At 36.0% G+C, this 56672-nt stretch overlaps 6 protein-coding genes and 1 long non-coding RNA gene across 10 annotated transcripts; 4 read left to right on the forward strand and 3 right to left on the reverse strand.

Annotated features, from left to right (window-relative positions):
• Positions 1 to 2840: 2840 nt before the first annotated feature.
• LOC140825503 (uncharacterized) lies at positions 2841 to 6112 on the forward strand. Of its 2 annotated transcripts, none has more exons than XR_012116675.1 (4): positions 2841 to 3192; positions 3284 to 3386; positions 3799 to 5629; positions 5928 to 6112. It is a non-coding gene; the product is annotated as an uncharacterized lncRNA (long non-coding RNA). The 2 variants fall into 2 exon arrangements; XR_012116676.1 differs by lacking the exon at positions 5928 to 6112 and adding an exon at positions 5714 to 5902.
• Positions 6113 to 6847: 735 nt separating this feature from the next.
• On the forward strand, positions 6848 to 10963 carry LOC140825505 (RNA-binding KH domain-containing protein PEPPER-like). Its single transcript, XM_073187338.1, has 6 exons — positions 6848 to 7297; positions 8725 to 8983; positions 9425 to 9573; positions 9645 to 9896; positions 10038 to 10232; positions 10524 to 10963. Exons 1-6 carry the CDS (start codon positions 6941 to 6943, stop codon positions 10698 to 10700), a joined length of 1389 nt encoding a protein of 462 aa, XP_073043439.1. The 5' UTR covers positions 6848 to 6940; the 3' UTR covers positions 10701 to 10963.
• Positions 10964 to 12608: 1645 nt separating this feature from the next.
• On the reverse strand, positions 12609 to 25646 carry LOC140825504 (protein TRANSPARENT TESTA 9-like). Of its 2 annotated transcripts, XM_073187336.1 has the most exons (21): positions 25438 to 25646; positions 25210 to 25261; positions 25013 to 25089; positions 24774 to 24907; positions 24597 to 24693; positions 24406 to 24463; positions 23820 to 23928; positions 23607 to 23730; positions 23341 to 23527; positions 22910 to 23235; positions 22221 to 22309; positions 21845 to 21915; positions 21228 to 21335; positions 20786 to 20851; positions 14998 to 15135; positions 14551 to 14656; positions 14396 to 14467; positions 14208 to 14266; positions 13850 to 14009; positions 13520 to 13686; positions 12609 to 13325 (listed from the first exon to the last, which is right to left on the reverse strand). In XM_073187336.1, exons 1-21 carry the CDS (start codon positions 25488 to 25490, stop codon positions 13026 to 13028), a joined length of 2553 nt encoding a protein of 850 aa, XP_073043437.1. In that variant the 5' UTR covers positions 25491 to 25646; the 3' UTR covers positions 12609 to 13025. The 2 variants fall into 2 exon arrangements, with proteins under 2 accessions (XP_073043437.1, XP_073043438.1); XM_073187337.1 differs by lacking the exons at positions 25210 to 25261; positions 25438 to 25646 and having other exon boundaries at positions 24769 to 24907; positions 25013 to 25090.
• Positions 25647 to 34422: 8776 nt separating this feature from the next.
• LOC140825506 (uncharacterized) lies at positions 34423 to 38554 on the forward strand. Its single transcript, XM_073187339.1, has 7 exons — positions 34423 to 34781; positions 35531 to 35595; positions 35970 to 36007; positions 36105 to 36985; positions 37138 to 37227; positions 37403 to 37464; positions 38208 to 38554. The coding sequence occupies exons 1-7, from the start codon at positions 34524 to 34526 to the stop codon at positions 38311 to 38313; spliced, it is 1500 nt and encodes a 499-aa protein (XP_073043440.1). The 5' UTR covers positions 34423 to 34523; the 3' UTR covers positions 38314 to 38554.
• A 453-nt stretch (positions 38555 to 39007) lies between these two features.
• On the reverse strand, positions 39008 to 40655 carry LOC140828039 (plant cysteine oxidase 2-like). 2 transcript variants are annotated; one of them, XR_012117101.1, is made up of 5 exons: positions 40360 to 40655; positions 40123 to 40244; positions 39807 to 39960; positions 39226 to 39493; positions 39008 to 39141 (listed from the first exon to the last, which is right to left on the reverse strand). XR_012117101.1 is itself a non-coding variant. In XM_073191009.1 (5 exons), exons 1-4 carry the CDS (start codon positions 40580 to 40582, stop codon positions 39282 to 39284), a joined length of 711 nt encoding a protein of 236 aa, XP_073047110.1. In that variant the 5' UTR covers positions 40583 to 40655; the 3' UTR covers positions 39017 to 39141; positions 39241 to 39281. The 2 variants fall into 2 exon arrangements, 1 of the variants encoding a protein (XP_073047110.1); XM_073191009.1 differs by having other exon boundaries at positions 39017 to 39141; positions 39241 to 39493.
• A 2776-nt stretch (positions 40656 to 43431) lies between these two features.
• LOC140828040 (uncharacterized) lies at positions 43432 to 46880 on the reverse strand. Its single transcript, XM_073191010.1, has 10 exons — positions 46712 to 46880; positions 46285 to 46516; positions 46043 to 46144; positions 45747 to 45916; positions 45385 to 45518; positions 45099 to 45276; positions 44332 to 44893; positions 44113 to 44225; positions 43778 to 44021; positions 43432 to 43703 (listed from the first exon to the last, which is right to left on the reverse strand). Exons 1-10 carry the CDS (start codon positions 46777 to 46779, stop codon positions 43488 to 43490), a joined length of 2019 nt encoding a protein of 672 aa, XP_073047111.1. The 5' UTR covers positions 46780 to 46880; the 3' UTR covers positions 43432 to 43487.
• Positions 46881 to 54808: 7928 nt separating this feature from the next.
• LOC140828660 (protein VAPYRIN-like) lies at positions 54809 to 56450 on the forward strand. The gene has a single exon (XM_073191591.1). The coding sequence runs from the start codon at positions 54867 to 54869 to the stop codon at positions 56448 to 56450; it is 1584 nt and encodes a 527-aa protein (XP_073047692.1). The 5' UTR covers positions 54809 to 54866.
• The last annotated feature ends 222 nt before the right edge of the window (positions 56451 to 56672 follow it).

The raw sequence follows: 56672 nt of genomic DNA on the forward strand, positions 1-56672 counted from the left end.
TGTATTAACATATTAAGATGAAGTTGGTATTTCAGGGCAAATCAACAAATCGCATATTCCTTTTATTGCTTTTTATCTTCTTCTCTCTCTCACACACATTTCCTCCATGTGACTAATCACCTACAAAACGACTAATTACAACAAAACCCTGTACAATTATATCAAAAGAAAGCGGTGAGAGCAAGCAACGAAGCAAAACGATCAATACCAGCACAGAAACAACATAAATAACAAAGAGATGAAAAAGTTGAGATCTTTACTCACATTGATCCAAGAAAAGAATAGAACTCTAAAATGCTGCACAAACAACAGCATTATCACTCCCTTTTTTCACCAAGCAGCATTCCCACAAAAAATTCTATATTCCCCAACAAAAAGACATGAACATAAAAAATGCGGCACCACATCAGCTACCTCTCAAGTCTATTTTTTCTTCAGCGGCACTAGAAAGAACTGAAACGGGATAATATTTTAAGTTTTTTTTGGCGAGAAATAGTGAAATGGGAAGGAGTGAGTAGAGTAATTAGGGTTGAACAGGTTGGGTGAAATGGATTTAACATGAGGACACCAGACATGACCGAAGATGGAGGACAGAAGTCCTCGTCATACCATGGAGCTATTTTTATCAAGAACTATGCTTTATTTTGACCCTTTCACTTCTCTTTTTGCATTTCCTTTTACCCTTTGGTGGGTCATGCTATTATATCATAGACAAAAACTTATAAGAGATATTAGTGTTTGTGAGATCGTCTCACATAAGATCTCCTCTATAAGTAAAAAAGTAATTTGAAAAATATTTTTATATTGTTAATATTATTTCAAGGAAAAAATATATATGTTAATGGAGGGATTGAATATATTGTGTTAGAGCATCCACAATGGATGAATGTTATAATATTCACCAACTCATAAAAAATTATTTTTTACTCACATTCTTTTTAACATTCAAACTCATTATTTAGGGGTCCTACAATCCACTCAATCATCTTAAAATTTTTTCATATAAAATAAATATGTTTTAAATATATTTTACATTATTTAAATCATTATTCTAATTTTTAAAATATTTTTAATTTTTAATAAAATAATTTATTGATTTTAATAAATGCTATTAATGTTTTTTTAAATATATTTATTAAATAAGATGTTCGAAATAAATATCACGACGGAAGAAGAATTTAAACAAGACGTGAGCACAATTTATTTATAGTTACAATATAATTACGAAATTGATAGTTTGGTGGAATTTGTGAGTTTTGAGAAGATGATTATTCTTGCAGGTTGTTTGTAGAATTCGATAAATTTGTAAAAAAATTACTTTATTATTTTCATCTATTTTGGAAAAAAAATAAGATTTTTGGAACTTAAAAATAATAGATGGGAAAATATTAGAGAGTAGAATTAGAATGAAAATATGTGTACATATTTTTGGATATTTATAGAATAGAATTGAAACTAGCCCTTAAATGGATTTTTTTATAATTTAATCCGAATTAATTAAAAAACTTAAAAATTATTTACAACGATATGAAAAACAAAAAGTATTAAAAAAAATAAAAACAAACCGTTACAAAACTGAAAAAATTAAAAAAAAATTCATAACACGTGGGGCCTGCTTAATAAAAAAATTTAAAACAAAAAAAGAGGAAGTTGGTGAAAAATCCTCAATCATAATATATCTTTGGGTTCATTCCCTACCCGCAAAATTGTGGTACTATGTCATACAAAATGTGGTACACTTCATGTGGAAATGTGGTACACTTCATGTGAAAATGTGGTACACTTCATGTGAAAATGTGGTACTAAAAAAGTACCTAGGGACTGAACATAAAAAAAACGGCGGCTGAGGACTGAAAACCAATTTCTCGACCAAAGAACACGTGGGGCCCGCCTGAGGCGGCTGCCCCATACATTTATGACGCGTGCATATACTTTAATTTATAAAAAAAAAATCGAGAGAGGGGCGTTCAAACAATTGAATGCCCCTCTTTCTCTTGTACCGAGAGGGTTGTTAAATGAGTGTTATCATACTTATTTAACACCCTCATTGTGAGTGCTTTTACCGGACAGAGTTGTCGCAAGTCTCATATGTGACATGTAACAGTGCAGTAACGTTTTTTTTTTTCAAAAAAAAAAGGTAAAAAGGAATCCAAAAAAAACCCTGAGTAAAAGAAGAAAAAACATGATTAAAAAATACTGAACTCAAACTCGTGAAGAACTTGGAAGTATAAACATTAAATGAAATGTACCTCAACTAGTCAAAATCATTAAAAAGAAAATCCCACGAATGAATACAACGTAAATCCTAAATTTCATTCAATCTTTGTTCATGCAAATCAGCCATCGTCAACTTTTATGTGGCCCACAGAATCATTAGAATCGTCAAAAAAAGATAATATGAAGGTTTTGTTTGGATGTAATAATCCAATATTATCAAATGTATGATTGTAATTTTATGTATAGATTATTTATCTAATATCAGTTAAATTATTAACTATTTATCGTACCCAATCAAATTATCAAAAAAAAATTTATAATATTATCTTTCATGTTTTTATTTTCATTTTTAATAATTATTTTATAGATAAAAAAAATATAATTTTGTGGTTTTATCTAAAATTTAATCAAATAAAAAAAACATATTATTATTTATTCAATAATAATTCATATTCTACTCAAATATTTTAATAAACATAATATTATTTATATATACAATATCATCAAATTTTATCAACCCAAGCACCATAACATATTATAATATTTTAGCATAAAATTTAAAAAATATATCAAAACTTTTTATAGGGTACTTTCTTCTATAAAAAAAATCATTTATTTATATCTACATATCTAAAAGAGAGAATATTTCGTTTTTGGCCAGTTCCCTGCAAGTTGCCAGTTGCTCCCATTACACGTGGCTAACATGCATCTCTCCACATATGCACCGATAGACATCTCCACAGGGATATCACGTCTCCACCACACCATACAGCTGCCGGTTACAATGAGTTTTGCTTCCTTCGTCGTCTCTTCGTTTTCCCCGTCTTCATTTGTTTTGGTGCCTTGTTTTCGCCTTTCCCCCACTGCAGTGAGGAAAGTTCAACGAAAACAGTTTGCTTGGTGCGTGCTCGTGGCCTTCTTCTTCCTGTTTATTAGTGTTACCTCTGCTGCGTGGCTTCTCCTTTCTTGGCATCGGTGAGCCTCTACTGTGTTTTCAGTTCATCCATCTTTCTCTGTTTTCTTATCCTGCTTTTCCTTCATCCATACTCCCGTCTGGAACGAACAGCCTACGTTAAAAAAAAGGGCTTGCTTGGTTTGCTCTCTGCGACTTCGTGCTTCCATTTTCTCGTTGCTCCGTCTGCTGCGGCGCATTTCCCTTCTCAAGGCTGGTAAGACTCTACTGTTTTCTGCTTTCTCCCCTTCTCCCTGTGCACTCATCTTTATATCTTGGTTTCGTTCTTCTTCTTCTTCTCTTATTATGTCTCCCCGTTCCCTTAGATTTGCTCCGCCTTTGTTATGCCCGCTTCCTTGTTCCGGTTCTCGTTCGTTTGCTACGCTCTCGTTATCATTGTTCCTTCCCCTTTTATTTTACCTCGGTTTTCCCTTTTCCCCTCCCTGCGAGCTCATCTTGTGATCTTGGGTTTATTTTTCTTCTTCTCTTATTTTGTTTTCCTGTTTTTTTGCGTTATTCCGCCTTTGATTCATTCCCTTCCTTGTTCTGATATTCGTTCGTTTGCTTTACTCCCTTTGCCGTTGTCCCTTCCCCTTTTACCTTACCTCGTTTTTTTTCCCCTACTGCAGCACATCATTTACAGGGAAAAAGGGTTGGCTTATCCCTCTCGCCATCGGTAAGCTCGTACGCTTTGTTCTTTTATATTTTCTCCCGCCTTTCCTTGTCTTGTTCTTCTGTGTACTCTCTGAACCTTTGGCTTGCCTACTAAACAACTACCTGGAGTAGGAAACAAAAAAAAAAAGAGTTCATGCAGCATTTTGCAATGAACATATGTTCAACTAATATCAAAGCACATAGTCTAACATTTACTCATTTGCTATTTTGCTTACACATCTAAATTACAGACTTCTTCATGTAAAAAAACAGTCTTCTGCACCAAATCGAAAAGGCTTAAGCCGACTGTTGACTACTGCAAATATAAGCTAACGAATATCTTCGAAAGCAAAAAAAAAAAAAAGGTAACCATACTTGGGTCTCTACTAATGATATGCTATACATATAAAAACATGTTTAAACCCATACATTAAATAAAACAAAAAAACTATTACTATTTTATTTAGCGCACAATGGTTGTGTACTTGTGTAGCTTCTCGACATAACTCTACTTCTTTTTCTCCGCCCAACATCCCGCCGCAACATCATCGCATAAGACTAAAACTACCACAGTCTACATATAAACTCCACAACCACAGTTAATTAACACATCAAAATATTTACGGAACAAATGACTTAAAGTTACAACTGCATGCGTATATTACGCATTAAAGGTAGCGTTTTCTCCATACTGAAACCAAGAGTCCTCGTTCGCTGTCTGAACTTGATCCTCCGTGTTATCCTCGAACAAATCAAACTCCTACTGATGGTGAACATGGACAGCGAACTCTGAAACCGTGGCCTGTTGGTAAAGCCATGAAATCTGGTCCTCGAGGAACTTCACCTACTGTATGGTTTCCTCAAGCATGGAAATCGTTACCATTTTCGAGCCTCCGAGTGCCAGGCTCTGCATAGGCTTGAACCCGTTGCTTACGTTGTGGCGGTTCTGCCTTCTCGCCACTCTTTGTTGGTGTGGATAACTTCAAGGTGGCAACCCGTCGAGCTTCACCTCGCTCTTCCTCCTGATACTCTCTTCCTTGCCAATGTTGTCAAGGGAAGTGGATTCGGTTGTTGTGCTCAGGTTAGCTATATGCACGATATCGTTGTGCAGGTGGTCTCTTGGTGCTATCATGTTTGAAATGCTTGTGGGATATCCACCCTTCTATTCTGACGGTCCTAAGTCAACTTGTAGGAAGGTATGGTTTTGGTTTGCTTTTCTAACGTGTCAAACTGCATGAGAGTAATTGGGCTACTGCGGTAAATATGAAATCAAAGTGTACGTCTCTCCTGGGCTCCTACTATTGTGGTATCAAAAGTGTTTTTTGGAACTCTGTTATGGGTCCATTTGCATGCTTCACTCAAGAGTATTCAAGTGTTAACTTTTTATCAGTTACAAAGGTTACTTGAGGAAATTTCTTCTCCTTTTTTATCTTATGTTTTGGTGATGAGTTTTTTATCTTATGTTTTGGTGATGAGTTATTGATCGAGGATGGAGTTGTAGCTAGAAAGCTCTAAAATAATCATATTTATTAGTTCTTACTGCTATTTTCTTCGGTGGATATTGTGGTTTCAAACTTCAATTCAAAGGTATCTGGAATCTTTAATCTTTCTTATACTTAGCCCAAACTGGTTTATAATTAGAACGCTTATTAGGAGTATTGGCTAAATTTGCAAATAGTGAACTGGAGAACACATTTGAAATTCCCAGAGGAAGCTAAACTTTCTTTAGCAGCAAAAGATCTGATAAGCAAATTACTTTGTAGTGTCAACCAGAGGCTCGGTTCAAATGGAGCGGAAGAAATAAAGGTGTTTTGATGCATGCTTTCTGCTATATTTTTTGATCACCCACCTAAGTTTATGGCAAATCATTTACTTTGGGTACCCATTTAGGCTCATGCTTGGTTTAACGGAATTAACTAGGACAGCATTTATCTTATGGAAGCTGCATTTCTTCCATAAGTCAATGATGAGTTGGATACCCAAAATTTTGAAAAGTTTGAAGAGGCATTGACTTCTCTTGACTTGAACATTACATTAGTTTCTGAAAATTGTTGATGTTTTGGGAGATGTATCAATAATTTTGATTTTTATGTTTTGGCTACAGGCTGAAAACCAATCTCGTACTTCATCAAAATCGGGCGCATGGAGAAAGGTCGTTATGCTGTCAGATTTGGAAAAGAAACCTATATTTAGTTTAAAGTTAAGATGTTTAAACTTTGCAAAACAAGGTTTGCGTATGATGTGGCAGTGCCTAATGGCTAATGACACTAATATTATTTTTTGTTTTTCCTCGTACTACCCTGAAAAATTGTATCCTCTTTAACGAAAGGCTTATTTATATTATGTGAAACAGTGAACAGCTCTAATCATATTCATTCCTTATACTTAGTGGAGTCACACAAACTATTATATAAACGCTTGCGTGTAATGGGGATGCCCAAAACTCGATTCTGCCGATTTCCAAAACTCGATTCAGCCCTCTACAGACAATCTTAAATACCAACCAATTTCACCAAATCAATCATATACATTAAATGAATAACAAATTCTTTATATTTTGTTATCGAAAATGTTTAATAGTATATATGTGTAAATATATTATGAACTTTATGTTAATACAAGCTCCAAACAATTTTTATTCATTTATTTTAATTTTTTTTACTGGATCATCATTGTTATCTCTTATTCAGTTGTCTTATTTTTTATTTTTAATCTCATGTTTATACTTTATATGCCGTTAATATTCATCGTTTCAGTACAGATAGAACATAAAAAAATATTATGTTTATGATGTTTTTAGCTTTAAAATTTACGGTAATATCTACATAAATATAAACACATAATTATTTATTCTGAAAAAAAAAAATATACTCATATTTTATACTGTTAACTTGGGTACGACACCTCAAGAATTGAGGTGCCCAAACCTAGTATATTTGAAAATGCGAAAAGACAACTCATTGAAAACAATAGCAATTTTAATATATATGAACTTATTCTTTTTAAGAGCAATATATATACTAATCGCAAGTCAATAACGAGGTCTGCCATTTCCGCTGCATATTAAAACCCAATTTCCGGCCGCCATTTCTCCTTCAAAACCCTAACCGTCTCAGAATGGCTTCCATTCAATCGACAGCAATCAACGGCGCTGCCACCGAAGAAGCGGCCGAAAACATAGAGGAGCTTACAGTCGAAGAAGAAACCGAAAACTTTGATGGTGAGGAAGACGCTTCAACCGAGGCAACGGATGCCGTGGAAAGTCCGGGATTGAATGAAAAGGAGAAGGAATTAGCCGAATTGAAGGCGAAGTGGCCTGGATGGCCGGGTTATTCGGTATTTAGGGTAGTGGTTCCAGTGCTGAAGGTGGGCGGTATTATTGGGCGGAAAGGAGATATCATTAAGAAGCTCGTTGAGGATACGCGAGCTAGAATTCGTATTCTCGATGGACCTGCCACCTCTCCCGATCGCATTGTAATGTCCTTTCAACTCCCTCTCTGTACTCGCACGCTGAAATAAATGTGAATGCAGTCATTTTTTGGCATATTGGGTTTTTGTCTCTATTGGTTTTGTGAGTCGGTAAAATTGGGGCCTTTTCTGATCCATGGGGATCATTTCATTTCTTTTCCACTTTTTGTAGTAATCTGAGGATAATTTCACTTCTTTATAAGATTTTTAGTGTTTCCAAGAAATCTGGACATTATTATGGGCACTACTTTTGGTAGTTGGGAGATTTAGTTCCCTTGCGACCGTTGGTTTCGTGCGATGAGTCTGAAATTCTTTTAAGGCTTCAATGTGCATTTAATGTAATCTCTCCACTGCTTTCAATCTTATTTTGATCGTGTTCTCAAATTACATATGACAAACTTCAGGAGAAGGGGGCATGAACAATAATTAGTAGTAGCTAAGAGCTGACCTACATAATTGTAAAGATCCGCTTAAGAGCTTCGGTTAGTGAAGCTTTAACTTGTCCTTTGTGACGTTCTGAAGATACTTTTGGTTCTGTAAAGGGATTACTCTACATGACAATATCCATGGCAAACAGGTGTTCAATGCGAGGAATTAATAGCTGCAAAAATATAAATTTCTCTATTATTGATAGATGGCTCATTATCATTTGAGTGCTTTCATTTATAATTTGCACGAGCAGTTTGAAATGTTTTCCTATCAACATAGATAACAAAGGAATAATATTTTCCATGCTGGGTTATGACTGTTCATTCTTGGTTAACCTAGTATTTTTTCCCTGTCTAGTGGTCTTTTACAGTTTATTTTAAATTTTTTATTTTTAATGAAATCGAGTGTTACGTTTTCTGAATACCTGCTGATAGAAATATACATTTCTATGTGTTTGAAGCATCGCGAAATGTGTTCAAAATTATCATGTTTTACCATTTTTATCTTCTAAGACAGTTGATTACACAGGATGGCTTGTTATTTCTCTACTCGTTTTAACTTCTTATTTATTCATGTTGTGCGGGTCGTAAAAGCACAGTGATTTTGTAGATTTAACAAACTGTAGCAAGAAAAATTCTTCAGATGAAGAAACTGAAAGAAACTTTTCTTTGGGTGCTTCGTTTGTATCAGTATGCAAATATGGTAATCTTAGTTACTTGTCTTTGCCTTTAATTAAAGCTTTACCTGATAATAAGTATTCATGTCGACCTATCAGTTACTTATTTCGCCCGTTATAATAAAATTCTGTCATTGTTGTGATTTGTGAATTATTTGTTGAATGAATGCACTCTGAGTTTGATGGTCTGTTATTAGTGTTCTTTTTCGAGGTTTCTTTTCCCTCTTATTATTCTGGTTTCTATATTTGAAAACTCCAGTCTATCATTGTTGGTTTTAGTTTATTTTACCAACCTAACTGACTATGGATTTGGTATCATGTTTTTCAGGTTTTGATATCTGGGAAAGAAGAACCAGAAGCAGGAGTGCCGCCAGCTATGGATGCCATAATAAGAATCTTCAAGCGTGTCAACGGACTACTCGAGGATGATGGTGATGGAAAACCCCTTGGTTCTACTGGTGCTGCATTTTGTTCGTTTCGTTTGTTGGTGGCATCGACACAGGCCATTAGTTTAATAGGAAAGCAAGGCTCTGTCATCAAGTCTATTCAAGAAAGCACTGGTGCTACCATCCGGGTGCTTTCTAGTGGTATTGTGACTTAGTTTTTTTTACGTTTATTCCTGTTGCTTTAATGATTTTTCTTATTAAGCTTCCCAAACAGTCTCTGGACTCTGATTGTTCTCAAGGATTGCATCCACAATGCACTCCTCTTGATTCTACAACTATTACTTCGGGTCCCTTAAGCTTTATGATAGGAAATATTCTTTCCTTGCACTCCGTTTTATGAGCGCATAACGATTTAAAGACATGCATGACATACGCAGCCTTAATTGGTCAATTATAGATATTGATCAGTCAGATAAAAAAAGATAAAATAATTTTTTTCCCTTAAAAGGATAATTTGATCTCAACTGGAAAATCTATATCCCAGTTATATTTGTCTTGTAATCATTTTCTTATGATCAACTCCAGAAAATTTTCCACTTTGTGATGAATGACATGGTACTCTATATTTTTTGTTGATTGCAGATGAATTGCCTGTTTATGCTAGTTCCGAAGAAAGGGTTGTTGATTTACAAGGAGAAGCTGTCAAAGTCCTGAAAGGCTTGGAAGCTGTGGTGGGTCATTTGAGAAAGTTTTTGGTGGATCACACAGTTCTTCCTTTATTTGAGAAGAGTGTAAGTTCCTGGTAGGTTTTGTGGTTTCTTGCGATCATGAGACTATAGTGAGAATGTTACTTCTTTTGCAGTATAATGCTCCCGCGACTCAGGAACGACAAGTAGAATCTTGGACTGAGAAGACGTCACTGCATACTACCCCGCAAACGACGCTAGGCTCCGATTACTCTGTTTCTCTAAAGCGGGATTCACTCTTCCTTGACCGTGAAAGCCAACTGGAATCCCGTTTGAATGCGTCCAGACTTTCAGTGTATGGAGCAGATCATGGACTTGGAAATCGTTCTTCAGCAATAGGACATTCTGGTGGACCTATTGTCACTCAGGTTTGCAAATGGACTTGTGAATATTACTTCTGTTTATTTAATTTTAGCACTTGTACGCTATTTGCTAGAATCGACTGCGAGGTTGTCAGACTCTTGCACTATTTCTCCCTCTAACTATGCCTCGTTGATTCCTTGTCGCAGGTTGCACAGACAATGCAAGTACCACTTGCTTATGCAGAGGATATAATTGGAGTTCAGGGAGCAAATATTGATTACATTAGACGCACTAGTGGTGCCATTCTTACTGTGCAAGAGAGTAGGGGATTGCCTGATGAAATCACCGTGGAGATAAAAGGCACCTCTTCACAAGTTCAAGTAGCCCAGCAACTTATTCAGGTGAGTGTCTCTTCAGTTTTTTCGTCGCCTTTTTTATGTCTCTGATCATCATCATAAACTCAGGGGTGCTTCACCCTTCAAGTTCATGGACCAAATTAGGGATTAGAAACCAAGTTGATGTTAATGAATAGTGTTGTTTGATAACAATCTGGTTTGAGTATTGCGTTGAAGTAATAAAACAGTAACAAAAGGAAATACTGTTTATACAAATGGCCTCCATTCTTAATATAATTAAAGATTAAATAGAGGTTGAATTAGAGATTAATATCAACGTTACCGTATGTTATGCAGGACTTCACCAGTGGTCACCGAGAGCAACTTCTGGGGAGCTATGGCAAGCTTGAATCCAGTTTACGACATTCCTACTCTCAGTTAGGTAGCAGTTCTTACTCGTCATCGTTAACTGGGCAACCTTATTCTAGCCATGGATCATCAGGTGCTGGTGGTTATAGTAGCTTCAGGCTGTGATGTGTTAGCTCGAGTGGTCTCAATTAGGCGAAAGCTCGTACTCTTCCTCGTCTTTTGCATAATTACCATACTGCTGCTGCGGATCTTTGTGTTGGAGGTTGAGATTGCTTTATTTTATGATTTGCTCAGCTCGAGCGTGAGTTCGTTAAGTAGTCCTTTCAGATAATCTGTCTATGTCACCTCTAAAATGTAAAGCAGGATCGAACATGGATAAAGAGAATAGTTGTTACTTGTAGTTTGCTATATGGGTTTACTTTATATAATGCTTTTTGCAACTTCAAAAATTGAGCTAGGGTGGGGGTGCAAATAAGTGAGTTGAGTTGAGCTCTAGTATTATACTACTCAAGTTCGACTCGATTTAAAATTTATAAGCTCAAACTTCATCGAATATTACATTTCAAGCTCGAGTTTGACTTGTGAGAATATCACGTTACTCCTGCTCATGTTCATAACGAGCTCGAAAAGCTCAAAAATATTTGTAGAATAATAGAACTCAACATTGTGCTTGAAAATTAACATAATTCAATCAACTCGACTCTCATGTTATTGGAGTATAAATAGTTAAAAGCCGAAATTGAACGAATATTGTGCTACTATAATTCTATTCCGGTCAAATCAAGATAATTTAGACCGAGATTCTTACCAGCTGCTTGCACCCCTAGGTTATCTATGTGCGCATTATCCTCATGATAGGATGGGTGACCAAGATTTGTCCATACATATATAAGGATCCACTTTTTTTTTTTGAAATTGTATGTGTAACAAGATCTTACCCGTTGATATGAAAGGAGGGTAGTGACTACATAGGTAGGATCTCATCTACCGGTTAGAGGATGCGAGTAAGCAAGACAATGTGCAACGGGTTACAAGTCAAATTCTGGGTTTACTGAGTAGGCTTTCCGTTAGGCATCATTTAAACATTCAAATATAATATCAGTGTGCCGTCTGCCCTATGTCAGGTTTACACGAGCTGATCAAATAGTGTGTCGCTGTGAAGTACACTTTGAAAGAAGCTCTCATTTTAGCATCAATTTTGATCTCCAATTATTCTGTCAATGGGGTAGAGTGAATTTAGTTTATTTGTGCGCGCGCGCGTGGGTAATAAGATGGGGAAGAGTTTTTAAACATTTTTAACATTAAACTATTATTGACGTAAAAAGTAAGAGTAGGTCTCATGTAAGACCGTCTCACGGACCTCAATCTGTGAGACGGGTCAACCCTACCTATATTTACAATAAAAAGTAATACCCTTAGCATAAAAAGTAATACTTTTTCATGGATTATCCAAATAAAGATCCGTCTCACAAAATACGATCCGTGAGACCGTCTCACACAAGTTTTTGTCAAAAAGTAATTAGCTTTGCATGTAAAATATAATAGAAATTTTGGATGTAATAAATTTTGATTCATACTAATAACATATCTATCATATTTTTAAAAAAATAGTTGCCCGATCAAATAGCTTATTCTTCACAATAATGGACCACTATTTTTTCCCCAAAATATTATGAAGTGAACGCCCTAGGGTCAAGATCCAAATAATATTTTAAGAATTTTTATAACATTTTTGTATCCCAATACTTCAATATTATCCACACGAAGAACGAGTCAAACGCATCCTAAAACTCTTTGATCGTATTCCAGTTCAATAATTCAACAGCACTCCAGGAAGTTGGTATTCTCTTGGGCCTGTGGAAACCTAGCTAGGGTGGCTGGAGCAGCCGTCCACAAGAGAGTCTTCTAAAATTTTAATCTAGCTTTATAAATTCTATAGCCAATTTATGCCACAAATTAAATTTCTCATTTCATTAAAATTTTTAAATCCCCGTCACAATCCATATACGCACAAAAAATTGGTATCTCAATCATTGTAATGGAATTTAAATAATGATAATAAAAACTTGAGGGTAAAGCAAAGTAACTTTTAGTTTCAGTTCACAACATAGAAACGAAAATAAAGAATGGGTGAAGACTTTCGGAGTACAGATATGATCAAAAGCATGCAAAACTCTCAACACTTCGACCAAATGAAAGTTGATTTGGCTGGAACATTTCCTTTCACTAGTTCAAATGTATGTATTATGAAAAAACTTACAGCTGTGGTTCAAAAGGCAAAGTGGTTAAAAGGATGAATTGTGGGCAGGGAAAAGCTAAAAAATAAAAACACGGAGCTCAAGGGGGACGTGTTGATCTCGTATACACATCAAATGATTCTAACAATCGAGCATTCTACACTAAATCTGTGTACCTATAGATTTTTTTGAAATGTAATGTACAGATGGAGTTGCTGGCAATCTATAATTAACAAAGAATTAGGAGGTAATTTCAAGAAGAGTTGCCTTCTGTACATTGAAAACTTGAATTATCTAAATTTGTATCAAGTTCAAGCAAAGGTTTTAGTATACTTTCTACCTGATGGCTCTGTAAATTGGCCTCTTCAACAATCATGGATAAAGCACGCTTGCAAATCTCCTCATCTCGAAATGCCAGAGTCCACCTTCCATCTACCAAAGCTTTTGATTTCACTTTTTCGTTGTTGATATAGTTACTGGTGTCTGAGAAAGGGAATGAGGATGGTCGGATTTGAAGGTGTAACCACTTCAAATGTTTATCATCTATTCTGGGCTGTCATGGGGTAAAACATACGTCTCAAATGTTGTGATTTGTGAATGAATAATCTGAAAATATACGTTGAAACTTGGATGTAAAAATTAGTTTCAAGAGTAAATTTTCTCTAGCGTAGCATGTAGCGACTGGAAACGAATCTTCCAATATAAGTAGTTTGGTAGAAATTAATAATGCGCAAAAGCAATACTCACATTACATCCAGCTAACGGGGCTACAACTCGGACAACTCCATAACCTTGTTTCATGGGTAATTCCTCTGCAAGAACGAGCCACCCCGAGCTTCCCATAGTGACCGACAGAAAACAAAAATGGCGCTCTTTTCCCCTTTCAAATGAGATTCTACATGGCAAAGCGTCCACTGCAGAAGGTTGACAAACATTTTTAAAAGACAAGTATAATATCATGCATAGATTGGTGATCTTTTACCGAGCGAGTGTAAAAATTCATGAGAACTAGAAAGCAATAAAACGACAATTGTATAAAAACAATAATAAAACAAGTAAACAAAGGTTTAAAAATACCAAGATTAATCTCGGTGCTTGGCTTGGGTCCTGGTGGATTTACACCAGAATTCTTTGCTCTAGATTCTGCTGAAACTTCAGCTCCGGAGAACAGAGTAGGTTGATCTAGCAAAACTCTCCCAAGAGAGAAAATGTGGAGATGATGAAGCAGTACATATACCTGGGTAGGGGAGAAATATACTTACCGTCAAATGGAAAACATTAAAATGCATTCCATTGACAATCGAGAATTCCTTTTTTTTATGTAAGAAACGATGACAATCGACAATTCCATGTGCATTTAGCACAGGAGAGCAGAATTATGTTCTCATAATATTTAACGGCAATGTAATAATAAAAGCTTTTTCTCGAGCACAACCTTCACAGTCTCGCACATTCTTTCACCAGCAGCAAATGATGATTCACCGGAAGTAAGCTCTGTCAACACAAGAGATGAATCATTTAAGATGACTGGTTACAAAAGGAAAAACATTTAAACATGCTACGTGCAGTGTGGATAGGTATTCTAATATTTTAAATTTGCGAAAGCATGAGAGAAGATGATACCATTGGAGACAGAGTTCTGACGTGGAAAAAGTATAGACTTCGGATATTTTCGAGGAGAAGACGACTCAATAGCTACAAGAAACAACTGTGTTATCCAACATGTTTCAAAAATTCATGACAAACGTTCCTCTATTAAAGCATGAAAAACAACAAACCTCTTTTGCACTTTCTCCATTCATCACAAAGAACTGTCACCAACATATCAGACCAAGTTCCTCTTGTCTCCTCTAGAACACGATTACTGCAATTGTGGAGTGAGTCCTAGGCAAAAAAGAACATCTTCAATTTCCATACAGGAAACTAATATTGTCAGTAAATGCAGCTTAATATGGAGCACAAACAGAAATCAGAGGATTGCAGCACATTTCTCGGTTTATACTGCAACATGTTAACAAAGATCTGAAGAACAAAATGCTTGGAAATACAAATATCAACGCAACATTAATGAAACAAAAATTTAGGCACAGTCAAGAGGCTTTTAATCTCCACTAGTCATGGATCCATGAGGCAATATAAGTAAGATACTTCACAGGTGAAACTACATCATTTAAATAAGAGTCCAGATGGCATACACAATTTGATTTCCTTCAAAAATGACTTACTTTGAGCAACCTAAGATGACTTCTGTTAAACTCTCTCTCACTATGAGGTAGCAACTGTCGCAAAAGCCAACCACCATCCCACAACGTTTCTGCAGATATCATTGACCTGCAGAAGAGCCCGACCAGTGTATCGAGTACCTAAAATAAGAAATTCAGATTCTAGAACATTACTTCAACACAGGAAAACAGAGCTAAAACCGAATGAAAGCCATTCCTGATTGACGATCATCCTCATGTACCGTACATATTGATGGGATTCAGCTTTTTACTTGCTTTATTTACCCAGTTGACATGTTTTGAGTTTTTTGCACCAAACTCCCTGTGAAATTTCGAAATTACACTTCTCAGACATCTTAGGTCTTAATATTTTATAAAAGTTGCACGAACATCCCTGCATCAACTGAAAGTCAAGCGAGTTGAAATATTTTGATGATATATCATTGAACAGTTATCAACATGAATAGCGAACAAAACGGCCTAGAAAGAAAACTCAACTTTCTACAAATCATAATTCAGACTGGCTGGACTAATTCGAAAGTTATCTATCCTAACCGGACACTACCGGTTGTTGTATTCGTGTCATCCAATTCAATCTAGCAAAGTCCAGTTAGCATACATAACGTTCGAACTAGTCTAGCGGACCTGAAATATGAATTGTACAAAATTGAGTTTTTTTCCTAGCCGTTTTACTAGCCGGTCATTTGGACTAATGGTCTATGAGATATCATTAAAATACTTCAACTCACCAGATTTTCAGCCGGCGCAGAGAATTCGTGCAACTTTTATAAAATGTTAAGTCTAAGATGTCTATTTAATTTTCACCGGAAAAAAAAAGTGAATTTTCTATATTTCACAGGAGAGTCTGGTACAAAAAACTTGATATGCTTTTTTATGGTTTCAACAGTTATTTGGCCACATAATTAAAAACACCAACATACAAAAACATAAGTTATCATTGCCCTAGAGGAGTGCATATGCATTTGAGAAGGTCTGACTGGGCTAAAAAAAATTCCTTTGCATGTTCTCAAACAACTTTAAAGCTTTGAGAGTGCATATGCATTTGAGAAGTCTATCTGGGCGAAAAAAATTATTGAGAGTACGGTCGCAGAACAGTCGGTCATTGCAGGTCGTTACTAGTTCTAATCCTTGCACTTTCTCTTTCTATGAGCCGATACAGTTGCATGCAAGACAACGAGATCTATTTTATCCTCGGCCCACTACTTATTCAAAAAACAAGATGATGTCCTCTTTGATTTTAGAGGAATATTTCAAATAGCCCTGCAGTGACTTACTTTGGCACTGCAACTACATTCTGAACGAGGCCATTAAAAGTTAGCATTATCGCCTAGGTTAACAGCCAAATAAGTTATTAGCAATCCTTTTGAGCTAGTTTCAATTGATTGAACCAAATAAGATAATGGGAACCAATTCCACTCTGGATTCTGTACATGAAAGTAGTGAATGAGAAAAAAAAAAGCAAGTAGGAATAAGGGTAAAAAAGATTAGGAGTGAGGAGTTTCCAGAACAAAATAGTTGTTCTCTAGCCAATCACGATGACATCATCATAGGCTCCCTGATACTCATCTTATCTGGATACGGTACAAAAATTTCCTGAATAGAAATTATAAACACCATAAAGCTAATTGAACTTATGAGCCTTTTGATATATCACCACATAGATCACATACATCTATATTACATAAGTAACTATCAACATGGGAGGATAACCTGTAGTGACTTTCTTTGATTGCTAAACCGCACCAAATTTTCTTCTCCAAAATGTCAATTCCACATGATCTATAACATCTATCATATATTGTTAAGAGATCCAGCAATTACTCTGGGCCTCTGAAATTCCCCATAGTAACTTATTTTTACGAGGGGATAAAACATAACAAACTAAAACTTGAACACAAAATTTATTGTGAAATTTTTTTTCCCTGAGAAACGATATTCAATATAAGATAAAAAGGATAGGGTTTACAAAAAAAAAGAACAAGATATCCGCAAGTACGTTAAAAGCAAAAAATAAAAACAATCTAAACACAACATCCTCAAATGAAATTTCAATCTCTAACCAGATCTGAAATAAATAAATGTAAAAAATCTGAAGGTTTTCTTTGTCCACACTGTAGCTCTAAATCTATCCCAACACTCGTCAGTCGATTCCGCTAAGCTTTCGAAGATCCTTCTGTCACGTTCCAAACAAAACGATCAGAAGATACAACAGACTACCATGCTCCAAAAAATACCGCTCCTCTTAAAATCGTAAATTAGTTACGATCATACCGCTCCTATTGTAATAGGGAAAGACTCTGAAGAATCCCCTTCCCAAATCCTGAGGTCAGTAGCACCCACCTCCACCCTAACATTGTCTAAGAACCTCACAAAGAAAAATCTCTTATGAAGCATAGATCCTAGGATAAAGAAAAATTGGAACTATGAACATTTTCATCTAAGAACCTAATAATGGGTTGATTATGAAGCAAAGAAATCTGAAACAAGGTTAGATAATGGCCTTTAAACGAAGAAACTCCCCCCACTTGTCCTCCCAAAAACTAATGATATCCCCCCTTAATCACCAACCTCACAAGAAATGAAAAACCAGGTAAATTCGGGAGATAAATTTCCAAGAGCTTCTAAAGGTAACATTCCTAGCTAATCCAACATCTCATCCATTCTATTTTAATGACCTTTTTCCACAACGAATCTTTCCCCACCGAGCATCTCCGCCACCATTTCCTCAAAGTGCCTTATTGATCAAACAAATATTCCCAATCCCCAAGCCCTTTCTATTTTTCAGTATGTAGACATGTTCCCACGTGGCCAAATGACAATGTAAGCCTCTATCAGCTCCGTCCCATAAAAAGTCTCCCATTACCTTCTCCATAACCGCTGCCACACCTTTTGGTACTTTAAAAAGAGACATGTACATTGGAAGGTCACTCGACAACGCCAAGATCAAAGTTAATCGGCTCCCTTGATAAAAACGTTTTCTTCCAGCTAGCTAACTTCTTTAACAACTTAAACACGATGTCTTCCCAAAACTTCGCTTCCGTAGAATTTCCCTCTAATGGAACCCCTAAATATTTAATAGGTCAATCCTCCTTCCTATACCCTATTTCTACAGCCAACCCTCTGAATCGACTTCTGTACAATTAATTCCCAACAACGCGCTCGTGTCCAAGTTGATCTTTAAACCCGACATCTGACAAAATGAATTCAAATATAAAACAAATTTACGCAAATGTCTCTCAGTCTTAACAAAAAACAAATTATCATCCGCAAATTGAATATGTAATACCTCTACTTTCTCTCTAACAATTTCCAATCCCTGAACCCCGTTCCTTGCCTTTGCCTTATCCACCAATCTGCCTAGCATGTCTATAACTAGATTGAACATGAAAGTGGACCCCCTTGCGTCAGACCTCTCCCCCCTTGAATTTGTCCCTCGTTCCTTGACTTCGCCTTATCCACCAATCTCGATAGAACTCCTGTCTAAAGAAAGAGAAAATATCCGTCCAACCCCCTAAGAACAAAAATCTGTCTAATCTACAGCAGATCGGCGTATCCCTGAAATTAGACCAAGTGTACTTAGCATTCAAATGGGTGGATCATGCAGCTCTAGTTCATTTATCAAACACAACATGTTCGCTTTTATAGATGAACAATTCAATTTTTCACTCAAGGATCTCACGACACTGAAGTCCCCTCTCAAACACCACATGTCACCACAAATTAACCTTAGCCTCGCCAATTCATCCCAAAATAATGTTCTTTCTCTTGGTCTTACATAGATCATACACTGCTGAAACCACCATTTGATGTCACCATTCATTACAATTTCAATCGAAACCGAGAACTACCCAAAAAAGTTTTACTCACACAAAAATGTAATGTATTTTATATAATAAAATAATATTATTAACTAAGAGCCACTCGTAATGACTACCTTTGATCTCCAAAATACAACATATATTTCCTTCAAAGGCCCATTTCTCATAATACCTTTATTTTTATGAGAAAACAAAACATAACAAAATAAAAAGTTCAACTACAAAAGTTAATGCGAAAAATTCATTCCAACATAATTAATTAATTATATTTATGCAAAAAATTACTTAAATTGCGGTCATTACCATAATCTAAAGTGCAAACACAGTTTAAGGGAGGTGTATTCAACCTTGGAAATTTAATTAGTTTTATTGGCTTTTGTAGAGTTCAAAAGTCTAGAGGTATTGAACATAGACTTTTATAAACTCTATAAAAGTTTTGTGGTATCCAAATTAGATTTTTCTAGAGTCATGAAAAGTATAGTGGTATTCAAACTTGACTTTTTAAATAAAATCTATAGGTATCCAATATTTCCATAGATTTATAATGTATCTAATATAATTCTCTATGTACAAACTTTAAAACTCTAGGTACAACTATAAAAACTCAAAAATTGTCTTCTACTCACCCTAGAGATTTTGGTAGACTTTTAATAGAATAAAAAACAGTGTTTTCTCATTCTCACCCATATATCTCTCTTTCTCACTCAAAAGACGGTGTTTTCTCCCCTCTAAAGACAAATCGAGGGTTTCTACAAATTTCAAAGGTATGAATCTTTTCTTGAATCGTTATTGATTTGATAAAAAAATATATTATGATTTCAATATATTCAAATCATGGTGTGTTGATCCACGAATCTGAGAGAAAAAAAGATGGCGCTATTTGAAAGAACACTTGAAAATGTATCATCCCATCTGCATACTAGAACGACAAAGATTTGAAAAGATATGAGAAGCTTTTTGGTCGTTGGTATACTAATTTCTTGGAGGGAAATAACGTCGGGGCCACTGGACATTACTCGACCAGGGGAAAATATCTGGTTTTCTATCTTCTCAATAATTCTCAACGATTGTAATTACGGATGGGAAAATAAAATGGGATTCATATGTTATAGTTCGTCTTATGTTAGGATATTTTATATTTCAAATAATTATGTGAAATTTTGATAGTAACAATTTTTATGTCATATCATTTGATAGTAACAATTTTTATGTCCTATCAGTTTTTGAATGATAGTAACAATTTTTATGTCCTATCTTTCAATCTTAGCGGATGATTTCACCGTGGTCAGGAATTAGGATATAAAAATCTATTTTAATTTTATATGCATCTATATCTTGGAAGGTGAGGAGGAAATGCATCATATGACGAGGCTTTGTTTTCTTAAAATAAATTTTTATATGCATCTATATCTTGCTCACCACCTTCCAAAATATAATGGCATATGGATGTGGAGTGACGTTGATCATATTCACAATAACGAACCTTAGATTTTTTCATAAAAAACTGCTTAAAATTTATCAAATTTCATAATTTTAATTTTGTTAAATTGAATTGTGATTTATTTCATATATTAAACATATTTACTTTTTAAATAAATAAATTTATTTCAAAGTGAAGATGTTATTTATGTTAAATAATTACTAGTTCAAAGAAATAATATATATTGAAATTTTGATTTTGTTAAATTGAATTGTAATTTTTTTGGAAAAAGTCTAAAAGTCTACAAATATCTATCAAAATCTTACAAAAAGTCTACAAAACTCCATGGAATTATATTTACAAATCTGTGAGATTCTACAAAAGTCAATAAAAATCTACCAAATCCATGAAAATCTATCATTTAAAAAAGTCATTGAAAGTCATTAAATCTCTACATTGAATACACCCCACTAAAAGATGCAACAAATTTAAAACTTAAAATGATTCGATAGATTACACGTCGAGTGCATACCCCAAACCTATGAACGCGAGGGCTAGCTTCAACCTCTGGGCATCCACATGAAACTCCATAGTGATCCTGCAGATTGAGATTGAATTAAATCACATCATGCTTTTATGAGTAACTTGCTTGAACTATGATCATAAAATTGAACGTGCTTAACACAAAATTAAAACAATTGAAGTTCAAAACCCCGGAAATTGTAAAAGAAAACAATGCAAGTACGATATCTACAATAGTTAACAACTTTAATCAATTGCTTCAAATGACAATTCATGACATTTCGCAACTTGTAAACATGAAGTGAATAGCATTTCAAGAGGTCTACATGAGAAAATAATAGAACTTGCAATTAAATCCAATCTGATATCACACAAATTAAAAATGTGATGTTTTCAAGGCCAGAAACATTAGGGGGTGATGCCAGCAACAGCAGATGCAAAAGAACAAGTACCCTCAACTTTTGCAGATAGAAATCAAGGCCACTACTGATGCCATCTTTGACCAGACTACTGGAAGAAAAGAGTCGTTCTTCACCAGAATCTTCCCCAACTAAGGCCCGCTGTAAGCACAAGAAAAGCAGTACTCTCCATCAACCAATGGAATTGACATAATGTTGGTTCAAACAAAAAAATGATCAGCATATAAAAAGTACACCAAAATAAACATCATAGCTTCATTTCAAAACTCTAAACAAGCATGACAAATGCCCGAATTACACAGAAATAGTGTGGAAAAAAACAAGTTTCGACACATGCAACCTTGTATTACCTTCTCTGAAAAGTATAAACAGCATTTTATAAACTTCCTAGCCATTTTCCATGGGGAGATAGTCATTGGAAAAAGCATTCACTTACTTCTTGCCTTCTAAAATATAAATACATATACATATATATAACTAAAGGAAGATTTTAACCTTCCCTTCTTATACAAATACCCTTTCCCTTAAAGTTTCCCTTTTAACTGCACAATGACTTCCAAATATATTTTTTAATTCTTTCTATAAAACACAGTTTCATCCAATTTTCTTTTCTCCAAACATGGCAATGAAAAAGTCTCAAGACCACATACCAGCAGCTGCTTCTTATGCTGCTTGCGTTGTGGAAGTATGCCAAGAGCATCTACCGTCGATTCATCCAGTTCTGCAGGTGCACAAATTACTTCAAAAGTCATGCTTGAATTTAAAGGTTTCCCAATGAATTTGAAATCCTTCACTTACATCATGTGGTTTTAAATTGAATGAACTTTTAGCCAATGAAAATCATAAGTTTCAATTACTGCCAAATAATCCATCATTTTTTAGTTTTCTGAAAACTTTTTACTATATCCAAAATAGTGGATTAAAATTAGGTACTTAAATCAATAGGAAAACAACTCAACCCATTATAATATAAGTACATTGTATGTGAGCATCAGGTGAGCAAAACGATAAGATTTTCTATAGAACCTTTAGTCTGCAATAAGGTAGCAAGCACACTTAAAGAGCCTGAAACTTGAACATCATTGCCACTGCTAACAAAAGAAAGCAAAGCCTCCCTGCAAGATTTGTTATAACAGTAAGAATACTTAAATTTGCACATTCTCGGGCTGTTATAAACGCAAGCTAAATGAATTAGCTTTATCTTAGCCACGAGGCATACAATTTTATGCAACTAAGCATTTTACAAATAATTTCATAATTCGTCAGAGTAATCGATTTCAAGTGAAATATTTCGATGTTACAGCCCCAAAAACTGCAACCCTAGAAGCATGTAGTCAACAAAAGAATTATGAGAAACTCAAATCAACACCAAGCTCAAGGAGGAACGTTACGGGGTGGAAGGATAACAAATAGCTGTTATATTGTTCTACTAGGTATTCTCCTAACCTAATTCGAGGTAACAGATTTCAAGCAAATAATTTATCAAATTGCTTTCTCACATCATGGAGAAAACAGAGGTCAAAACTGGAGCTGATGTTGAAACACATCAGCGACGACAACACCCGAGTGAAAAGCCATTTGACAATTCAACAAACTATAATAGCTAATAAATGCAAACTATAACAGCTAATATATGCATGTTACATATAAGACGAAAGCTATTATAAGGAAAATATGAAATTGAATGAGATCAAGTGATCAACAGCATTAACTACCTAGGAGTACATGATGTACTGCAATCTTGCGCCAAGGTAGTACCATTTTCTGGATGGCTTTGCGAAGAACTAGATGTTGGAATTGTAACTAGCAAACTTCCATCATCAGACTCTGAACTGTGGATATTAGCATTAGAATTTTGATAAGAGTTTGAAGAATGGTGTTCCAACTTATAACCATTGATTTTAGCCACAACATCTTCAGTGAAATTCTCTGTACGACACAGAAGAGCAGCAGCTACAGTGTTTGCTAGATCTTTGATTTTGACTATGCGCAAAATGCAACAAAGTAAATATAAAGCAGTGACAGCACCGATTCTTGTCTCCTGAATTTACATTCAGAGAATCATAATAAACATCTTTGCTATAAAAAAGGTAAAAAAAACTAACATGAGGTAAGGAAAATGAAAAAATGAGAAACACGAGCATACATTGACAGTTTCAATCCTCAAAGAAGGAAGAACTAACGGAAATATCAATAGCTTCAAAATGTTGTCCATTATTAATCTCCCAACATCAGGAATCCCAGCAGAGACAACATCGCTGATGTAATAGAGATTGTCCTCAATCTCATCGACTGCAGTAAGGATAGAAGATCTTGACTCTGGCCCCATATTCCTATATTTGGGAAAATATCCATTCCAGTTAATAATGAAATAAAAACCTTGAAGTGAGAAAACGGTATTTCACAACTTACTTAGAAGCATCTGAAACCAAATGATTCAAATTGCTGCATTGATCTCTAAAAAATTTGATCAAGTTCAAGAAATAAATCTCATGAGGAGCCCTTGATATAAACCTATTTACAGCATCATCTCCAACTGAAAATCAACAAAATATATGGTTTATGTAGTTTTGGGTCATGTTCTACCGGTTTGCAAGTTACAAAGGCTAAAGAGCAGAGACTCACCATGATAAATATTAAGCGTTAATGCACGCACAGCAGTTCGAATCATGCTCTCTTCATGGAAAGCAAAACGTATCGCGTCAACATAGAGTGGGAAAGAAACAATCTCATCCTAAATTCAAAAAATTATAATAAACGATCAAAAGAAGAGCATAACAGCAAGTTAATTATTTGTCCATTTAAAGTAAAAACATTGTTCACCAAGTAGTAAGCTCCCAGCCAGGTTTGCCATAGCATATAACTAGCAAAGCTAAAATGCGTGAATAAAACATCTTAAGTGTAAGCAACATTCAAAATAAAACCTTTATTATTGAAGAAGTTGTATTTTTATCCACTTTCTCAAGTCTGCTAATTTTTCATTTTGATGCTTATGATTTCCTCGATTTTATTATACATATATAAAATCTGAGAACTCAAAATATATTATGCTCCAAAGCAATTCTGTTCGCATGTCCAAGGAATAACGATAATCCAAACTCCCTTATAACCTAATAATCGTGCCAAAACAATTAAAACAAAAAGGAAAAACAAAAAGCGGGTTTGATAAAAAAATCCAGTGATGGTGATAGGATACGCTAACTGAACTTACATCATGCATCTTGACAAGAAGAGAAATGGTGTCCTTATTCAACTTTATGCTTATTGCCCTGTCAGTGCATAAGCAATCGAACAAAGAATTAAAAATGTCAGAGATCCATACAGCGCGTCGATAGAAATTACAACATATTGAATTAAATAAATGACATACACAAAAAAAAAAAACTGAATTATGAAGCAAACCTTAAAAAAGATATGTAATAAGACAATAGCTCTTCATTTCGGAAGTCAAATGAATAAGTAATAAGGTCGTTCACATGTTCATTGCTAAACATATAATCTGCAAAGTTGTCATAGAGATCATTAATCAGAGATATTTAAAAAAAAGCGGATTAAAAAATTTGGTTGCTCAAACCTTACATATTGAATGTTCACTTTTAAGGTTCTGGATCATAATACTCATTGTTTGCAAAAGCTGGACTGAAATTATCACAGTTTTACTGATTTTTAATATGCGTACAAACTCGCCCAAAACCTGCTTCTCCATAAAAAGCCTAATGAAAAAACAAGAAGGATCAGGAATTGAGTTAAAAAGAAAGTGGCCATAAGCAGTTTAAGCATTATTGGCTTATCAAATAACAAAAGCATTTGAATCCTACTCAAAAAAGGCAGCATCGTGTTGGTCACCATAAGTAATCAACTCTGCAACAGATCTCAATGCCTCAATCACAAAGTCCTGCACAAGAATCCAGATTGGAGTTCAAATGAAACATGCTCCCAAAACACGATAAAATTATAATATCCATAATGCATTGATACTCTAGCCCCCCAAGTTCCAGCAAGACAAAGAAGTTACCTTGTTAACCTCGTTTACAATTTGAACTTTCATCAACTGATCGACTAAGTATCTACACACGAGATCAAGTAAATTTTAGACCTCAAAATAGTAATGATGTGCAAAAGAAAATGAACGCACGGTACATAATTTGAACAAAAAGCTTGGGTACCACACATAACTCATTTCCTGGGAGAATTCGTACGTAGCAAGAGATAATCACCATAATTGGTACAAAATAAAAGCTACCTGAGTTCATCTAAAGAGAATCGATCCCGGGATCTCCAAAAGGAAGACCACATCCTCTCAAGAGCCAGCGATCACAGCTTTTTTATTCTTCTTTGCATCAAAATTCATCCTCAATATCCCCTACATACTTCAATTAGCATATCAGTTTCCTATTATGCTTATTTTCCTAAGCAAATTATTGATTTCACCGAGCGCCTACTCTTGTCACGGGAACCTGTCAACGCGACAGACAATTTCCCTATATCGAAGCTAGCGGATAAATATTTTAGGGTTTGCGTTCGCCGAATTTTCCGCCGGTAATCGAAATCGGCGACGAGAAAGAGAGAATATACGAGAGGATTTTGGAGGCAGAGATGGCAATTCGGGATAATATTTTGGTCGGGTTTTAAAAAATCGAGTAGGATCCTAGACAGAGAAATTGGAGGCATGCGTAGGTGTGCTCCGGCCGAGGCCACCTGTCAAAATTTGTTATATAATTTCAAATTATGGACATAATTTATTTACATCATAATAAGTTTTTTGGGATATGTTAATGTATATATATTGAATTTTTTAAATAAGTAATCAGTTATAAAAATAAAAATTCAAAATAACAAAAAAAATTATATTTTTTCCATAAATTAAAATTTTGATGCAAAAAATAGAAAATTTTAAAAAATATATTTGAAGATTATAAAAATTCTAAAAATTACATAAAAATAATATTTTATTTTTTATTGTATTTTTATCTGTTATACAATTTAAAATATTTGAGTTGTATCATTATCATCAGCTATAGTTTTTTGTAAAATGACAAGTGTTCGGTCATATAATTGGTATCAGAACCAAGATCATGGGTTCAATTTTCATTGATTGCAATGAGTGCAATTATTGAGAGAGATGTTGGGTGCAATAACTGTTTCTGTTTGTTAGAACAATCAAAACGTGTTGTTTGAGTTGTTCTACAATTTAAAATATCTGATTTGTACAATTACCATCAACTATAGCTTTTGATAAAATAACAATAGTTCGGTCCTACAAACAACATAGCTCATCCATCGTCTCAGTCTACTCAATCCTATTAATCTTGGCGGAAATTAATTTGGAATATCAGGCTTCCATCAAAGCTAAGCAAATTCTAGTTGTGCGCTTCATGGAATGTCATTCTTCTTCCATGAATTTATTGTCACATCATGTTCCAATCAACGACATTTGTGCATTGTGTATGGTCAATTATGCTACTACTAGTCATGCTCTATAGTTTTGTTCGGTTGTTACAAATGTTTGGAGAAATACTTCTTTTTTTAGATAATATAAAGAAGCTTTGTGATGCGCCACTTATTGAAAATGCTTTAGTTTCGTGGAATGTCATTAAGATCGAGGATTTTGAATTGTTTGCTGCTATGTGTTGAGTTGTATGGATCGAGACTTGCAAGAGAGCTCACCCTTTTTTGGGACAAAAATATGAATTTAGTAATGGTTATGTTTGTGTATTATTGGATACATTTCAAAAATCTAACACGGTCCGCAGGGTCCGACCCTCTAGCAACGCTCGGTAGGCTACCGCCTCATGGTCCGGTTTTCATAAGGGGCAGAAAAAAAAATCATTGGTCTTATGTTATTGAAACATACAACTAAATAGTATGAGCATTGGACATTAAAAAAATGGACATTGACCTAACGAGAACATGATTAAATAAAATGATTGTGTTAGTTGATGATTTAATCCAATCGTGTAGAGCTCAAACAATAAAACAACATGACTCAATAATTAAATTTTTAAAAATGTTGTATTCATTAAATGGTAATGTTTGTCCGATATATTTATCATCTTATATTAAACCAACTCGTGGGTTGGATTTTTATACTTCATTTTTTGATTATTTTGGCTCTTTTCTTGAATTTTGGTAGTTGATCCCGTTTCAATATAAAAAAAAAAAAACAATTGTGATCATATTTTATATATCTTTATTTTCAATTTTCTTGAATGAAATATTATATATATTATTTAAAACAAATCATATATTTTTACAATATTGATTCAACATATTTATCATTTTGTTATTTTTGATAGTTTATATTGATAAATTTCAATTTTAGTAAAATATCTTACGGTTAATTGGCAATTTCAATCTTTTTCCAAAATAATTGTTCATATGACACTGCATCACATTAGAGCCATGTCGATATTGTGACACACAAAGAAAAAATCGTAAATAAATAAATATACAAGTCATAAATTATATTTTATGACTTATATATATTATTTAATTATTTTTAATTTACAAACTGAGTTTTACGATTATTTATCACAACAAAAACTTTTTTTTTAACAGCTGCCTCAGACCCTGTAAACCACATGTACGGCTCTGACGGTCTGTACACTTAGAATTGAACCGCTGACGCCCTCATGACAATTTTCGAAGCACCGTTACCGAATAAATTAAGGTTTGATGTGGATGCGAGGTTTGACGTTCACGAGCACATGTTTAGCATCGGTGATAGCAGTGAGAGACTCTCAAGGTACAGTTCAGGGGTGCTTCGACATGCATCATTAGGTACCCAGGCTCGGTGAAAGAGCACAGTGAAATACTATTAGATATGGTATGAATTTTTACTTGTGTCTTGGTTTTAAAACTATCTGCGTTTTCTCATACTCTATTCAAGCAATTAACGCCATTCATTAACCTAATGAGGATCTGGGATCAAATCATGTTTTAGCTCTGGAAATTCAAGCAGTTTTGTGGAAGCAGACACCTTCATTTATCTCCCACACATGAAGACGATGGATAGAGTTCGTGAAGCTATTGTGTTATCTTCGAGCATAAATTTTATTAATGCTTTTCTCCTAAAATATTATTATACACATATAATATATGTGTTACACTGCTATTAAAAACTTAAAATTTTTATATTTCATAATTATACTTTGTATTATCTATTCTAATTTCTTATTTCGGGAAAAAAAAGCCATCGCGTCGACTTTCAATTACGTCAACACAAATGACTGCAATAAACTAGAAACTTATGTGTTTTTTTCATTAATATTGAATAACAACTCATCTAAATTATTGAATTGAATACGAGACATCAGCACCTAATCTCACTAACAAACTATTGATTGGAAACACAGTTGTCTTAAACTTGGGTCCTTATAGAGTATAATATTGTTAAATTTTGACTAATTTTTATCAACGTTGGAAAGTTGAGTTTAGGTGTTTAAATTAAAAGTTTGAAGATAACGTTGAATACCCCCAATGATGGAGAGTAAAATTGATTTCCTCGATCAATGAGAACATATTTCGAATATATAGTTGAAGCTCACTTTATAGTTTGAGCTTTATTTCAACGAGGTCTAGTTCTTGATAGGGTTGTTATGCATCAAATCCGTTTATCCTCTTTTTGAGATTGAATATGATCAAATTTTGTTTTTAAGTTGAATTTAAGTCAAAACTATTTTTTTCGATAATCAACAACTTTAATAATATCCAAGATAAACTTGTAGAACTTTAATATTCAAACAATATTTCAAATAACTAGTCCAACATTTTGAGTCAAATTCGAACAAAAAATTTTAAATTTAAGTACTTCAAATCGTCACACCCCTTATTCCAGATCTAACCGTTTGCACTCCTATTCCTGGATCAAAATACAGAGAGAAACATTACAGAGTAATGAATAAATATTTCCGAAACTTCGTTTTTTTCTACAAACGACTTGGGTAAACTGTCTCTTTGTTTTAGTAGGTAAATAGACAGGCACTGACCCAATTCTTTAAATTAGTTTTCATCATTTGCTCAAATGTGGTGGCGTTTAGGAATTTTGTTGGGAATTTTTGACACACATTATCTTAGCTGAACTTCTCGCAGATCGACTAAAATTTATTACAGTTCACTGATTAAAAAGAAGGAAAAAAAACTTATCACAGAACTCTTTTCTGGCGGCTCGACAATATTGTCAACGAGTGGCCGACACTCAACAGAGTACGTGGTACAAACACACACACACTGACACAAATTGCTCTAAACTTGGGACTCAATCCCATTATTTTTACTACATGTAGATTTGGTTCGCATTAACGAAGTAAATCTAATGCAGGCTATTCAAGAAAGCACAAATCTGTACACGGGAATGTACTTTCGACACGTAAATAATTCGAAAACCAAGAAAAAATATCCCAACAGCAATTAAAACACAAAGAAAAAGATTTCGTTAATTTACTCATTAATCTAAAACACAGCACTCGTGAATTATTAAATTGACATCCATGATCCATCCAACAGGAAGAAAGAAACAGCAGAAAAGGTCATTCAAGTGAAGAGTCAGTGTGATGAACAGTTCTTGAATACGCCAACACATCTTCGGGTTCTTTCGCAGCACTTAATCCATTACCGCCTATGTGATTGCTTGTTTTCCCATCTGGGCTTTTGGTAATAATTGATTCTCGAATAATCTCCCTGGCCAATCCGCCCAATGAATCGCCAGTTGTATTTTGTTGTTCTTGCTCCTCCGGCATCTGATCTTTCGTCTCCTTTGTATCTTCCATTATTTTCCCTTGCAAATTTTTGGTGATTTAGATAGAGACCCTTTTCGTCATTTTCAGAGGTCTGGTTTTGGGATTTTATATAAGATGAGAGAATTTAAATATTCCTTGAGTGACACACGTACGCTTGAGGCACGTATACACCTGGCACCTCTTTGGTGGTTGGCGGTGACTTTGCAGTGTGGCTTAGATTAAATTAGCCTTCACGATATTCCCCACAAAGAAAAGGAAAAAAAACTAGCGAATATCTCTGTACTATATATAAAAGTTGGGTTTTATAGTGACAAAAAATAGACATCAATTTTTTCTTCTTACTTTGTTTTACGTGATATCAATATTATATTTTTATTTTTTTAAAAAAATTCAACAGATACTTTTATTTTTATTTTCAATAATTCAAATATCATTTTAGTCTTTCGATAATTATAAAAAAATTTGTGCACACATTGTGTTTATAGAGTAACTAGTTATTATAGAAGGGGTACCGGGTATGCATAGCTTGCCTAGGGGTGGGTACGGTACAGTATATTGTACCGAACTACGGTACCATATACCGTACCGAAAATATCGGTATAGAATTTTTTCATATCGATAATGATACTGCACATTCGGTATACCGAATTTTCGATATGAAAAAAGTTCATACCGATACCGTATCGACACCGAAAATTGTGTCGGTATACCGAAAACATTTTCGATATACCAAACTTAAATTTTAAAATAAATAATAATAAAAAATTATTTTCAGAAATACCGAAAAAAAATAATAATAATAAATTATTTTCGGTATTTCGATATAAACCAAAATACCGACAAATTCGATATTTTTTTCGGTACGATTTTTCGATATTTCGATATTTTTTTCCATCCTTAAACTTGCCTTGGTGCCGTTTTGGTTGTAGGGCATAGTATGAAAAAACTTGGGGGCATTCTTGAAAGTACTGCATAAGATTAAAATGTTGGGTAATTTTGGACAATGACAACATTATTAAGGTATCGTTGGTATTTCGTTATACTACTTTGACTAAATTTAATCAGAAAACACCCAATCAATTTATTTTTAATTTAAAAATAACTATAATAATTTATCTATATCATTCATAACATATTCCTCGTATATAATCTATTATCTCAAAACAAATACTCTTCTAAACATTATTTTATTAAATTATTCATCTCCTTAATTCGTCTCTCCAAACACAACCTTGTTAAATTCTTTCACCCCAATATTATGGAGGGGAAAAGTGGCGCGTTGTTTATAGAAAAAAATTTATATATCAATGACAAAATACTTCTGCTGGGTCTGCTGCCACTTTTCCTGTCAACCTACTAGACTCGGTTCACGCACCAAAACAAATAATATAATAGCGAATACTAAATTACGATCCGAATCTCCAAAAGCATAAATAAAATGATATCCGGATCCCATTAAATATCTCATAACTTTGAAAAACAATAACAAAATGTTTCAAGCAAAGCAAAACTTCTTGAAACTCAGCTCATCCTTCGAATAAGCTCACTGACGTAATCCTTACGATTACCAGCATCGCCACCCTCGACATAATGGTTCCTCTTCTTCTTTAAACCACCCAAAAGTGCCTTGAGTTGGAATGGCCACAAGAAATTGTTTGCCCCTTTGAAATGGGGTCCATCTGTCATGATCTCGTGAATAAGAGATCTTCTATGCAAAGTATCTCATATTTATCCAACACCTATGGCAACCAAATGCAAGATAAACAAACAAATTAATAAATATTTAACGGAGTCTCCTCTTATTAAAGATTATTCAAGTTGCAACCAGGCACCAGTTCGATGATCGAGTTATCATTCACTTTTCCATAGGCACGCTTGTAGATCAACTCGCGAACATTTTTAAGTATATGATACCTGAAAGGCAATTGTATTATGAATTAACGTGAAAAGTTTATTTTGAGGTTGACTCCGTGCGCAAGTTTGCAATATTTTTCCACATTTCAAATAAGTGATGTCTTATCGTATGTAACATAAGGCTCAACTCTATGAAACATGTTCATCGTAGCCTTGTTAACTTTCATTAAGACTCCATTAAAGATCTACTGTGAGTTGACGGTAAACCTCAGTTTCAATATCATGGAAAAGATTACGAGTAAAGAACATAAATCAAACAATATCCATGAAAAAACATTAATTGTACAAGTAATTTTGAACATGTCATGGAATTTTATTCACCCCTGAAAACATAAGTACGGTGAAATCCGACTATACCGACACCAAAAAGAAATAAAACAAACAAAAATCACCTGACACAATCGAAGATGCTGCAAAATTTTATTGGTTCTTGGGTGCATAGCATTAATTCTGTTAGATAAAGCAATTGCATTATAAGTGTCTACATTAAGTTCTCAGATAATATAATGCTTCTAACTAGAGTAGGGATGACAATTTCCTCCGAACTCGTTGGAGGATCCGATACCCGATCCGAATAAAAGAGGGTATGGAGGGATTTTTAGACCCGATTAAATAATTGAGTAATCAGGTATGGGGATTTTCGGGTTTGGGTATGGAGGCGGGTTTGATATAATCCGACTCACGCCCGACCCGAATACCCGTTTAAATTAATATATAAATATATATATATATATATATGTATATATATAGTAATTATATTTATTTATATTAAAGATTCATTTTCTCAAATCCAAGTAAATTGATACTTCAAGTGAGTCTCATGTGAGACCGTCTCACGGATTATAATCTGTGAGACGGGTCAACCCTACCCATATTCAAAATAAAAAGTAATACTCTTAGCATAAAAAGTGATACTTTTTCATGGGTGACCCAAATAAGAGATTCGTTTCACAAATAATATCCGTGAGACCGTCTCACACAAGTTTTTGCCTTATATATATATGTATATGTGTGTATATATATAGTAATTATTTTTATTTATATTAAAGATTCATTTTCTTAAATCCAAGTAAATCGATATCTTTTTTTTTTTCTTCTCTTTCATTTTCACTTTTACGTTTCAAGGTTTTACCGCTCTTTTATTTTTCATTCAATTTCTCATCTTCTTCATTGGTAAGTTTATTCCATGTTTGACTTTAAAAATTAAAAAATAATTTACTTTTGTTAAATTGCATACTTTTGTTCAACTCATATAAACTATTTTTAATATTTTGTTATTTTTTTTATAAAGTTTACTTTGCAAATTTTTATCAATAATAATTTTCTTATTGTTCATTTAAATAATTTTTAAATATTCATAACTTCATTGAAACAAATTAAATTTGAAAAAATTCAATTGTATATGATAATAGGGTATTTGGGTAGGGTATGGGTATCCGATGTGTATGTGGATGTGGATGAAATTCAATATCGATGGGTATGAGGATGAGTATGAGGATGAATTTAATAAATGGGTATGGAGATGAATGTATCAAATCCGATCTATACCCTACCCATTGCCATCCCTAAACTAGAGTTCACACGTTCCCCAAAAATGACTAAAAACTGTAAAAAGCGGAAGATTATCAAGGCCTTTCTCTTTTTTTCTAGTCTAATCGAGAGCTTAATCAAGAATCAAACAGAATAATCTAATAAATCAACCAAACGGGATTTGAGTATATATAAAAATTTCTCACACAACTTCTAAAATAACATAATCAAATTATCACAAAACTATATAATGAAAAATATCACATATACCACATCGTATTACCTGCCATTTTCTCATGGCTAAAATCAAACATCAAATCACAATACACAAACGAAAATCTAACGAACTAATGACAAACAAACAAACTTGTATTTTTATTATTTTAGATTATCTTATATAGGAAAATATTTTATGAAACATATTTCTCGGACTAAATTGGGAAATAAGTCAATAAATGTTTGGTTATGGTTTGCAGGGTTACCCTGTTCACATCTACAAGGAAAGATAAATTTTAGTATTAAAAATATTATTTTTTCATGAATGGGTCAAATAAGATAATTGTTTCACAAATTTAAGTAGTAAAACAATTTCATAACAGTTTTGTGAAATTTTGTTATACCATTCCATTTTTTTACTATTTATATAATATTTCACATAATGACATAATATATTTGTAACAACTAAATTTTGACTTCAATATAAAATAACATTTTACATGATGTGAGGACATAAATTAGTTTTTTGTAATAAAAAAAATCATTTGTTGTTGATTGCTGGATGATGATGATTTTTTTGGGTAAACGTATAAATCTATATTGTTTTTAAATAAATTTGCTCAATTTTAAATTTTGAAATATAAACAAATATAATCTTTATTTTTCGAGTTTTGAGGCAATACGTAGGAGTGATAATGAATTGAAAATTATGTGATCTTCATCATATATATATATATATTAATTTAATCGGACATGTAGATATTAATCCAAATAATTAATAGAAAATAGAAAAGAAAAAAAACAATTCGGGGTACTGTAATTGTAGAGCGAAGTACAATACCTTGAAGACCAAAACCCTTGGAAATATAATCGTGCAGCCTTAAACCATTGAGGTACCATTCCTTCCTCCGACAAGCAGGATTCTCGCTGTATGCACGTAGGCGGAGGGTGTGCTGACGCAAGCCCTATCACATCATCCTTGCTTGCCCTCAAGCCTCGCCAGGTGCTCCTCGTAGAACTTCAAAGAAACTTGGCGGGGGCCACGGCAATGGAGAAGAAGCGGCCTGAGAACTCCGCCCAACTGAAGTCTGAAGAAGAGTCTGTTTTGATTTGTTCCGTCGCTCTGTGGCTCGAAAATAAAGGCCTACTCAAAGTCCTCAAACGTTTCGTCTCCGCAACTCAAATTCAGGTCTGTACAAGAATTTACATTTGGTTGTGCAGGTTCTCCAAGAGTTTTTGGGGAGGAAAATGGGGCTATTTGGGTGCAGATCCATTTTTTTCCCAATTTGAGAACTGCCCCTACTCGCTCAGTTAAAACTTATGTGATGGCGTGCGTCTATTATGTCTTTAAACTTGCGAGAAATTCACCATTGTTCATTCTTTGTCTTGTTCAATGTGAATATTTCAGCTCCCTGTTTCAATTTGAATTTTAAAGTATACTGGGAATGAAAGTGATGTGAAGAATACACATAAACTATGTTTTACCAATAGTGGCAATGCTTAAGCCTTTTATTATATGGATTTTGAGGTATTAGGAATTGTTCACATTGTTCACTCTTTTTTTTTTGGCTTGAATCAAGAAAATTCGATGATTTTCACTCATTAGATATAGCTACACACTTTAAATTTATACGGTAAGTGCTAAAGAGCTTTTCTAGACATTGATAAAGCATAGTATAATGGAAAATAAATAGTCGAAGGAATTAAATCATAAGTGCTGTGTACCTACATATTTCTCTGGCAAGTGATAAATGACTTCTGGACATAACCCGAAATAATTTTAATGCAGAAGAAAAAGTTGAAGGAATGGAATCTTATGTGCTGTGTATGAACATGTAATATCTTACTTGTTAAGGCACTGCTTAACTTTTTTCTGTAATTTCCATCTATAATTTGTGGTTTTGTTGGCTTATTGTATTTAATCCAGTTTTTCTTCAGGATGATAGTTGGAAGGCCAGGGCGCTGAACTTGAACGAGATTTTCTCCAACTATTTGGATAGTTGGTAAGCTTCCAGGACTCACAAGGACGCTTGCTGGATTGTTAACTTCTTCTTATTTTAAATTTTTTTGCTAACAGATTATCTTTCTGATTTCCTGGAAAGCATGAGAAATATTTGAAATATCTCGGCCCTCGTTGCTTTAAGTTCTGATATTTAGTCTGATTCCTTATTTGGGCCCAAGAGAACTTCAAGTTTTGGATTTCGATTTCCATGTGTACCGAGGTCTGAGATTGGCAGCAACTTTCTTGTGCACAGTCTCATTTGATGGCATAAATTTTGTTAACATTAATTTATTTTTGGAACAGCGAATCGATAAGGTCTCAAAATATTGAAGTTTATATTTGATTCTTATGTTGTTGAACTCCTTTTGTGTGCAGTAATAATACGAACAAAGATAACACCACAAAGCAGCTAGGTAAATCCTTAACGTTTTGAATACTTCTTGTTGACCTTTGTATCATTTTGACTAAAAGCGAGTTTCAGTCTCGTATCTAAAACCTATTTTCTTGCAGAAAAACAGGGTGCTGCGTCAGCAGAGCAAATTGGAGGTGCGTGTTGTGCAGTGTCTGAAGGGATAGTAAGTGAGAAGAAGAAGAAGCAAAAGAAAAAGGGGGATGTTCCGGCCATCGATTCTGAAATAATTTCAGAAGATGCCGTTATCAGAGAAAAAGCAAATGAATCAAATTTGAAGCTCCAACAGGAGAAAAACTGCAAGACAAATGGTGCCCTTAGCCATGGTGAACAGAAATCAAAAACATTTAATGAGTCTACCACGGAAAGAGTTTGTGGATTAACACTAGAATTAGGTGATGAATTGGTTGAGAAACGAAAGGACAAGAAAAAAAAGAACAAGTCAGAATCTACAATTACTGATGAAAAGCTGCTAAATGCGATCCCTGAGATGACCAAAGGGAAACAGAAAGATATACTATCTGGGGCAAGCAATGATAAACATGATTCTGAGGTCATAGTTGAAACGAAAGATAAAACGAAGAAAAAGAAAATGAAGACGGAGGGTAAAAATAATAAGTTTTCTGATGAAAATGCAGCAGCACTTGACTCAGGAAAACCAATTGATAGCACATCTAAAAAGAAATCAGTTGAGGCTGCTGGAGTTGTGGTTAAGGAATCTAAGAAGTCTTCTAAGAAAAGAAAAGGGCTGGCTTCTGATGAAAATGAAGAACTGCCTATTTTGGATGTGGCGGTTGGGGGATCAAAGCGTAGAAAAACCGACAGTTTTGAAACACAGATTACACTCCCTGGAGCCAATGGACATGCTGACAGCCACATCGAGAAACAAACTGGTGAAATTCGTGATGGGGATCCCAACAATGGAGCTGAGAAACTAAGCCACCCAAAATCTGCTACGAAACAGCATAAAATTTCTACTGAGGTATTTCTCCTTCTGTTGACCGACCAACTTTTTTAGAAAATTTTGTTTACGATTCTCTTGGTGCGCATAGCGATCAATTTTGTACTGTGGCACCAGTTGTTAAAGGTTCTGGTAGATGTTATGTAAATTTATTCTTTTCTTGTTTTTTGCAGCCGAAATCAGTAAATGCATTTCAAAGAGTTAAAATTGACGAGGTGGAATTTGTTGATGAGAGGCTTCAAGATAATTCTTATTGGGCTAAGGTTTGTTGGTTTTCCTTGTTTACTTTTTTTTTGACTTATCATTTGCACTCGTGCATTTTAATTTATACTGGTCCAAGTCAATTTGCTTTACGATTAATGTTTGTTGAAGTACAATTTACCATGTCAATATTTCATACGTGCATGAGGTAGTACTTATTCTTCTAAGTTTTTGCAGGATGGTGCTGAAAGTGGTTATGGGGCAAAGGCACAAGAAGTTCTCGGTCAGGTCAAAGGAAGGTATGTTTTGATTTTAGACGACAAGCCCTTTCAAATAAAAAGGATAAATGAAGGCTGAAAATGCAAGGAAGTTGGGTATAAATGTGAATACTTATGATATGGATTTAAAGTTGCAACAATTCATAACATGTGTAAGAACTTTATTCAGTAAAAATACCTTTGATTCAAGTACATCACGCAATTATCTCCAACCACCAGTGGATGTTGGAGATGTATCTATGTGCTTATAATCATTCTCTTTCTGTTTGATTGCATTTGTTATGTATTCCACTAAAATGCTTGTGGTGTTGACGTCTAGTTGGTGTGCCCATTTTTTCTACCGTAGAAAAAGCCCTCTTGCATTTCGGGACACCCAATGGTACATTATCCTTGTCACTCAATGGGGTGAAAAGCAAATTGCCACTTCCTTAAAAATTAACTATGACAGTTTACAACTTGTTACAGAGTAACAAGATACAGGGTTAGTTGGATGCCCCTCTCAGATGCTTGTCATCGAGTAGAAACTAGTCAATTTTTTTTTGAAATTCCTTCTATTATTTTGGGTGTGTTGGTTGATGATTATGGGTTGAGCCAATACCCTCTGATTTGAGCCGCTTTCAGGGCTTCTAATGAGAACTAAAAGACATCTTGAATCTTCTTCTGTGAACCATAATCGCTCCTGAAATATACAATAATATCTGTATCTGGCTTACACGGTGAATATTTAACTTGCTAACATTTTCTGCTAAACTGCCTGTACGCAGGGGCTTCAGACATGAAAAAACCAAGAAGAAGCGTGGTAGCTACAGGGGAGGACAAATTGACCTGCAATCCCATTCGATAAAATTCAATTATGCTGATGACGACTGAGCCGGAGAAACCGACCACTTGCGACAAATGTTCCTTATGCTGCAAGATACTTTTGAATTTACGTGCCATGATTTCATCTCCAGATCATTGGTCTGGTGCAGCACTTCTTGAAATTTTTGGAGTCTATCAAAATTTTATTTTATCTATTTATATGTGCGATTCAGACATTTCCCAATGCTTGAAACAAATCATGAACCTGTTTGAAAACACCCTTTTGTTCTAATTCAAATTGTTGGGATTTCATGGTTTCAATCCGACTTCTCCTTTGGTCGACTATTATCAAGCTATGATAACATATACCAAGGGTTCATAAATAATTGTTGATTCAATAGTTAATTCAGAAACTACCAAAAATCAAATTGAACTTAAATCTGCATCTACTGCATATAAACGATTGAATTTCACACAAAAATCAAATTAATTAATATATACTTGAAATAATCGCAGTGATGAAAACCAGAAGCAGTGGTAAGCTGACTTGAGTACTCTAAACATAACCAATAAGTCGAAATATGCGTATTTACAAGAGAAACGAGAATGAGACGACAATCAAATGTTGGAGTAATATCCGCATAGAGCTAATACAAAAATGTTGGGAGTAATATTCGCGTAAGAACTTTCTTACTATCTGTATAGAGAATGATTTAGTTATAGAAATTAAGTAGATCAAGAAAAAATAAAAAAGGAACGATTAAGAATTAATGGGGATCTTGATTTTAGGACCCTTATATTCAATCACATCCATCTCCGATTCTTTGGGATTCTCGATTTCCTCGAGCCATCCGTAACCTCTTCCATCTTTTTTATCCTTTGCGAGTTCTTCTCCATCTGTGTATATATATACCTATACTTCAGTCGAACGTGTAACTTAAATCTTTTAAATTAAACATTAGATAGTGATTTGAGCTATACATGTATATATAGTACGTAGGTGTCTCTTCCAAGGCAGCATTGACACGGTTGTTCGCTCACCATGATAAAACAGTGCACGGAGTATCTTTATAGTAGGAACAGTCGCGCCCGTCGTCTTTCGAATAGGGCGGTCCAAGTACATCTAGAACAACACATGGTGTTATGGCTCTGAATTCATGTATGTTTCCTCCGGATGTAGGATACAGCACAGAAGTGTCACATGGTGCCGTGAATATAGTGTTGGCCTTAAGCTTGGCTAGTCGTCTTGCTGCGAATTCATCAGACATTAACAGGACATGATTTGAAATCCATGGATTTCAATTATAATTTCATTGTTTATAATAAAATATAACACAATACTTATTTACATATTAGTAAGACAAAGTAAATTTAGTTTCAGATGATAATATTATTGTGTGAACTTGAAATTCACTCTAATTAACATAGAATAATATAAACAAGTGATGGGAAATTTAAAGTTTACAGTCAACTTCTCTAAAGAGCCAAAATAAATTTTAATCGAAGATGGCAGGATTAAGTTGCATTGAATAAGAATATTAATTTCAGAGATGATTGATTACTTTTAGAAGACGACGCTGGGTAGACATTGAAGGGATCAGCCCAATCATAAGCTTTAATGGCCATGGTTCCCAACAAAATCTTGCTGAAAACCGTCATCTCGGGGTGATTGTGCAGAGGTATTACAGCTGCTGGGGGAAGGAACAAAATGCACAGCTGCACAAAGGATAAACTAATCAATTTAAAACACTCGTAAATTTCAATTTTGAAATATTAATATTCGAGTATAAAATATGCATAATTATATTCATTAAATATGTTTTTTTCAAAGATTTTTAAAAAATATCTCCAATTATAATTTTCAAAGAAAAGCCTAACCGAGAAATTTTGACATCTATGGATGGTTGCATAAGTGACTCCTTTATTCCGTTGGACAGAATTCTTGGTTTTGAAGAACTCCGCATCTTCACGAAGCCCGACATCTTCAGGCTTCATAGAATCTAGGACATATGATCACATGATTCAGGAATTTCTAAAAATCTTGTGTAACTTCAAAAAGATCAATTATTTCTCAAAATACCATATATAAAAATAATACAAGATGTGGATCCTTACCAAGAATATTGGACAACTTCTTCACATGTACAGGAGAAGGAACAGTCCCAATTCCCTGAAAAACTTGTAGACATGTATCATACAACCTCTGCAGGCGAGCAACCGAAGCGACCTGCAGAGGTCTCTCCATTCGAATCCTTTTACGTGTTCTCTTCTTCTCAACGGCCTTATCGTCAAATCTCCTAATCTTCCCCTGTACGAAACCCAGAGCTTCTAGTGTCATCGTCAAGAAAAGAAAGTCTCGAAAATTGAAGTTTGAAGGGCTGTTTACTTGTTTATATATGTTGTTTGTAATGGGTGTGAAAAGTGAAAAAGAACTTACGGTGGATGGTATGAGGATAAAGTGTGCAAGATGTGGGAAGAAATATATATGCGGGACGAAAACCAGGGGCTATTGCGGCTGGTTCCATGCTAAAACTAGTTTAGGGAGTCGAAAACTTTAAAATATGGGATGGTCATCCATTTTCGTACAAGTTGGAAACATTCCTTTTTTTTTTTTCTCCATTTTTTTACGTTTAAATGTTTTTTTCTGATTGAATTTATTCGAAAATGATGAGATAATGATAATTATATCGTAAAACAATTAAAAAAATTGGATTTGTTTTGGTTCGGATCGATTTTCAATTCTTTTTTTTTTAATTAAATCATAAAATATATAGGTGGTTCGGTTTTGGTTTTCACGTATTGTTTAGATCCTTCCATCCACAAACCGAAAAAAGAATACTTTATTTTATCTGATTTCAGTTCTTTTCAGTTTTCCCAAAAAGTATACATCGTTCCTTTTATCATATATAAAAAGAGTCAAAAATTCGTTAGTTGAGTAATGTATATTTATTGTACTTTGGTTTGAAGAAAAGCATTTATTTATTAATTATTTTTAATATTATAAATATTAACATATATGTCTTAACTTTACTCATATTTATAATAAAAATAATATTTTTTTTAATATCCAAATAAAATATTATTTTCATAAAATTGATACGTGAGATTCATTGATATTCACCGAGTAAGTATTTTTCACATATCTAAATAATAAAATATTAATCTCAAGTAATTGAAACTTGATATTGACAGACTATTTTGGTTGTTATAAACAGGAAGCAGTATTATTCTCTGCCCCCAAGTTTACGCAAAACTGCCATTTTGGGAGGTGTCCACTGTTTTTGGTTTTGATAAAGAAAGTGTTGCCGGCCACGACTATTATTTCTTTTGTATTTTCTTTTCCCATTTCCAAAATCACAGGGAAATTCAAATTGTATATAAACTCGAGCATATATTAAAAAGCCCCTTTTAATATTTAAATATATATTTACAGAACTCGACCAAGACCTGATAACTGAATATTTAATTAAAAAATAATGAAATTTAAAGTAAATTTGTGAACATTTAAAAGAATTATAACATTGGATATATCTTTGTCGGAGAGAACAATAGTACTCAATAAATACGTTTTTCCATAATCTACTTTCCCTTTCGCGATTTAAGAGACAGAACCGGATAATCTAATGATTGTTTTCGATACAAACAGGGAATTAATATTAACTGGAGAGAATGAAAACAAAATCAAATCAAACCACTTTTAAATGTGACCATAAATTCAAAGTCATTTTTAACTTAATTGAATTTTACGAGCACCATTCAGCCTTCAAGCCAATTACAAGATTTCGACGAAGATAATTTATTTAATATAAAACTAAAAAATAATTTTTTTGTGAGATGATTTTACGAATTTTTAATCCGTAAGACGAGTTAACTTGATCAATAATTATAATAAAAAATAATAATTTCGACATAAAAAGTTAAATTTTCATGAATTGAGTCGAATCGAGATCCGTCACATAAAATAGTTATGTGAGATAATATAACATTTCGTAAAAATTAAATAATACATTTTAAAGGAATTAAAACATATCTAATCAAGAAAACATTGTCTTTATAAAAAAAATAGTGGTTCTCGTGCTCCCATTTTACTTAGGCGCAACTCGCAAAACATTTTTATTTATATTTTATTCAAATAATATAATTTTGGTCGTAGCACATGAAAAGTATGTTCGCAATACTGGTTATTTGTTATTATATAAAGCTAAGGCTAAAATATTTTTTAATATAAAATATTTAATACTTTTGTTAAATTTAGATTTAAAAACCAAAATAAATCTGCTTCTAAAATATTAAAAATATTTTCGTAGAATTTAGATTTAAAAACCTAAGTAAACCATGAATATAAATATCTATGAATTTTTTGTAGGCAGTTTTTATGTTTCTTACTTTCCAATTTCCATGAAAACATATAGTAGTTAATTATTAAATTTCACTCTTAATATTAGATATATTGCTTTATTAGTGAGTAAAAAATCCATTTAATCATTTAAATTATCATGTTATTGATTTTATACTCTTTAACTTATCAAAATTGAGTTTAATAGTAATTTCATTCTTTGTTTTATTTTTAATCCTAATTCAACATTCATCTCAAAGTTTTTTCCAAAACACAAGAAATCGATTCAGTTCTACAGCTAAAAATTTCCAGTGATATAGAAAAATATTGATATATTTGACATAACGTCACCTTCTCCGGTGATATCGAAAAATATTGATGTCAAAAAAATATTGATGTATTTCACATGACGACGACAGACAATGTAGTTAAACTGAAAACCAACAAAAAACCAAAATTACAAAACTGACATAAAACTGAGAGTAGGTCTCATGTGAGACCGTCTCACGGATCTCAATCTGTGAGACGGATCAACCCTACCCATATTCACAATAAAAAGTAGTACTCTTAGCATAAAAAGCAATACTATTTCATGGATTACCCAAATAAAGATCCGTCTCACAAAATTTGACCCGTGAGACCGTCTCACACAAGTTTTTACCTAAAACTGAAAATCAATAAAAACCAAGATTAGAAACTAAAACACAAGTTTGACAAATCAGAGAATTAGAAATTACATTTGTTATTTTTTTTCATTAATATTATATATTCTAGTTCAAAGGTACTGTTGATATCATTTTTCAGTGTAGATTATATTATATTATACGTCATAAAACTATATGTCTGTAGAGTCATTAAAAAGGCAACATACCACGTTTACCCTTTCTACTCGTTGGTATTGCACTACTTATTTATCCTTGTCCACAACTTCTATTGGAATGACGGGGATTGAATCCCACCACTCTCTCAAACGCCGATTCCCTTGTTCGTTCTGAAAATGCTTCCCAAATTTCGAGTTCACCGTAAAGCCATGCAACACGACCGTCATCAAGATATATTTGATGGGAACGACGGCTAGTAGAAGGGCCGATCCGGTCATAACGATCATCACAGTGTTTGTATGCTGCAATAAACCAAAACATATACAATAGGAATAAAACAAGGCTAATCAAAATCATATTCATCTTTCGATCGTACCTTTGGAGTTCTTGAGACCAACACTGACCAAATTTTCAACAATGCTATGTTTACTTGCTGCATCATTTCATGCAAACTTCTTAAACCATGTTGAGCTGATACTATGCTCTCCATTGTTGTCTGATCGGATCCAGTGCGGATAACGATTTTGTCCTGCTTCTCTGGGATCCCCCAACGTCTAGTCCACACCATCTTCGCGACCGCCCACAACAAGAAAGCTGATATTGCCTTGCCAACCCACTCTCTACATTTCAATACAAGTCATAGTTTAAATATCACATATATACATAAGACACCAAGAATCAGGTCACCTATTTATATAAAACCTAACTAACTTGTAGACAATTATAATTGTCGTAATTACGACTATCCAAGTTGTTGCAGGCCTTTCCCATGAAATAACTTCTCGAGCCCACGGGAGTACACTTTTAACCGGTTTAAGCAGCCCCTATACGTCAAAATTATTCGATATCAAATATAATGAAAGAACAATATGAGGTATCTACAACCATGAATTTTTGAACATTAACTCGCATAACATGTTTCAAGCTTACAATAAGAACTTGGGCACTTTCGCTGATTCCATCCTCTTTTAGCCCTTCTGTAGTAGCTTTCGCCATTTCAACTTCTTTCGCCTCCTCTCTCGCTTGGTGTACTGCACTCTCCAACGATGATAGATTTTCAGGCCGAACAATTTCACTAACCTCATCGACTTGTGGCGTCCCGGCACAAGGAATCAGAGGAATTGGCGTGCGGGAAGTGTTCAAATTTCTCAGAATCGAGCTAGCACTGCATGGATGTCCGCTAGTAACCTTTTTCAAACTGTCGGCAAGCTCGTCTAGTACGTAATCTCCCTTGGGCACCTCATCAAGCAAGGTAAATATTAAAAAACGATTGGGTACTGGAGGCGAAATCCTTAGCATTTCTCTAGCTGCATGAAGCCGTATAATTCCTAATATTGTCCTCGCATGCATCTCCCATGCTTCAAGTGGCGATTCGAGCTGGAACTTTTTGAGAAAACGATGCAGTAGTATCACCTCTTTTACGAGAGTAAGCCAGTGCTCACGTCTAGTTGAGCTTGTCATCTCCGGAAACTCTAAGACAACACCCTCTTGCCTAACACATTGATAGAAGAAGAATTTAATAAACACGCCTGAATAACTGATCCAACAATACAAGACTTGATTCTGATGAAACATTAATTATCCTTGAAAAAGAAAATAAGGTTTTGTGTTAAAAATTGGCTATACCACCCGTAACCCTAGGGGTATGACATATGTAAGGAATCAGCATAGAATGTTGTAATCTTATCATGACTCACAAATCCAGAGATTCATATACTACGGCTTTGTCGAAAATAGGAGAACCCCACGGACCGGTAGCCGAAGATATCACATTCTGCCCGATATCTTTTGAAAGGTCAAGTTTCAGTGCATCATCATAAGATATGACACCAGATGCCTCAAAGTAAAGGGCATAGTTTGTCAGCGTCAGCCTTCCTAGAAAACATCCCAGAATTTTCGTTAACTAGTGCAGAGATAACCTAAGGTATATTACAATTTATGCATATAAATATTTCGTAAAAGTAAGAAGACAAAAACACTCACCTGGCCAACTTGATCCCCCAATATGACGCACGACTCTCTGTGAGCTAGCGGTTCCTTCAACATGAAGTATAAATTCATCATCTACTAGCTCTACCCCTTTCGGAATATCTTGCTTCTGCAGATGCTTTATGCATCTAACAAAAAATCAAGAAAATATAATAAATGAGTTTACAGGCTGCCCTGCGGAAATAAATATGGCCACCCATCATTTCATAATTTTCAAATCTTATATAATTCTCAAAATTGCAGGTCCTTCCCCCGAAGAGACATCAACTCTCCCCTCGCTCGTTCAAATTCCCAAGTCTAAAACAACTTTATTTAAAATGCTACTAAAACAGGAGTGACGGGTTGGGATATTTTACTTGTGAATTTCCCGTAGAAATTTGTCATAAGCCGGAAAGTGAAGTCGATTTCCTGTAGTTGCCGTCAGCGTTTCGAATGTAAATCTCCCATTGATCACGTCGGCCAATAAAGGAACAAGTGTCCCCAACCACACAAATGCATCTTCTCCGGCGCTTGGCTCGGAGTCGACCTACCAACCAATAAAAAGAAAACATCCAACTTTCGAGATAATATGATCCACATGCTCATCCAATAAAGAATATTATGCTTGAAAACTGGAATTTTTCGACCTCGTATGACACCACAACTCACTTACAAGGAGTGGCATGAGATCGGAATAGAAAAGAGGGATATCATCTTGAACTTGTTCGGCGACTGTAGGAACCTTCTTCTCCTCTCTCTCTTTTGCCACACATTCCTGAAAACTCAATAAACACTTGCATGAATCACGCATATCAGATCATATCTACAGTGAAGCTGAACTAGGAAACCATATTGTTTTAATACATATGTTTTTCTCATTATTGCAGCGAAGGCAAATCGTGTAAAGAAACTCACGGTATAAGATTCTTCTTCTGCTGAACTTGGAATCTCCCAAGCAAGCATCATATCAAAAGTGAAGCGGCTTATGGAACCGTCGATGATCTTTTCATCTATAGAACCACACACGACAGTAAGCGCTTTCGAGCAGCAAAATTCAATTAACTTCCTTGAATATGCCCCCATTTCTGGCTTCCATTGATCTCTCTCAAAATCTTCCACCAGTGTACAAACCAAAGTATCGAGCGTCCTGAAACAAATCACGCTTCAGTCGAAGAATCTTCTACCATCCCGTATAATTTCTCGGTGAAAAATCATTTCAATATCATGTATAAATATATACAACCTAATTAAGAATGTATCTATACTAACCAATTCGTGCAAAGATTTCGATACATTTGCAAAAAAAAAAAAAACAAATTACGGTGGTGAAAGAGAGATTTACAGGGCACATCGCTGGATGACATCGTTGGCAATAGAGGAAAGATGCTTCTTCTTCGTCTTCTTCTCCATGTTTGAATCAGTAGCCTAGCTCTGGTAGGCCGAGTGATTTTCGTAGTTGAAAAATGTTATCTTCTGGGTTCTGATGAATTTTGGGTAAGAACGAAGGAAAGGGTGAAGCGGTATGGATCCAAATGCCTGTGTTTGCTCATGTATCGGGACACGTGCTCGCCATGCAAAACGCTGCTCTGGTAATTGAAGGCCGATTTTCCTCTTTATATTTTTCGTGCTTGTGAACTGAATTTAGTATTATTAAATATATGAATTTTAGTTATATGTGTTTGTATTTTGGTTTTTATATAGAGTAATTTAAATGGGTATCAATTCGGTAACATATTTCCATTTTTTCTATCCAAACAACGGTTGGATCCGAGTATAAGACTCGACCTAAACACAATCCATTTAAGAAATATATTAAAGTATTTTATTTTAAATATATAAAATATGAGTAAATAAATTATAGAGCTATTATATGACAAAAGAGTGATCGATTTACTAAGTTGTCGTATTCTATTTTAAGAAAAAGAAGAATATAATGAGAATTACTATGATAAAACAAGAGTTACTTGAGAAAAAAAAAAACATTATGATTATATTAGGTTTTGTTATAAGAAACGCTTTTCTTTGATTTTTTTTTTTTTACCTAGGTTTTGTCATAAATACAAAAATTAAAGGAAATCAATATATAATAGTAAAGTAAATAAAAATGCTCGTTGCACTTGTTGGACGAGTGGTTTGGCAACCTTCCCATAATCCTGCTGTTAATCTCAAAAATAATCTCACTCCTTTCACCGACATGGGCCTCGGCCATTACACCACACCGACACCCTTACCTCTACTCCCTTAATAAACACAATATTCCCTAGATATTCCACCTATATTTCTGCCCAAAACTACATTTTTTTTGTTTGCTACAGACTATAATGAGTTTGGACAACTTCGAAAACCTTCCTCAAGTGCAGCACTAGATGTTCTTCCTCTGTCAGTGTATCTTAAAAAATTACCAGTAATTTTAGACCGAAATGTGATATTTATCTGATATATAATCCAGGCAAAATCTCCAACTACCGCCTTATTTTTAACCAAAATCACGCCTTTTCCCCTTCTTTTATTCCTCCATAGCCATAACTGTTTCTTCTCTCCCCCGTGTGCACTTTGGGCCTATTTTGGTAAACTCGGTAAACTTTGGGCCTTCTTTTTTGGGCTTCTTATTCCGCCTCATTATCTTTGTGGACTATTGGATATACAATTTGATATAATTTATTCCGCCTCATTATTCCGTAACACATCTCCAAACATTTACAATGAGAACTATTGGATATACAATTTGATATAATTTATCAAATTCGACAAAAGAGTATCAGTTTATTAGTGAGTATAGAAATGAACACGTTAGTGGATAACATATCAAAATTATACAAGCATATGTGTGTGATACCCCAGGGATGAACCCATCAAGATCCGGTCCAAAATCTCGGCCCATCTCTAAGGCCCACAGGTGAATGGCCCATGACAAGCCCATGTATACTCCTATAAATACCAGGTTTGAGCGTATGATTAAGAATTCACTATATTGTTTTCAGCAGCGCCCTTAGCTGCTCCCCCCATATATCCTCAGTCACTGACTTGAGCGTCGGAGGGGCTACGCCAGGACACCTTCCTGGCCCCCTCTTAACGGTCTTTTTCTTGATTTCAGGCTCAGGGTCATCTTAAAGCCCACGTCTGAACTAGTGACGCTCGTTGGGATCGGACCCTAGATTTCCCGTGAGTATCACTTGGCGCCGTCTGTGGGAAGTTTGAGTTAAGACGTAGATATGGTAGGTAAGAGAGGGAGTGGAAGAGCTACCTCAGCATCATCACGTCCTCGGAGAGGACCTGAACCATCTCGTGCTGAGACAATACAGGAACAACCGCATCTTGAGACGAGACAGGAACAACCTCGTCAAGAGACAAGAACCGAGCAGCCCCTTCACGAGACAAGGGTCGAGCAACCCCGTCCCAATGAGAATGTGGGGAACTTGACCCTAGAACAGTTGGGTCAATTTATCACCCGGATAGTGGATGAGGCCATGAAGAGGAATCAAGAGTCTATGTTTGCAGAAGATCAGACCGCTCGCCAAGAGCGAGAGGAGAATGTGGAGGGAAGTCAGAGTAGGGTAGAGGAGACGCGACCCGCCCAAGTGAGGAGAATCCGGAGATGGAAGAGATGTGGAGGGAAATACGGATGCTGAGGCAGCAATTGAGAAACAGAGATGCAGCCCCCAAGAAAGGAAGTTCTTTTTCCCTCGCCATTTTGGAAGAGGGGCTTCCTCCAAATTTCCGACAGTCAAACGTTGGAGAATATGATAAGCATACGGACCCCGAAGAACACTTGGGGAGGTTTGAGAACACAGCTCTGTTGCATCAGTATTCAGATGGAGTCAAGTGCAGAGTGTTTATGGGCACTTTGGTGAGGTCAGCCCAGCAATGGGTTAATTCCTTGCCGCCCAACTCCATACGCTCTTTTGAGGATTTCTCAGCTGCTTTCTTGCACCGATTCGCTAGTAGCAAAAGGCACCAAAAAAACTACTTGAGTTTGTTTGTAATGAAACAGCAAGAGGGTGAAACTTTACGGGAGTTTGTCCAGCGCTTCAACAGCGTAGCGTTGGAAATACCAGCGGTCACTCCTGACATCATGATAAGTGCCTTTACCCAGGGACTTAGAGGAGGGGAGTTTTTCAAGTCGCTGGTCAAGAAGCCTCCGTCGAGCTATGATGATCTGTTGGCTCGAGCTGAGAAATATATAAATCTTGAAGATGCCCAGCGGCATAAGAGAATGGAGCAGCGACCTGGGAGGAGTGGAGTTGAGGGAGCGGAGAGAGGAGGAAGGAAGAGGGGCGCAGGGGAAAGAGAGGAGATTAAAGCTAGGGACAGAAGACAATTCTCATCACATGTTCCTCTGGTTAGGAGTCGTGACGAGGTGACGGAGGTGAGGGAGCCCGAGGAGAGCTGGGAGAAGTCGCGAAGGGCTAAGAGCAGTGCTAGATTGCCTTCGCGGGATAGACGAGAAGGATCCTCATCCAGGAGTCGACAGAGGTCTCGCTCGTCTCCTAGACGTGGTCAAGGCCCTCCATGGATAAATCAGAGGGTCGGGGAGCAGAGAGGGGAAGGTCAAGGTCAAGATGTTCCTCAGGGACCCGTCGAACCGAGGGGGGGAATGAATGAGGATAACCACCCTACGAGAGGAATGATTCATATGATCTCGGGGGGTGCTACTGATGGAAACGCTGGGTAAAGCTCTAAAAGAGGCCTGAGAACGCTTACCACCTTAGAGAATATCTTTACTTCATTTTTTATGTATTTCGTTACTGAATTTGTCTTACGTTATCAGTTGATATTCAATAAAATCAGGTTCCTCTTTTCAGTTCATGAATGTTGTTGTATTACGAGAGGGAAGGAGAAAATAATTAAATTTCCTGCTAAAGCCCGGCTTAGCGGAGGAGTTAGAGGGTGGAGATGATGAATTTTTATTTTCCTGCTAAGGCCCGGCTTAGCGGAGGAGTTAGAGGGTGGAGATGATGAATTTTTATTTTCCTGTTAAGGCATCGCCTAACAGAGGAGCAGAGGTGGCGGGGGGTGTTGAATTTTATTTTCCTGTTAAGGCATCGCCTAGCAGAGGAGCAGAGGTGGCGGGGGGTGTAGAATTTTATTTACCTGCTAAGGCCCGGCTTAGCAGAGGAGTTAGAGGATGGGGGTGGTGAATTTTTATTTTTCTGCTAAGGCATCGCCTAGTAGAGGAATTAGAGTGTGGAAGTGTCGAATCTTTATTTACCTGCTAAGGTCTGGCTTAGCAGAGGAGTTAGAGGATGGGGGTGGTGAATTTTTATTTTCCTGCTAAGGCATCGCCTAGTAGAGGAGTTAGAGTGTGGAGGTGTCGAATCTTTATTTACCTGCTAAGGCCCGGCCTAGTAGAGGAATTAGAGAGTGGAGGTGTCGAATCTTTATTTACCTGCTAAGGTCCGGCTTAGCAGAGGAGTTAGAGGATGGGGGTGGTGAATTTTTATTTTCCTGCTAAGGCATCGCCTAGTAGAGGAGTTAGATTGTGGAAGTGTCGAATCTTTATTTACCTGCTAAGGCCCGACTTAGCAGAGGAGTTAGAGGATGAAGGTTGTGAATTTTTATTTTCCTGCTAAGGTATCACCTAGCAGAGGAGTTAGGGGGTGGGGAGATGTTGAATCTTTATTTTCTGCTAAGGTATGACCTAGCAGAGGAGTTAGAGGGTGCTGGTGTTGATTTCTATTTTCCTGCTAAGGTATCAGCTAGCAGAGGAGTTAGAGGGAAGAGGTGGTTGATTTTTATTTTCCTGCTAAGGTATGACCTAGTAGAGGAGTTAGAGGGTGATGGTGTTGATTTTTATTTTCCTGCTAGGGCCCGGCTTAGCAAAGGAGTTAGAGGGTGGAGGTGTTGAGTTTTTATTTTCCTGCTAGGGCCCGGCTTAGCAGAGGAGTTAGAGGGTGGAGGTGTTAAATTTGTATTTTCCTGCTAAGATATCACCTAGCAGAGGAGTTAGATGGTGATGAGGTTGAATTTCTATTTTCCTGCTAAGGCATCACCTAGCAGAGGAGCAGAGTTTGGGAGGAGAAAAATGTTATTTTCCTGCTAAGGCATCGCCTAGCAAAGGAGCAGAGTGGATGAGGAGAATTAAATTTTCCTGCTAAGACATCGCCTAGCAGAGGAGCAGAGTTTGGGAGGAGAAAAATTTATTTGGTTAGTCGATAACGAAAGGTGTTTATGGGGAGCAGAGTTTACGGGGGTGTGGGGGCAACGCCCCCATAAATTTTTCAGAAATTAGACTATCATTCGCAAGTGGCGTGCTTGGGCGAGGGCATGTTTGGGCGTCGGGGCGAGCTGGCGGATGAAGGGCGAGCAGGCGAGAGCGAGCTCTTACATTGGCGAGGGGCGAGCTGCAAGTGGCTGGGCGAGGGCGCGGAAGGCAAGGGGCGAGCGTGTGTGCGTGGGGCGAGGAGGCGTGGCGAGGGCGAAGAGGTATGGCGAGGTTGGGCAGGGACGTTGGGCGATGGGCGAGCGTTCAGGGCGTTGGGCGAGGGCTTGGGTGCGGCGACAGCAGGAGTGTAGGGCGAGGCAGGGACGAGGAGCTCGAGCACTGGGCGAGGGCGCGTAAGGCAAAGGGCGAGCATCTGTGCGTGGGGCGAGGAGGCGTGGCGAGGGCGAGGATGTATGGCGAGGCTGGGCAGGGACGTTGGGCGATGGACGAGCATTCAGGGCGCTGGGCGAGGGCTTGGGCGCAGCGACGACTGGAGTGTAGGGCGAGGCGCTCGAGCGCTGGGCGAGAGCGCGCAAGACAATGGCGAGCGTGGAGGTGGCTTGAACGAGGCGAGCATGCAGGGCGTTAGGTGAGGGCTTGAGCGTGGCGATGGCGCAGGGCGGGGGTGCGTTCGGGCGAGCAGGTGAGGGCTCACGTGGGGCGAGGCGTGTGCAAGGATGTATTCGGGCGAGTGGGCAAGGGCTCGCGCAGGGCGGTGGCTCGGGCGAGGCTAGGGCGGTGGCTTCGGGGCGGTTAGGGCTGCGCGCGAAGGTAACGGCGAGGTGATTGTGAGACGACACTAGGTTTAACGCGCAGGTGAGGCATGGGTGGGGGAGAGCTGGATTGCGATGTGATTTGTTTTCAAATTTTTGGAGACTAACGGACGGCTGGAAGAAAAAACGCACAACTTTCACCCAGTAATCCGAGGACATCACAACTAATCGAACTTTGAACCTTTGATTCAGTTCGACTCGGGAGGGGGAGACTGGTGATACCCCAGGGATGAACCCATCAAGATCCGGTCCAAAATCTCGGCCCATCTCTAAGGCCCACAGGTGAATGGCCCATGACAAGCCCATGTATACTCCTATAAATACCAGGTTTGAGCGTATGATTAAGGATTCACTATATTGTTTTCAGCAGCGGCCTTAGCTGCTCCCCCCATATATCCTCAGTCACTGACTTGAGCGTCGGAGGGGCTACGCCAGGACACCCTCCTGGCCCCCTCTTAACGGTCTTTTTCTTGATTTCAGGCTCAGGGTCATCTTAAAGCCCACGTCTGAACTAGTGACGCTCGTTTGGATCGGACCCTAGATTTCTCGTGAGTATCACCAGGGATGAACCCATCAAGATCCGGTCCAAAATCTCGGCCCATCTCTAAGGCCCACAGGTGAATGGCCCATGACAAGCCCATGTATACTCCTATAAATACCAGGTTTGAACGTATGATTAAGAATTCACTATATTGTTTTCAGCAGCGCCCTTAGCTGCTCCCCCCATATATCCTCAGTCACTGACTTGAGCGTCGGAGGGGCCACGCCAGGACACCCTCCTGGCCCCCTCTTAACGGTCTTCTTCTTGATTTCAGGCTCAGGGTCATCTTAAAGCCCACGTCTGAACTAGTGACGCTCGTTGGGATCGGACCCTAGATTTTCCGTGAGTATCAGTGTGTATTTTCTTTTATTTTATGTATATGTACACACACATATATATGATTATAAATATTTATTTCCAATATCTATTTGAAAGGATTCATTTAATTTTCCAGTTGGGTTTTCCTAAATCCGACTTAATAGTTAATATATAATATGTATGTATTGTATGTGATATCCTATAGATGAGCCCACTATCTCTAGCCTATGCCCGTATATCCTCAGTCGCTGACTTGAGACGTCGGAGGGGTTACGCTAGGACACCCTCCTGGCCCCTTCTAACGATCTTATTTGTGATTTTAGGCTCAGGATAATTTCACAACCTACGTCTATACTAGTGACACTTACTGAAATAGGATCCTAAATTTTCCGTGAGTATCACTCTGACATCTCCTTTTCAAATCCAGCTCTATCTTACTGGATTTCATATAAATTCTAAACAAGTAGAGCCAAAAGTGCTTTCCCATAATCTAGACTGAGTTGCTTCAGTCAAGCCTTTGAATGAGTTTTTGTGCCAGATTTAATCAAAGCTGTCGCAACTGACAATTAACGCTTTTTACCCTTTTCTTTTGGTTTTTATAAAAACGTGGTTGAATGAATTTTTATATATACATAAATTTATTAATGTTAGTAATAAGTTGAGAAAATAATTCTGGTAAAATATGAAATGATGGATTAATTTATCTCTTGGCAAGTGAATTTCGAATATTGTTCAAATAATGTTTTGATATACTCAGTTTATTATGTTGAATATATTATAAATTAATCTCTTGCGAAAATTGAAATGCTAAAACTCTTGAAAGCCTCTGTCAAATCTTTTTATGCATACATATAAGAAATTATCACGAAATTGGGTACTCTAAAATCGAATATATCATTTTTTAGTGTTTACATATGTATGTGTGTTTTATGCATAACTTCTCAGTAAGAATATTTAATTTCTGGGTCTATAAAACGAAGAAGAAGAAAATATGAATATACTTGTATAATATTTAGAATAACATTTTAGCTTGTAGAGTCGGATTTGTGGGAATCTAAATTCGGCCGAGTCTTCCATATGTCATGGTCATAACTTCAATAATTATATTTATTTTTTAAAAAAAACTTGTTCATACGAGAATTTGTTCTTTTTTTGCTCAATAAGAATTTCTTTCTTTATTTCAGTTTGAGGATACAATTGCCGATTGTTACAATTGAGCGTAGAACTTGAAATCTCGTTTTAAATTTGAAATTTTCGTATAAGATGTGTTATAAGACATTGTCTAACTTCTTTTAATCATTCTGATAAATGCAAAACTTAAAACTGCGAAGCCATGAAAATGACTTGAAGAAGTAGCACCAGTAAATCGAATGAAGCACCAGTCGGACATCAGACAGAACCAGTCTTCATTAATTTTAACATCGCCAAGTGGCCAATATGCCTCATCAATCGAGCCGGCTACATTTCCTTACATCTTCTGACATAGCATATAAATTACGTGGCATTCCAATTGTTTTTTTATCACATTGTAAATATGTATTTGATCGAGTGACGTACATGCCAGATAAGGAAATCTGACTATAAATCCCATTACATCCAACCCCTCCCCTTTAGTAGAAAGAAAATTGAGCAGATAATCTGGAAACCTTGTCTAAGTCGGAAGATGGATAGGCTCATTAGCCTAGAGCCATCAAACATGGTGACAATCAGAATTGAACCAGGGGAAAGGTGTTGTGGTTCGACCACTTTGCGCAATGTTATGCACACAATGCCAGTCGCGTTTCGGCTCCAACCGGTTGATAAAACTCGATACACAATCGTCCCAAACTCGGGAATTATACCACCTCTATCCACATTCACCATAGAAATAACTTACCACCTCCCACAAAATTCTCGACTTCCAGAAAGTTTCCCGCATAGCGATGATTCTTTTGTATTGCAGAGTGTGGTGACTCCCTGTGCAGCTTTCAAGAATCTATCAGCTACCCGCGATTCAGTACCAAGTGAATGGTTCACTACTAAGAAGAAACAGGTGTATTCTGATATTGGAATCAAGATCATGTTCGTTGGCTCCTCGATTCTAGCTTGTTTGGTGGCCAAAGGTTGCATGAATGAGATGAGAGAAGTTCTTGAAAATAGTGATCCTGAATGGAGAGCAGCTGATTCTGTTAATTCTGATGGCAAATCGTTGCTACACTTGGCTATTGCTCGGAGTAGGCCTGATTTAGTCCAGTTGTTGCTCGAATTCCAGGCTGATACCGAGGCGTGTGGGAAATCGGGATCGAGCCCGGTTGAGGCCGCTGCCTCCTTGGGGGAAGCATTGATAGTTGAGCTACTTTTAGCCCACAAAACTAGCACAGAAAGATCGAAATTTTCCAATTTCGGACCGATTCACTTAGCATCTGGAAATGGTCATACTGAGGTTTTAAACCATCTTTTACTGAAAGGTGCTGATGTGAATGCATTTACTAAAGACGGAAACTCGGCGTTGCACATAGCAGTGGGCCTGCAGAGATGGGATACCGTGCGACTTTTGTTAGCCAACTCGGCCAAAGCCGACACAAAAAATGCTTTCGGGGATACCCCATTGCACCTTGCCTCGAGTTTAGGTGATGAGCAAATGGTGAAACTTCTACTCTATAAAGGAGCCAACAAAGATGTAAGAAACAAGAAAGGCAAGACGCCGTATGATCTTGCAGCCGAAAACGGGAACACAAAGCTATTCGACGCCCTTCGTTTAGGAGACAAATTATGTGCGGCTGCTCGGAAAGGAGAGCTTAGGACGATCAACCGTTTGCTAGAGGATGGCGCGTGTATTGATGGGCGTGATCAAAACTCGTGGACAGCCCTTCATAGGGCGGCGTTTAAGGGCCGAACTGAAGTGGCACGGGCCTTGATCGAAGAAGGAATCGATATCAACAGCAAAGATGAAGATGGGTATTCGGCATTGCATTGCGCTGTGGAGTCAGGCCACTGTGATGTGATTGAATTGCTTGTTAGAAAAAGAGCTGATGTTGATGCTAGAACAAACAAGGGTGTGACTGCGTTGCAAATTGCGGTGAAGTTGAATCATTCGCGGATTATAAAGATTTTGAAAACCGGGGTTACACAGAGTTTTGTGCCCTTAGTTGAGGGAAATGGCAGCGGAGAGATGAATATCAGGTTGATGAATAAGAAGAAGATTAACAGCAATGTTGGAATTCATCGTCGAAGCTTTGATCCGTCGGAGCCGTTGGCTGTGGTTTGAATAGAAGCGAATTGAATGTACATATATATATATATATATATATATATATATATATATATATATCTGTGTGTGTGTGTGTGACTTGGTGTTTGTAGTAAAATTTGAAGTTAGTCTTTGTCAAGTCTTTAAACGGGTAGAAGCAACATATTTTTCAAGCTTATAAATTCTTGGAATATTTGGATATGCTTTTTTTTTTTTTAATATCATCTTTATATATGTCAC

Source organism: Primulina eburnea, chromosome 3 (genome assembly GCF_022965805.1).
Source record: "Primulina eburnea isolate SZY01 chromosome 3, ASM2296580v1, whole genome shotgun sequence".
NCBI classification, from domain to species: domain Eukaryota; kingdom Viridiplantae; phylum Streptophyta; class Magnoliopsida; order Lamiales; family Gesneriaceae; genus Primulina; species Primulina eburnea.

What these genes read in the sequence shown, in the direction of transcription:
- LOC140825505 (XM_073187338.1), top strand. Translation starts at nt 6,941, where the DNA reads ATGGCTTCCATTCAATCGACAGCAATCAACGGCGCTGCCACCGAAGAA. An exon ending in CATCCGGGTGCTTTCTAGTG is followed by an intron (nt 8,984 to 9,424) that starts GTATTGTGACTT and finishes TGTTGATTGCAG; the next exon opens with ATGAATTGCCTGTTTATGCT. An exon ending in GTGGACCTATTGTCACTCAG is followed by an intron (nt 9,897 to 10,037) that starts GTTTGCAAATGG and finishes TCCTTGTCGCAG; the next exon opens with GTTGCACAGACAATGCAAGT.
- LOC140825504 (XM_073187336.1), bottom strand. Translation starts at nt 25,490, where the DNA reads ATGTGGTCTTCCTTTTGGAGATCCCGGGATCGATTCTCTTTAGATGAA. An exon ending in TGAGGATTGAAACTGTCAAT is followed by an intron (nt 23,236 to 23,340) that starts GTATGCTCGTGT and finishes ATGTAAATTCAG; the next exon opens with GAGACAAGAATCGGTGCTGT. An exon ending in TCTATCTGCAAAAGTTGAGG is followed by an intron (nt 20,852 to 21,227) that starts GTACTTGTTCTT and finishes CTCAATCTGCAG; the next exon opens with GATCACTATGGAGTTTCATG.
- LOC140825506 (XM_073187339.1), top strand. Translation starts at nt 34,524, where the DNA reads ATGCACGTAGGCGGAGGGTGTGCTGACGCAAGCCCTATCACATCATCC. An exon ending in TCTCCGCAACTCAAATTCAG is followed by an intron (nt 34,782 to 35,530) that starts GTCTGTACAAGA and finishes GTTTTTCTTCAG; the next exon opens with GATGATAGTTGGAAGGCCAG. An exon ending in ATAATTCTTATTGGGCTAAG is followed by an intron (nt 37,228 to 37,402) that starts GTTTGTTGGTTT and finishes AAGTTTTTGCAG; the next exon opens with GATGGTGCTGAAAGTGGTTA.
- LOC140828039 (XM_073191009.1), bottom strand. Translation starts at nt 40,582, where the DNA reads ATGACACTAGAAGCTCTGGGTTTCGTACAGGGGAAGATTAGGAGATTT. An exon ending in GAAGTTGTCCAATATTCTTG is followed by an intron (nt 40,245 to 40,359) that starts GTAAGGATCCAC and finishes CATATGTCCTAG; the next exon opens with ATTCTATGAAGCCTGAAGAT. An exon ending in CCCAGCGTCGTCTTCTAAAA is followed by an intron (nt 39,494 to 39,806) that starts GTAATCAATCAT and finishes ATGAATTCGCAG; the next exon opens with CAAGACGACTAGCCAAGCTT.
- LOC140828040 (XM_073191010.1), bottom strand. Translation starts at nt 46,779, where the DNA reads ATGGAGAAGAAGACGAAGAAGAAGCATCTTTCCTCTATTGCCAACGAT. An exon ending in TGGGGGATCAAGTTGGCCAG is followed by an intron (nt 45,277 to 45,384) that starts GTGAGTGTTTTT and finishes GATGTTTTCTAG; the next exon opens with GAAGGCTGACGCTGACAAAC. An exon ending in TGGTCTCAAGAACTCCAAAG is followed by an intron (nt 43,704 to 43,777) that starts GTACGATCGAAA and finishes GGTTTATTGCAG; the next exon opens with CATACAAACACTGTGATGAT.
- LOC140828660 (XM_073191591.1), top strand. Translation starts at nt 54,867, where the DNA reads ATGGATAGGCTCATTAGCCTAGAGCCATCAAACATGGTGACAATCAGA.